The sequence below is a fragment of the Megalobrama amblycephala genome, linkage group LG3, assembly GCF_018812025.1.
Source record: "Megalobrama amblycephala isolate DHTTF-2021 linkage group LG3, ASM1881202v1, whole genome shotgun sequence".
NCBI lineage: Eukaryota > Metazoa > Chordata > Actinopteri > Cypriniformes > Xenocyprididae > Megalobrama > Megalobrama amblycephala.
The window spans coordinates 25890576-25962664 of NC_063046.1; positions in this window are offsets into that span (position 1 = coordinate 25890576).

Consider the following 72089-nt stretch of genomic DNA (forward strand, 5'->3'; position numbering starts at 1 on the left):
CACATTTGTCTTTCTTGGAGTTATCACTGCTTTCAGAAAAAGATAGCAGTGCAACAAAAGGTGATAGTGGAGGCTTTGGGGAAAAAAAAACAAAACAGTTGTCATGTTGAAGATTCTGAACATTCGTTTTCAACCCCAGCTTACATGTTTAGACAGTGTAGTGCAAAGACTGTGAGATTGTGAGTTCGTCCATACCTGCATATTGTCATATGTTCCTCTCTGATTCTCCTATGGAAAATCCAATTTTACACACCAGGGCTTCTTTGTATTATTTTCAGAGAGACCAGTTTTCATAAAGACGTTCCAGGTTTTATTTACCCGTAAATACAGTGTGCTTCTGAGCGGCACGTAGCGTGCAGCATATTGATCCATCAAATAAATTTGCAGCTATTGTGTAGCTCTTCAGATCAGTGGTCACTAGTAATGCTGAAGAGTAAATCTATTTTACAACAGTATGGAAAAGGACTACATTTTCTGCTGTTGTGGAACTGCTACAGTTCCACACCTGCTCTACAGTGATTGAATATTTAATTACAGACTCGGTCACGGTTGCCTGTTAGAATGAGACGCTGTGTAATCATAGAGCTCACGGTAACCACTGCACAGACACACTGTTCAGTTCTCGCCAATCCAAACGGCCGCTCTCCCCGAGGCTATCAAAAATGAAAGGGAAAGGACAGAACTTCGACACTCATAAAAAAGAAGTGCAAGATGAAGCAAAGCGCTTTATAATGACTGATCAAGTCTAAAACAGCTCAATGGTCAGATCATTGTCTCTAAAAAGGCTCTTTATGTGGTCATTAGGTTCACACTTGCCTTATTCTCCTGAGGTCTGTCAGCACGATTCCATATTTCTCCCACCTCCGGTAGAGATGGTAATAGGTTTTGTTCTCACTCTTTTGGTGCTCTTCTTTTAAGCCCGAGGATAAACGTGTGTCCAAAACCAGGTCTCCATCATTCTTCCACAGCTCCTTTAGCTTCATATCCTAAAAGGAACAAGAACGAATGCAATGAGGGACAAGAATGAATACAATGGGTAATGACAGTCTATTAATCGGAGGGTAAGGGTATTATATATGTTTGCGTGAGTGATGAACAGCATCATGTTAACCATTCCAAGATGGCAGACACATCAACGTAATCTGTTTAAGTCTGTTCTGGTATAAAATATTTACTTCAGATTTATTTTATAGTTTATTTCTTTGTTTGTTCCTAATAGTGACATGATTTAAAAGAGCAGTGTATAAAGGTCCTTATTGAAACGCTTTGAGTAAATCGGAAGTAGGGTTTTATCCAGAGGGATTGCTTTCTGTGATATATGCAATACATTTGAGAATTCTTCATTCACAAAAGCTGTTTTGTTTTTTTCCTTACAACAGTCAAGTGAAAATAGGCAAGGCTTTGAAGTTATCACTAAAATAACTTCTTAATAAAATACCATTTATTAATAATGTTGGAAACAATATGAGCAATAAAACTAGGCGAGAGAGGAAAGCAAAATTAACTGAAATATTCATAATCTCGCATTCTTTATATACACACTGCGCATCTGTAATTCATTAGAGGCTGAATTTCAACCCTCTTAATTGACTTTCCGTTCACAGGTGGATATGAAAGAAAGCATTTTGCTCCAGTTCTAATCCAAGAAAGAAAAAAAGAGGAAATATGGGAAACAAATGGAACTCTTTTCTTTTTTCCGTCTATATTTCATTCATTTTCCACCACCAACTTATGCTCAGCTGTCTGACCAGGCCCTGTTGCTATGAGGCATAATCACACTGGAAGAAGATTTAAACCTTTTCAAAGTACACGAGGGCTTCGTGAGAATTATAGCATTAATGTTCCACCTCATTAGACACATGGCTTAAAGTAATAGTGTGGAAAAACTTGTTTATATACACCGCATCTTTGAATTTAATATGTGCATTTAAATAGTAAAATGTGGATTTGCACTGAAGAATTGTCCACTAATGTCATATATTATGCATCCTAAAGATCAGCACTGTATGAACTTTAATGACAACATGGTCAAACTGATTATTTCAGGAATTACACTACAGTTCAAAAGTTTGGGGTTGGCAATATTTTATATTTTTCAGAGAAGTCAAAAAAAAAAAAAAAAAAAAAAAAAAATATATATATGCTGTCATTCTGATCAATTCAATGCATCCATGCTCAATAAAAAATATTAATTTCTTTAAATAATAATAATAATAATAATAATAAATCTTACTGACCCCAAATTGTTGAATGATAGAGTATATCTAAAAATAAAATAAAATAAAAAAATGTATCTAGTGCTCCTGATTTTTGGAACTTTATGAGACAAATATTTTTAGAAAATGTTTAAGTGTAGAAAAGAAGAGAATCATCACAGATGCATTTGATAGGCTGGTTAATTATTACACAAAGTGTGCCAACAAATCCCAGGCAGATGGTCTGGCATAGATAGGCTCACTGTGCTAGTCAATATGTAGGTAGGATGTTCAATACGGCTACATGGCAAGCATATTTTGGCTTTCCTTCTGGAGCCATGAGCTGAGAAAAAGTCCAAGAGAAATGTTTCACATTTATTTCAATTTTCATTTACAACATTGCACTTGCTGTGTGTGCACATTAAAGTTTTCATCTTGGCTCTCGGAGGCCGCTAGCAGTAAATGGTGGCTGTATTATGCAAGTTTCACAGCACACATTACTCAAGGATTCCCTGCCTTCAGTCCTGCTCAGCGGCTGAAGCTTAAAGTGAGAAAAGAGAGAATGCATAAACTTGTACTTATTGAAAGCAACTACAAAGAGAATGCATGTGCATTTTCAGGAAGTGTTTACATCCTGTTAGCCTTCACGAGGACGCCAACGCACTGAAGCTTCTTTGTTTAAATGAGCTCAAATTTACAGTTAGATGTAATTACCTTGACAAATTATACATCATTAAAAAGATCTCAAGCTTCAATTTTTGACCTCTGTTTTACTCTTAAAATCTTATAGTGACTGTAATTTGTTAATATGTGTCAGGAGTTGTTAATATGAAAAACAGTCGTTACTATATGGTGCGTTCAAGTCTTCCTGGGAAGTTCGTATGTACGAGGTGGGAAGTCGTGTGTACGACAGTAGGTGCGTTCAAGTCACTTTCGTCAGAGTAAGATGGCGGTGTGCCTTCTCTAAATTAATTACACAAAATAACAACACTTCTGCTTCTAGAAAATGTAGAGCAAAGAATGTGCATTAGTTGTATGTTGCTTTTTTATGTTTTTAATTAATTTATGAAGCCATTGTAAAATTTATTGTTACATATTACATTTTTATATTGTGATGCTATCGTATTTTTGCTGGGAATCAGCTTACTTCGTTGTAAATAGAAAAGCCTGACAATGTCACTGCTAAATACCTGTAAGTATTGTGGTATTTCGCTATGTTTCTGACTGACACGCCCCCAACTCGTACAGATCGGAGCTTAAAGAAAATTACGAGCTTCCCACTGGTTGTTTGTGGTGGCGTTCATGTCGGTTCTGCTCGTAAATACGATCTTTCCGACATGACTTCAACGCACTATAAAATATGAGCGTCTGCCACATTCATTGAGAAAAAAAACTTCTGTATGTTCGTCATGAAAACACTTGACAAAACAACATTATTTTTAATATCCTTATTTTTTAACATCCTTATTATAAGTTCATTATGTTTGTAGCGTGATCCATTAAAACGTACAATATATATATATATATTTATACAACAGTTCTGTCTGGTTCTCGAATCTGATTGGCCGATAGCCATGCGATATTTCAGTGATAACAGCACTCCTACCTTTTCACTGTTTGTATCACTCCGCTTGAAGTGACCGTAATGGCGGCCGATCAAATCAACCGTAATTTTTACAAATACTACTTGTTGTACCACGAACTGTAGTTTTAATAATTTTTTTGTGCGAGAATGTAGTTGTTTAGACCTGAATTATGTGACTTGTATTTAATAATAGCATCTATTTTACAATTTATTTTGACGTTTTCGGAGATGCAAGCTCCAGGACGTCAGCGGGCGTTCAGTGCTGGTGTACCCGCCGAGAACAGCTTAATCTCGGCCAGTGCTTCGGGGGTTTACCACTGGCTCTTATAGTGGTTCAACATGAGACATAATTCAATTTGAGTACACAGAACGGGCAATCTTTGGTCTTATTAATCTATTATTTGTTCCAGAGCAAGTCGAATTGTGCTATGTTAAATCTGATAATAAGGATTTTAAAGAGCTTGTGACAAAACCTCCTAACTCCATTGGATCCTCAAACTGTCAATCAAACCTCATTAATCCACCTCACCTCGTGAATGAAGTGCGCACGCAGTTTGGACATATCCTCTGTGCAATGCAAAGGTAAATTAAGATCTGATGTTTGGAAAAAAAATGTAAAGCGTTTTCTTTACTCAAAAAACCATATGTTTATAAAGTTGAATGTTTTACGTATTTGAAGAGCGGATATGTCCCATCTAGTTGTAGCCAATATGCTATATAAGGATGTAACGTAACGTTTATTATTATCAAATTTAATATAGTACAATTCAACTTGCTCTGGAACAAATAATAGATTAATAAGACCAAAGATTGCCCGTTTTATGTACTCAAATTGAATTATGTCTCATGTTTAAACACTATAAGAGCCAGCGGCAAATCCCCGAGGCACTGGCCGAGATGAAGCTGTTCTCAGCGGTTACAGAAGCACTGAACGCCCGCTGACGCACTCGAACTTGCATCTCCGAAAACGTCAAAACAAATTGTAAAATAGGCGCTGTTATTAAATATGAGTCACATATTTCAGGTCTAAACAACAACATTCTCGCCTAAAAAACTATTAAAACTACAGTTCGTGGTACAAGAAGTAGTATTTGTAAAAAATACGGTTGATTTGATCGGCCGCCATGACGGTCACTTCAAGCGGAGTGATACAAATGGTGAAAAGGCAGTAGGAGTGCTGTTATCACTGAAATATCGTATGGCTATCAGCCAATCAGATTCGAGAACCAGACAGAACTGTTGTATAAATATATTTAGAACAACAGAACATTTTTCAAATTAAGTCATCAATACATTTTATGGCACCTACAGTAAATGTTGTATTGTCTTATATATTTTACCAGTTGTGGAATCCAACCATTCATCCATCTGAGGTAACGTAGCCTATTGAGTATTTCCATTTTATGCAACTTTACACATTTATTAATAGTAAATTAATACTTAATACATTTAAGATCAGACCTAATGGAATAATAATAGTATTACTCCACTATCTGAATTGAAATTATTTTCTGTTATATATTTATTGTCCAACATTCCCAATTTTTCTGATGCATGTCCTTAATTTAATTTCATATGTTGGTATTAATTCAGTGTTTATAATGCTAATACTTGAACTTCAAAGAATTTGAACCCAAACTTACTGGGTTTCTAGAGAGCAAAGGTTTTGTGAAAAAAGTGGAAGACTTAAATATGTAAAGTATGTAAAAGTGTAAGTAAATAAAGTATGTAAAATAAACTGTTAAAAGGATTTGATGATCACTAGTGATAGTATTTTATTCTGTGTTATCATCATTCAGGTTGGATTTCAGCTTTAATGTAGCCTACTTCTTTTTTTTTTTTTAACAAAGCAGCTGATATTACCATAGAAACTAGTGGACCGACGAGTCGCTTTCACACAAAATGGCAGAAACGCAGGGCTGCTGCTGGGCGCCGGTGTTACAATGGAACGTTCTATTGAGTGTCGCTTCTTGTTAGTGTATATTCTTTGCCAACAGAGGCGTCCGGAGCAGTGTTGCCAGATTGGGCTACTTTTACACTGTTGCCGCGGGTTGTTTTTCATGTCTGTTTCATGTTTTTTGGGGGGTTTTTTTGCAGAATAGGTCACAAAATAATATATTTTTGGTCTCGAAGCCACATCACATCACAAAGTTATTTAAAACACTGGACTTGTAAATTTGGAGGAAAAACATGGTTTTAATCTCATAAATTGTTGTGTTTTGTTGGTGTGCTAAGCTAACATGCTAGCGATCCCACAGAGATGCACCTGTTAGGAGCAAATGCAATGCAAATAGATCATTTTGAATTGTAAAGCTCGTTTTTCAATAATGATACAGTTTGTGTAGGTAAAGAAGGTGAAGTGAGAAGTTTGATGAAAGAGGGATTAAATGTCCGTGAATGGAAGGTTGTTAGCAATTATAATAGAGACAAAAGAATAATTAAAACCACAAGCAGGTCAGAGAGGTGTGAATGGATGAGAGCAGGAGAGAATGAAACTGAAAAAGGCAGTTTGTACCACAAAACAATAGAGACATGACTGAAAAGGTGGCAATAAACCTCACTTAGCATTTTAGGGTCTTCTTAAAATAAAGTAAATGACATGATCTTGAAAAACATTTAATAAAAAAGTGTTAGACTTATTAACTGCAGATTTTAAATATGACATGGTCAGACATGTGACTTTAGCTGCAGTGCATTTCTAGATTGCTACAAGGCCAACTTCACTTTTATTTTCATAAAGATATTTAATAAAAATAAATTTCTAATAATTTTACAAAACTTTGAAGCTATTTTTAACAGCTTCAATAATTGTTTTTAATTATGACAATAATGTATTATGACTTTACTTTATAAACTGCAAAATGTCTGCTTTCAAATGAGAGCATACTTATGCTTTTAGTGCAAAGGGTTCATGAACTGTATCTGTTTTAGTTTGGGTATGTCATTTCTCTGGATTTTTTAAAAGCGGGGGTGCTGGCTAACAGGATATAAGAAAAGTAAAATGTATATCTTTATAAAAATATATAGAAAAATGTTTTTCCTTCTCAGCAAGTCCAAGAGAGGCATTTCACAGTAAACTTTAAAGAGCTCTATATTCAGTTTCACATAATAAATGAAATATTTTCTCATAATACCGCATAGGTTTTCAAAGGTAATTAATTTGGCTATCACTCACAAGTGTTTCCCTCTATACAAGCTTTTCCATTTCCATTATAGTGCAAAGCATTCCTCAACATAACCCCTTGTATTTATCTACCCAGGGCATTACTGACAGACACTTCCAATAAAGCATTCAGTGAAATAGGTCACTAATTTGACCCTGCACTACAATTATCCCTATAGCCATTGATAGTTTACTAGTAGTCATTTTTTTGTTGTTGTTGTTGTTGTTTTGTTTTTTTAAATGTTGCTTGAGGGATCTACTGGGGCAGGGAGCAGGTCTGGGAAGTGCTGCATCCACTAATGGCTATAGCTCCAAGAGGCTGGCCTGCATAAACAACAACCCGGTGCAATCAGCAAGATGGTGCACTTCTCTTCTAGGGGGAGTGTGATTGGGGACAATGTTTTTTTTTTTTTTTCATGTCTTCCACTTCACTCTTCCCTACAGAGGTTTAAATAGGGCAATTTGTATGAACATGCTGTAGTGGTTCTCTTTCTTTTACAGTGTATTGTATTTTACATTCAGATTTTAAAATGCATGGGTTATCCCATTTATTAAACTTTCATGTTACACTCCATTTGTGTTTCTTTTTATCTCTTTTGTTCTAGTTTACTTCCACTACAACTAGTGCTGACAATAATAATAATAACAATAATGTTATTTTCGAAATTACCGCTCTACTTCACATTGTCCAATGAAATTTGAACTTATTGCCATATCACGATTGGTTGGTGTATTATACAAGCGGCCATTGATGAATCACGTGATCTTTTATAATATGTAATATATCGATTTGTAATTAAATCGACATACTAGCTTTGATTATTGCTGAAAAAAGTTTAAAAAATAGTTTGGTTTATTTTTTTCTTGGCTCTAGGTTTCGATCAGACTTTGGAAAATCAGTCAGCCAATCAAAACGCATGCAACCCATAGCGTCGCATTATGGCAAGGCCTCAGACTGACAGATATGTAAAAATAAATTTTCTGGCTTTTGAGCGATTCGTTACTATTGTACACATTGTCATGTTAATTATAATTTAAATGCATTTTGTTTTATTAAAAAAAAAATAATTGCACACCTTAGGCTTAGAACGTTCAACAACCAGTCAGATTCGAACATTCAACAGCCCCGTGGTATTATTATTATTATTTCATATATTTTAAAACAAGCGCAAGTGTGTTACAAGTTCATCATCATCAGGCTGATGGGTCATTTACATACTGCATGATCACAAACCCCTTAAAAAAAATGTAAGGATGTCACTATTTAATGTCGTTTGAGATAAATGCGCTTTGTGTTTTGAAGTGCTCCCATTTCACTACTGTAAGAACAATGCCAGAAGCCTTGCTGGTTATAGTAAAGAAGGATGAGCTCTTTTTCTCTCAGATGAGAGCCATCTGGCTGGGAGCAAGGCCAACGGATGAGTCTTGGGAACAGGCCTCTAAGAATTCCTGACCCTTGGTAGGTTGACTATGAAAAAAGATGGTATAAAATGCCACTGGGGCCTTGGGCTGGAAAGGGATTTGGACCCGGAGAGGGTGTGTGTCTCTGAAGAGGGTTCACACTTGGACTGAGGGTGAAGAATTACGAGCAAACAGACAGATGGGAAGGAAAAAACGCAATTAGTGCCATGCTCTGGACATGGGGAAATGGATTTTTCATCCTGTGACCTAATTATATTTGTTTCGAGTGTGTATCTCTTTTCATTTCCTAATGAAGCACAATCATTGTAGTTTCTCAAAGAGCTACATCAGCAGATTGATGTTTATATTAACCACTGCTCTTTTTAGTCTGGCACATAACAAAAGAGGTTGTTAATTTGGTTCGAAATTGATAAAACAACATTTTACTCATGAGCCCTTGCTTCAAACGTAGGTTCAGTCATACTTATGAAAGCACTCAGGACTCCAGAGTCTCTCTCTAGAAGACTCGCTGTGTGGCTGAACCACGGCCAGGCTGCCCATTACACTGAAGCAGCTTGAAATCCAAAGCAGCAGGAAATGAAACCATCAGATTCCCACCCACATCCATCCACACAGCGGCAAGCTCAGCCAAGCCTCACACAGCAGAAAATCTATTTCGCACTGTATTGGGTTATAGCTCTAATCAACTCTTTCTTTGTAAACAAAGTGTTTAATTTAATACAAGTTTCAATATGCTACTTAATGGAAATGTATATGTGCCGCAGCGCCGGAATGGGATCGGAGATCCTCATAATGCATATGTAAGCCTGTATGCATATGTATGCCGGTGCATCAGCAGTTTGTCTAGTGTCATAGCACAAGATGAATAGGTAAATAGATACACAGCCTCAAGCTCACTGACTTTCTTATCATTTAACACAGACATTTGTCACCTTCTGTCATTTTAGCACTCAGAAGGCAAAAGTCAGAACAAAACATTTACCCGCTGCCATCGGGGGAGCCGAATGCACATGCGACACACCACTGCTTTCGTGAAGGGGGAGAGGCCAGCTGCCCATATATGAGCTACATAAAGTCTGCCATTTTTAAAAAATGACCAGGGGGACGCAACCACTTCAAACAGTGAACACAAATGGAGCAACTGTTTGGGGTCATACGCCCCCACTGCTTTCATTCCCTCACACCCCCACCACTCTGCACTCACCTCTACCTGCCTTCCTTTCCCACTCAGACCTTCGACACACCCCTTCTCTTCCTCTGTTTCTCTCTCTTTTTCATTCCACTCTGCTCTCTGCAGGCCACAACAGTCAGAAGGAAAACAGACACAGCAGTGCATTTTCAATTGGATCTTCAGAATTCCAGCAAAATAAAAGGGCAGATAGCCTTTGTGAAGTCATCTCACCCGGAACGATCCAACATCGGTCCCCTGCTTGGTGTCCTCCATCCCCACACCCCTCCTGGCCCCTGACACTCAATACACTTTCCCTTTCAAGCTTTTGCTGCAGTAAGGTAAGTCTAGCCAATACAAAAACATGACAGATACTATACATAAAATGCAAGGATTCAATACATTTATGTAAGGGATAATGTACACTTATTGCAAATATAAACATGATCAGATCCACAACATGGCTATTTACCAAATAAGTAAATATGCAGAACTTAAAAAAAAAAAAAAAAGAAATAGTCTATTATAAAAATTATAAAACTGCTAGTTCCTGTCCTTGATTCTGATTGGTCAATAGCTGTGTTTTATCTTGATCGCTTCACCTAACGGTTCTGTGTATCACTACACAACACCCTTAGCAACCACTCTTAGCAACGTATGTTCTCAATTGATATTGTTCATTGAAGCTTACTGTATTATGTAGAAGAGTATTGTGAGAAAGAGATCGAGTGAACGAGTTTATTACCTGCATTCAGATGTAGCATTTTCCTTAAGGTCAGTCCTATGTTCATAATAAAAAATCTTTTTAAATGTCTGATATTATCTTGTCCTTTTAACAGTTAAGGGGTTTTCCGCTAGTCAAAGCATTTGTCAGTTGCGTCTTGTTTCTGTTCACAACAATTCAGTTGTGACTTTTCAATGTAAAAGTCTTCGCTACTGACTGACACATGCATAAATACAGTCTTTGTTGTCATCTAATGGCATAATAATGTAGGCTAACTTCTGTTGCCGTTCACGGTCAGGGACAATTTTTTTTCGGTGGAAGGAAGGCTTTTATTGAAAGTTTACTTCATGAAAGTTGCATTGATACATATTTTTGGCTTTAATATTTGTATTGTGTGGTAACTGTTTTATGAAAGCAATATGGCATGAGAGGCTGTGCTGTATCGTGATTAAGTCGTTGTTAGGCACGATGCGAAGCGGAGTAAACTTCCAATGCTTTGCTTACATACAAAACAATCGGCTTAGCAACAACAAAAACGTTGCAGCAATATTACGGTAATTATACTGAAGTCCTCAGAGGTAATATTCACTACGATTAGGTGTGTTGTAATATATAGGTATTCACGATAACCATTTTATTATTAAAAAAAAAAAAAAAAAAAAAATGGTTGACACTCCAACATATCTGTAGTATTTGGCATTCTAGTGCCTTAATGTCAGTTGCCATCCGTCATAAAACAGAGCTAAAAGCTAACAGGGAATATTCTGGCAAGTTTCCCTCAAAGTTATGAACAAATGTTCTTACAGTAACGTTAACAGAACATTCGTTCAAAGTTATATGGTCTATAACAATTTTCCCAAAACGTTAGCAGAAAAACCGTTTTATTTTTCTTTCTTTCTTTTTTTTAGAAACGTTTTAGTTCATAATGTTTTTTGCTGCTGTTGCTGTTGTTACTATTTGTTTCAGAGTGTTCAAAGAATATTCAAATGTAACATTCCCATAATGTTGGCAAAATTATAAATTGGAATGTTCCTTTAACTTTCATAAGGGGGAAAAAACATTTTAAAACATAAAAAATAGACATTTTGAACATTCAGGAAACATTCAGAATCAGAAATAAAGTTTTCATAACTTAATGGGAACGTTGGCTAAATGTTCTTAGAACATATTATTCTTAGCTGGGATGCTGCACAAAATTATGTCTGAGGAAATGACAAAAGAAAGCAAGACACCATAAAAAATCTCCCCAGTCTGCAGAAAATGTTGATCAACCTTATGTTCCTTTTGTATGCTTTTATGTTATGGTTACAAACTCTCTCTCTCTCCGCCTCCTGCACTTGTATTATGAGTTCATTCATTGGCTAAAAATAGAGAAAACACAAAATAAAGTTAAAGTTGAATTCTTTTAGCCATGATGATAATAATATAGTGAAAATCTGATATTGTGACAGCCCAAATTACAATCAATAAGCGAGACTCAAGATGAAGCTAGTTGTTCCAAACACATGAATGATAAAATTGAAGATTAATGAATAATGTGTGAAACATGGACACTATAATGAAAAGTGTTATGAAAAATATTGTTCTGTCGCAATATAGTATATTAAACAACTATCAGCAGATTAGATCAGAAAGCTGTCTAAATCCTTAGCTAATTCTGACAACACAATATGATTACAACAGTTGGTGAACACCACTTGTAATAGCTTTAAGACTGTTAGGTCCTAAAATAATTTGATTTGTGCAGCAAGCGCTGACATAACTTATCATCTACAATTTTTCCCTTTCCTTATCTTTATGGGATGGTTTTAAGAAAAGGTCTGATCATCTGTGCAAGTTGTGTGTACTTACTCTGCATGCAATGCATATGATTATGCAAATTATACTGAAGGTAATAAATCCTTGTTCAAGCTGAAGGTTATAGTAATGCCTGTCTTTTACTTGAGACAAATTCTGTGTGGAACTTGAAAGTTTGCATTTAAAACAGCAGCCCTTTCAGTAGTCGTGACTGGCAAAAGCTATGAAATATTCCATAAAAATGATTACTAAAAAGGAACCTGCTGTGTTTGCTTCATTTGTTTATAGTTACGCTTTTAGTGAACATTCAGCAGATGAACTGATGACTATTTATGACAACCCTGTAAATAAGTGGAAGGCAATCAGTGCTTCAAAATTAGACTTGTGCATCATGCTGTCTGTAATGGTTTTGGTGATCTTTTAAGTTTTCATTTTGATTTTTTCCATTGTACATTCAACTTAAATGTATGTTTCCCAACCATTTTAGTGAGTTTGTCAAGTCTAGTCAAGCCTTTATCAAATTCCAGTCATGTTTACATTAAAGTCATATTCACACATTCATGCCAAGTCTTTTAGTTAAGCCAGTTTTTGGGATCCTTGTTTATTTTTGTTTACATAAAATGCACTTTTCCTGTCATCACACCCTGATGAGTGATTAAAATAATAACAAATTAAGGCCCAGTTTCACAGATAGGACTTAGTCTATGTCAGGATTAGGCCTTAGTTCAATTAGAACATTTAAATAGCTTTTATAAAAAAAAATAAAAAATAATAATAATAATAATAATAAAATATTACATTTACATTTACGCATTTGGCAGATGCTTTTATCCAAAGCAACTTACATTGCATTATACTATACATTTGTATCAGAGTATGTGCAATCCCTGGGATTGAACCCATGACCTTGGCATTGCAAGTGCCATGCTCTAACCACTGAGCTACAGGAAAGCAAACAAATAAAAACATTACTGGTGTGCTCCTTGAGACAAAACAATGGCATTGACATATTTTAAGATATGTCAGTAAAAGTTGCTTTCAGTTAAGACAGCTCAAACATGCATTTTAGTCCAGCTTAAGCTTTGTCTGTGAAACCAGGGGTAATGGTTTTTAGAAAGCAACATAAACTTGCATAAACCCTATTTATGCAATCTCTTTATAGCAACAAATTGATTGCACTGATTATTGTACAATTAAAAAACTAGTATGCTTCTGTTAAACTATTCAAAAAAACACACACATACCAAAAACCATGGAGATAAAAGTCTCACAAACACCCTCCTAACTGTGCGTATCTCCCCTAAAAGACCTAAGTTGGTGAGCCCTGATGATGTGATTGCCTAATTTGTGTTTCTGACAAGAACATCACACCACCTGAAATAGATGGGTTAAAAAAATGACATGAATAATGTATTTGAAAAGACATGCTCACAATTATCACATTTATTTCCTTCACCTGTAATATTGTGGGACAAATGGGTTCCAATAAATGTGATGCAGGTCTTTTCAAGAGGACATTTCATTTTCAGGGCACCGGAGATGTGGAGGGTGAATAAGATAATTATCAGGCTCGATGCTTGTTCTGCATTAGCTCTAGTGGGGAGTGATTATGGGAAACAGCTGAATTGCAGGAATAGCTTTTGAACCATGACAATGGAGGTTATCACTGCATGATGCTAATAAGGGATTGAACACTCGCATAATATGAGCGGTAAGAAGAGGGCTTGATGCAACGAGATGAGCTGGGCTTAAAGTAACAACACTCTGGATCAACCTGACCCATGATTTGCAATGCAAGGGATATTCAAGGAGATATATTTCTAAGCGATTAAAACTCTGTTTAAGGGGGTTAAGTGTTTCTACCCAGCAGCAACCAATGCCCTGGATGATCCATTGGGTGGTAAATGATTAATAGCCTTTAATTAGTGTCCCTCTATGCCCTTCTACGTAAAATAATTGTTGTTTATACACTGCTCAGAGCTATTGTTTATTCTTTGTGGCAAATTAAAACACACCTATATTTTTGTTTGCCCTTATTGTATCCTACTAGCCAATATGGTGCAACTTAATTTAATACAAACCAAGATTGATCACAATATCTCAGCTCAAAGTTAGCCTCTGGCCGTATTGTGAAAGTAAATTACCTGTACCTGAGTACACTGCAATATTTTGTGCAACCACTGAACCATTGTGTTTGGGATCAAACGGCAGAGGACAAAGAAACATACTGCAAGTGAAATGAAATAGTTAAAAGTGCACAGGCCCTCAAGGACGTTGTCTCTTTGGTCTATTTGTTTCCCATGTCACAGCTCCCATGGGTCTCCGGAGGAATTCAGAGCTTTTGGAATGATACATGTTCCAAACAGCCTCAAGGTGGCCGCAGGCAAGTGTCACTACCAATTGGATATTCCTGGTAAGTACTTTACATGCTTCAAAGCAAAGGTCAGTCATCTGGTACGTCTTCATGTCTAGAGCGCAATGCTGATTAACCAAAAACACCCATATCTTCTGAAGAATGGAATATGATTTAAGGCTTCTGGATTATGGGAAATAATATAGGGTACAACAGGGCTAAAGGCGCACGGGGGTAAAAGGCGCATTTGACTTTATTCTCTTTTAAACCACTAGAGGGCAAAAAAAATAATAAAACAAATCGGCTCAGCACTTTTCTTAAAAACAGCTTTTGATGATGCAGGTGGAAATTCGGACACAATCGCAGACAGCAACGCAAAGTTGATTCTTTGCTAATCTGATCTAATATTTATTCATTTTTTTTAAATGTTGTACATTTAGGTAGCAAATGAGAATCAATCAAATTATTGAATATATTTTGAGACAAAGGTCTTGTTCAAGGTAAATAAAGCAACAGTTTTTCAATAATGGAATAATATGTAAAAGTATGGTATTTGGGGTAAAAGGCACCCCTGTTGTTGGGGTGAAAGACAATTAGCTAGCTGACTTTTCCATTTGTTGACATGACATGGTTAGATTCAGATGGTAAATATCATATATCAAACTGGGTGTCCACCTTAGAGATAATCACCATATTATAATGAAACTATCATATTTAAAAATATGATATTAATTATATCATATAATAAAATATCATATTTATTAGTTACTACAGAAAGATTTATTTGGGATCTCATTCGATGCTTTCAGAATCTTTATTTTTGTAAATAATTTTGTTTCTGTATTTTTAAAATGAACATATTTTAAAGACAGAATATTTTCTTCATCAATGTACAATAAAACATTTTTTTTTTTCTGTAATCATACACTATGGGAGTAGCGAAAAGCTTATTTTTCTTAGGGTGTGCATTTAGCCCCATTGTTCCCTAATACACTAGCAGCCTATATAAAAAGCAAGGAGTTTTTGTTGTTATTGTTGTTTTGAATGACATTTAATTCTGTAGTTCTGTGCATCTTTCAACTTCAAAGTCTCAAGCATACTCCAGTATTTTATTATACTTTATACCATCAATTCACTGCAGCAGCCACACACTATAATTATCTGAAAACACTTCTGAATAAGCTTCTACTCAACACACATTGACTTAGATAAATGAAGACATATACACGTAAATGCCACACTTTCATATAGGATGGCTAAGTGTTGTCAGAGAACTTCGATTTGAACTTCTTGATGTCTTCCAAGAATTATTCTTCCCTATTTCACCTTTCTCTTTCTTTTTATCTTTTTGGCAGTGCAAATTCTATCCTTACATGGAGCTGATCATGGTGCTGTTTTTCTCCGTTTGCACACAAAGCCTCAGGGAAGCTCAGAGAAAAAGTTAGCAGTAGGCTGGGGATCCCAAATGGGTTGTGCGAAAATGATTCTTTTGACTGCAGGAAATATAGCTCATATATATATATATATATATATATATATACCAGACCAGGCTCCTTGATGCATCCACAGAGGCCTGTTTGGATCCTCCCAGAAGTCAATGGGAAACAGTCAGCCAGAACAATGGCATTAGAGCAGCTGGATGTGTTCTGAAACAGCTTCACTAATCAATATAGTTTAGGTAGGGAAACCCTTTATACACATATAAAATACTAAGGTTATCTGATGTCAAAACCTACAAAGAACCTCTCAATCGAATACACAAAAACACTGCCTACACTTCAGTGAAAGAAAAAAAAACAAAAAATCACAATAACATGAAACGATTTGATTCATTTTCTCTCTTTATTCTTTAGCACATTGTGAAACATGACCTTGCAATGCCAAACAGTTATCATACATACCAAAGAGTACCAAACAGCGCAACAACTAGAAAAAAGTTTTGCTTTTGCATCAATATATTGCAACAATTCAGTCTGAGTATGAGCCAAGACTGAATTCAATTCACCAGTATTTAAGTATTAATAGTTTACAACCTCTGACATTTTGAGAAATAAATAAATAATGTCATGTAATCCAACCATGGCACTCTAAATTGTTGCCTTTATTAAAATAAAAGCATATTGTATTTTTCTCAGTAAGACATTTCATTAGGGTAAAAAAAAAAAAAGAAAAAAACAGGTAATTGGCTTCTAATGTAAAGCGATATCAATCATCATTTTATTGCTGCTCTCAGCAGTATTGTGAACAGTCCAAGCATTCAGTTAAAGATGGAGCATGCAGAAGGAAAAGAGCAATTTTCTTAGCCTAAATGGAAAGTTCTGTCAAGTAGTTTAGAGTGATCCACCATCAATCACAGATAAATTCTCCTGAGCTGGGTAGCGACGACAAAAAAGAAGGAAGGAAAAGAAAAAAAAAGGGAGCACTCCATTACCTGGGTGTCTTTCAAAGTGACTAATGGCATGTGACAAAAGGCATTCAAGAGTCACACAATGTGTTGCCTTCATAAAAATGAACCTGCTGCCACCCGGTAACACACCTCACATAATCAAGTCTCAATCTCTGAATAATAGGATGGGTCTCATTTATATGGCTCAAATGGTCAGTTTAGTTTCTAAAAATAGTTTCTGGCATCACCACCAAATGAGCAGAGGTGTAAAAGTGTTTCGAGAAATTATATGGAAGATACAGTCATTGAGCGTAGACTTTGTATTACTTTTAGTAAAACTTTTTTTCAGGCGTGTTCACGACACATTGAGGTTTTCATTGGCCAGTGGGGCTCTCTCACTGAAAGACCTAAACTGACTCATAGAGGTAATTTATGATGTTGCAGGAAATCCCTTATATGGACAAAATAATCTAACTAGCTGAATTAAAAGTAGAATATGATTCATTTGTTTTTCAAACCATCTTGGTGTATTTTCATAATAAATAAAATATATGAATAATGCAATGCTAATTGACATAGTGTTTTTTTTTTTTACAGTATAGAAAGTATTTCTGCCTTATTTATTTATTTATTTTACATTGTATAAATTCTATGATGACTTAATGGACAAGTGTTTGTATCAATTTTTAAAAAGGTCAGAAAAAAATGGTAACACTTTATTTTAGGGTCTTTTAATTAGTTGCTTATTAGCATGCATATTACTAGAATATTGGCTATTTATTAGTACTTATTAAGCACATATTAATGCCTTATTCTGCATGACCATATTCTACATTCTTAATCCTGCCCAATACCTAAACTTAACAACTACCTCACTAACTATTAACAAGCAGTAAATTAAGCGTTTATTGAGGGGAAAAGTCATAGTTAATAGTTTATGTGTTCCCTATACTAAAGTGTTACCATGTCAAGATTATCTCAAATTGAAAGTCAAAGTATCTAATCAAAACATAGGCCTACTTGAGTGAAAATGCCTAGATTTAAAGGTGCCCTAGAACGTCTTTTTAAAAGATGTAATATAAGTCTAAGGTGTCCCCTGATTGTGTCTGTGAAGTTTCAGCTCAAAATACCCCATAGATTTTTTTATTCATTTTTTTAACTGCCTATTTTGGGGCATCATTAAATATGAGCCGATTTAGGCTGCGGCCCCTTTAAATCTCGTGCTCCCCCGCCCCCGGAGCTTGCGCTTGCCTTGAACAGCATAAACAAAGTTCACACAGCTAATATAACCCTCAAAATGGATCTTTACAAAGTGTTCGTCATGCAACATGTCTAATCGCGTAAGTATTGTATTTATTTGGATGTTTACATTTGATTCTGAATGAGTTTGATAGTGGTCTGTGGCTAAAGCTAACAATACACACTGTTGGAGAGATTTATAAAGAATGAAGTTGTGTTTATGAATTATACAGACTGCAAGTGTTTAATAATGAAAATAGCGACGGCTCTCTTGTCTCCGTGAATACAGTAAGAAACGATGGTAACTTTAACCACATTTAACAGTACATTAGCAACATGCTAACGAAACATTTATAAAGACAATTTACAAATATCACTAAAAATATAATGTTATCATGGATCATGTCAGTTATTATTGCTCCATCTGCCATTTTTCGCTATTGTTCTTGCTTGCTTACCTAGTCTGATGATTCGGCTGTGCACATCCAGACGTTGATACTGGCTGCCCTTGTCTAATGCCTTTCATAATGTTGGGAACATGGGCTGGCATATGCAAATATTGGGGGTGTACATGTTGAGTTATGTTGCATGTTATGTTGAGATACGCCTGTTTTCCAGAGGTCTTTTAAACAAATGAGATTTATATAAGAAGGAGGAAACATGTGTATGTCTTTTCCATGTACTGAACTCTTGTTATTCAACTATGTCAAGGTAAATTCAATATTTAATTCTAGGGCACCTTTAACTCTACCTATTTTTTCAAAAAAAAAAAAAAAAAGAAATTTTGTTTCCTTTTAAATTTTTGCTGTTTCATTAATTATTTTAATTATGTTAAACACCCCATATAGTCACAATGTGTCTTACATAAACTGTATTTATTTGTTTGTTTGTTTGTTTGTTTTTGGGAAATAAATGTTAAAAAGGTTTTAAGGTTTGTGTCTCTACAAAAGTGACAAACAAATCTTTCCTGATAAATATTTACTAGAATAAAAAGTGTGACAACTAGCCTTGCCCCCCTTTAATGATGAAGCAATGTTACTCGAGTGCTTTACATCTCTTCTAATTAATTTAGCATATATGTAGATTTATTTCTCATTTCCTTCTCACCTCTGTTTGTGCAATATATTTCCCTGTCCCTTTCTCTCTCATGTTCTCTTACTCTGTCATTTCCATGACAGCATGATTTCACTGATGCAAAATAGCAGATCAGTCTTTTTGAGGCCTATCATATCGTCAGTGAATAAATCACTGCTGGGGATTGACAGAGAACATGAGATGATTGTATATGTCTTTCTCAATTACTGAGACTGTCTTTCCAGGGGTGTCTATAAACACACTAAAATGCTTCTACAACACTGAAAATAGTGTAATAAAATAACACAAGGAAACAAACTTGCTATGTTTCACTGTAAGACAGGAAGTATATGATAACAATTTACTGAGGTTGCTTGACTTGGAAATTCCAGATTTTAAATATCAATTCTTCAAAATATAATGAGTTTAATAGATCTCTTACCATCTGCTTAAAGATATTTTCAAAGCACCCTGCAGTGTCCCAGGGGTCTTCGGCAAAAAGATTCGAGGGGATATTCCTCATCATTATTCCCTACTAGATTGCTTTAAAGGTCCCAAACCCGCAGACAGAGATCTCTGGACTTTCTTACATGTTCTCATCCCCACAGTCCTGGTGCTAATGGTCTCTTTTTCACCCGAATGTACTCCCAAGACCGGGAGTCTTGTGAGATCTTCTTTCAAATTTAATTTAAAGGTAAGAGGGGAAAGCCTAAGGTCTGACTCTCCCTCTTCTCATTTCTCATATACCCCTCTGTAATATGCTTTTTCCTTTATATTCGGCATTTTTCAGCAGACAGAAGAAATGCATTTGATTTGATGTAGCTTTAAAAGACATTAAGATAAACTGCATTATACTGTATATTATCACTCCACAACAATACTTGTATTCTTGCTTACTAACTATAAAAGAGGTCGGTCTACGATAAAATGCTAACAAGAGGTCCAAGAAACAACAGAAAATATTACAATATAAAAATGAGATGAGTCTGTAGATCTGGAAAGAAGACTGTTTGATAGGTCAAACAAAACTTTCTTTCTTTCTTTTTCCTGTCTCTCTCCAGATCGCCCGTCTTTATAATGTGTGGATGTACCTTTTCCTTCTCTGACACAGAAAACTACAAAGCCATCATCTGTGATGATGATGGCAGTTTTTTCCTCTCTCACTGTCTCTTTTGTTATTGAGCTTTCTTTTGTTCAAAGCCTGTCAGGTCTACTGTACCACCTGCCCCAATAGTTTAAGTAAGTCTTAAATGACTGTGATAATCAAGGGGGAAAAAATCTTTATAGAATGTAATTGGACTTGGATATCAATGAATGATAATTACCACATTAAGAGTATTGTCATTAGGAGCTACACATCTGCAGAATCCATTAAGAACTCAAAAATGACAAACACTGCACTGCAAAGAAGTTTAGAAGGTAGTCAAACGCAACTAGTATAGTATTACTAAGTATTGAGTCAAGCCTGCTGTAAGACCTGATTTGTCTGTTTTAGACAAGGAGATTTTCTTTCTTTCCAGCAATTTACTATAGGCTACACATAAATTACTGCATTTAACTTTTATTTTATGTTTGATGATCCATATTTTAGAAATGTCTCACATTTGAAATCGAGTAAACCAGATGATAAACTAAGAAATGCTGTAATTAAAAACACATATCAAAAGAAGACGTATGCAGTGATGATGATGGGCATCAACAGGAGAGTTGAAAAAGCTTGACACAGTGACGCTTTTCTTTATGAAAGATAAACCTTAATTATATCATGTAATTTCTAGATTTTCTGCAATCTGTCTCAGTCTTTAGGGAACAAAACATCTCCCAAGAATTTGGAGCTAATGATAGCCTGTCAGAGGTGCAGCTGTCTAGAATAAATTGTCAGGTTCCCTTATAAACAAGAATTCCCTAAACATCCAAGATGGTCCCAAACAAAAACTTATTTGACTTCAAATAAGCAAATTCAGTAGGCTACATGAAAAAAAGAAAATGGGCATCCGCACAAATTACCTGGTTGTCATCTTACAGCAGATGCGTGAGGATGAGATGAATTTATCAAACTTTATAGGCATCAAAAGTGGCTCTTAATCTCAATTTTCCATCAAAAACGTAAGCATTTATGTGTGAGTTTCAGATTTGAAACATATGATCATTGATGACGGCCTGATGCCCCTCTGGCAGTGAGACTGGTCGTGTTGCGCTACTGTTGTCTTTTTAAAAACAAAATTCGCTATTCCATGTCCTCAGAGCCCTTACTTTAATCATTCATTTAATCAAGCAGTCGAGGATTTGAGGTGTTATCTTTTCTACTGGATCAATAGGATAAATAATGCTCTACATCCCAGCTTAGCGGTCAGCCCAACATCTCTCATTATCACCACCATCTTCCCAAAGCAAAAGATAAATATATCTGATCCATCCATCCGAGCAGAGCCTGATCTGTCACCAAAAAATCTATTTGTAGTAAATCTCGAAATATGCACTACAGAATCTGTAATAAGATTCTAATGTTCTTACAAAGAAACCTCTCTTAGACAGACACTGAAATATGAAAAAACAGACACTGAAATATGAATGTAACACTTTCAAAGAATGTCAGACAATGATAATGTTCTTGGCACAGTATCAAATGTGCTAATTTGAGTTTGTGCAATTTCATTAATCTAAAATGCTAAATGAGCTTCTTTTCTTGTCCAGGGTCTCCTGATATGCAACAGAGTGATCACGAGACTGTGTAGTCTATATGAAATTCTTCTTGCTGGTATATGTAGGCTACATTGATCACTTTTTGGAACACACACAGCCAATGACTGTGGCAGGTGAGAAGAAATAGGCTGGCCTCTGACAAATGCCTCTTACAGACATGTAATGTTGTCCAAGGGACCTACGCTGCAAGCCTTTGTGAGTCATTTCTCTTCTCCTCTGTTACTACCCATACGTGCTGTGAAAGCAAGAGCTATTGCAACCTGGGGAAATCTCAAACAACATGGCTCTGAGTTAATTAATAACAAGAAGAGCTTTAAAAATAGCCATATGTGATCTGTGGACATGGATTGTACAGGTAGAACATTTCTCTGCTGTCATCATAACTCTTCAAACAAATGATAATGAGACTGTATCGTCGATTTGAACTTGTGTTTATCAGTATTGATTCAATCATTATTCTGCTCTTATAATGCACTGATGTACCAGTAATAGTATAGAACATCTCAGGTTTTCTAAAAACACAAAGGACTGCAAGTTTTTATTTCATATCATATGCAAGCCACCACAATATTTTGTGAAAAATATATATTATGGCTCCATCTACAATTTTAATCTCGGTAGCACTTTATTTTATAGTCCTGTCCCCCATGTACATAGAGTACAACCTGATCTCACGGCAATTCATACGTATTTTATGAGCTGGCTAATTCGTACAAATTCATGTGACCTCACTCATATGAATTTGCTAAATCGTACATATTTTACGAGTTGCCAAATTTGTATGAATTCATACGAATGACCTACCCATAACCCCGCCCCTAAACCTACCCATCACTGGGGTTTAGACAAATCGTATGAATTCGTACGAGTGAGGTCGTACAAATTCGTATGAATTAGCCACCTCGTAAAATACGTATGAATTGGGTAACTGGGTAATAGAACTAACCCTAAACCTAACCCCTGTAGTTACCTTATATTACCAGTATTTTCTTAGGTAAGTACATGCAAGTACACATACTGTAAAATAAAGTGCAAACTTCATTCTTTCTACATCAGTGTCAACGTGTTTTAGGAAACTGTGGTGTTGCATGGTATGTCTTTCAGAGATAATATCTATAGAACCATCAGTATTATGAACACTCATAAGTCAATACCACAGACACCACAGAAAGGGCTTCTATTTTTTTGATGATGATGATGATGATGGATGATGATGATTTGATGACAATTTATTTTATTATATTTGAAAAACTAGATGTATGGAATAACATTTTTGACTCAATGCCCTAGTACTGAGGGGAACATTGATAGTCTGTGTTTTTATTATGTCCATTTCCTGTTTATTCTGAGGCCTCATCCATCTCAGTGAAAGCTTCATTGTCTGCTTATTAGTCCTTAATTCCAAAATTTGAAATTTCTAATAAGCTGTGATGGATTATAATGTTGCTTTGTCAGATTCAATTTGGGTGGTCATATTTACTCAATATAACGCCAACTAGCTTACTTTGAAAATTATGTGCCTGAAATGATGTTTGGTGGAAAAAATTGAGCCTGCATGCTGTTGTTTGCTAATCAGACGTCAACTATGGTTAGCCATTAGAGTGCCCTAGTGGGGGGGAAAAAAACAAAAACAAAAGAAAACAGACTTAGTTTGATCCACAATTGATGGTTTGCAAATTACTTCAATCTAGTTATGTTTTTCCCTCTCAACTTCTCTGAATAATGCATTTATCCAATCATTTTCTAAGGCATGTTAAGTCTGCTACGGGATCTAGCTTCATCAGAGTCAAGGATTTATAGGAGATGCTTCTCTAATATCAATGATTTTCTACACCATTACATCCCTGACTACATGTCCTTAAGAGGAAATGACAAAAGGATGGATCGGTGGAAAAACAGACAGCGAGATAAACATGGGTTCTGTCACAAACAATATTAACTATATGCAAGTGAAAGACAATGCCGTGAGCCACAAGATCTAATCCAGTTAAAGTACCCGAAAAAGCCTTTGCTAAGAGGAATGTTTCTTTTTATTGCTGGTAACAGGTTTGCTTATCCCAATATGTTTTCCTTTTTAAGGTCATGGAGATGTTGGATAACTTGCAAACTGTGGCATGGAGCAAGCATGAAGCATTTAAATACCTGTGGCAGATTGTGTTTGGGTGGCGTTTAGAGAGCCAGGCCAGACTGGAGGGAAAGGTTTTGTAGGGCCTGATATGAAATAAGTGTCAGAGGTTAAGCCTATAGCAGGCTTACAGAAACTCATTTCTCTTATCTTTTTCTGGTCATGAACCGTGAGCAATGGCATTATCAAGGCCCTGTTGTTACAACAGAGAGCTGCATCACAGACACAGAGAGATTTCACAAGTGCGCATCTTAGGAATGACTCCAATCGCCGGGCTAATCTCGCTATTGTGCGTTCCCGTTATCGGCCCCCCCTCCACTGTGAGAAGAACAAAGAATAATATCTCCCAATCCATAAATCATAATTTCAACCTTTGTGTTAGGTCACCATTTAAACTGTCTCTGAGGTTAAGAGTTTATCCCGGCTTGCTCAAGGCAATACTTTTTTTAATCCATCTCTCAAAACATTACTATTGTTAATTGAATTTCCAGGGGTGGACATACCAAGAACGGGAAAGAGAAAGAGCGAGCAAGGAAGAAAGGGAGAGAGAGAGAGAGAGAGAGAGAAAAAAAAAAAAAAACAGGCTTCTACATTTCAAAATGTTAATCTGTTTTTGCATAATCCTTATAACTTGTATTTGCATGGTTAAATATCCATCATTATCCTTAGACCGTGAAGCTGCCATTGTTCTATTTACTCCAAAGACATTTTTATTTGCACATTCCAACACAACTAAATCATGGTGTCTAAAAGATGAAGATCTACATACAATACACATGGTAATGTAGATCATATGCATGTGTATAGATTTTGAAGAGCTATTTTTGTTACCTTTTTTTTTGTTTTTAAAAGTTTAACTGTACAATTTTGAACCTGTACCTAAACCAAATTTCATATCCACCAAGGCCATTTATTGATAAATCACAACCATGTGTATTAACAGCTTATAGAGTGCTGCTGGGATGACTTCAAAACAATAAATCAAAAATATTTCACCACTGGTTCCCCTTAAGATTTTCCTGTACAGGATTTTATAATGGGGTTTTTCAATTTATGAGCAAAATAAGGTCTGTGGTAAACACAACTTGAAAATACATTTGCTCTACAATGTAAATTACACACACCTACACTATATTGCCAAAAGTTTTGCGATGCCTGCCTTTACATGCACATGAACTTTAATGACATCCCATTCTTAATCCGTAAGGTTTAATATGGAGTTGGCCCACCCTTTGCAGCTATAACAGCCTCAACTCTTCTGGGAAGGCTTTCCACAAGGTTTAGGAGTGTGTTTGCTCCCGCTTTGTTATGATATCACTAACAGTTGACCGTGAAATATTTAGTAGTGAGGAAATTTCATGAATGGACTTATTGCACAGGTGGCAACCTATCACGATACCACGCTTGAATTCACTGAGCTCCTGAGAGCGACCCATTTTTTCACAAATGTTTGTAGAAGCAGTCTGCATGCCTAGGTGCTTGATTTTATATACCTGTGGCCATGGAAGTGATTGGAACACCTGAATTCAATGATTTGGAGGGGTGTCCCAATACTTTTGGCAATATAGTGTAGCTATATCGAAAATGCAAAATGTTCAAGTATTGTCAACTTATGGTTACTACACATACTACACATACCTTATTTTACTCATGAATTGAAAATCCCCATTATAAAAGCCCATAGGAATATCTTGAGGGAACCACTGGCGAATTAGTTTTCTGGGTTTTGCGACACGCTATAGCATTAAGAACATTAACAACTTGGCACATCCAGTCAAGGTGAGTAAAAGAAGTTTGAAATGAGTGGCTGAAGTTTATTTGTACCATGTTTCCAAATAATTTCTGTCTGACTTTACAACTTGTGTGGCATCCTGTGTCACAATGTGCAGGCTTGGCTTTGCAACGAAGTTACAGAAAAAGATGAGGCAACATCATCTCCAAAGCAACAACCTGTAAACAAATGTTACCTATTTCATATTCAAAGTAGTAACAACAGCTTATAACAAATTATGACTGTTTGTGGTGCAAGAAACCTTGTTCAACACCATAAATGGATTGAAGGGCAAAAAATAAAATGGATATGACTACTGTTATTATAACCAACTTGTTTCAGTATTAATGTACACCTTTGAGTTAATGGAACAGGGTTTAGTCTTGGGATGTATCCTTGCATTTTGACTTTGAAGTTAATCAACATATCAATTAACCACTTTCTTGTTTTCCAGTTTGACAGCACAGATGTGAGCGTGAGTAATTGCACACCACCCCACGTCTGGTGGTCCTTGTGTTTACTAGGTGCTTTAAGAAATAACAGCCAGTTTATGTTTAACTGTTTTTTACTGAGTTATGTCTGGAGTCAGGTCTTGTAGTTACTTTTAATATTTAAGCGGTTACCATACTTACGAATTAATACTTCAGGATAAGTTATTTCCTTGGTGGAATAGTCAGGTTGGTGAGAACTCATAATCCAGTGCAGACCACCTAAGGTCAGCTACACACGGATCAGGAAGCACCACAATTATAATATCACACACAGTGACATTTGGATTTTAAAATAATGTTCACCTCCTCTAGCCTTGATTTAAAAAAGAGAATTAAAAAAATCGAAACTACATCATAATAATAGATGCAGAGATGGCTTATTTAAAAATCTACATCCAACATTTTAAAGAGCTATACTTTTACATTATCTGTTAAAAAAATCTGAAACAAAAACAAACAAACAAAATCATACAATGTACATTTTATACTTAGTTTGGGTTTTGATTCACACACCAAAAAAGTAAAGTCATGACTGAGATAAGTATTTTTAATCATAATAAATATAATATAACTTATTATGTAACATTATTGTCATCATCAAATAAATCTAGTAGCATTTGGTCACATTTTATTTTGTGATTTCACTTGATGAACTTAAACCTGTATACTGCAAAATTCCCAATGACTTGGCAAAGATGGGAGATGCACTAAAAATACTGTTTATTCTAAAGAAACATTCACACATCCAATGAAAAGCTTTTTTTTTTATTACTCAACAGGTGAGTAAGGTATTTTATTGAACAGATAAATCGGCATTTGTAGCTAAGTATTAGGGTCATTTTATTGGTGCTGGAATTTATTTTCAAGGAAGAACCATTTCTATTAATAGGTATTAAAAGGTAGTCAGCTTGAGATCCATTCCATCTAAACTGGTTATATCTCCTAAGCCTAGTATTGAATGTTTTATGAGCAGCAGGATAACCGTTTCATCCACAGAGTCATGCAGAGCCAAAGCACAACCGAAACAATGTTCTTCTGCAAAATGCATGCAGTTTTGTTTTTTTTACCGCTATAGAGGGCCAAAAGTAATGTTAAATTAACATTAACTAAGATTAATAGATTTTTCATTGTTACTTCATGTTAACTTAATATTAATTTATGTATATGCTAATATACTTTAACATTAAAAGTAGCATAAATTAACATTAGCTAATGTGTTATGAACAAACGTGAAAAATAACGAACAATTGCACGTTTATAAATTAACTCAAATGAATTGCTTTAAAGAATTGTTTGTTCATTGTTACTTCATGATATCTAATTCATTAACGATTATTAACGACCTTGTTGGGAAAGGTTACTAAAAACAGTATTAACTTTATGCCCAAAAGTTCCTAAAGCAAGATTTTCTCAGATTTAGCTATAACTCTGTACAATTTATATCCAAAGCTAAACCATACCACCCAATCCACCCCCCACAAACACATATATGTGTGCTTCAACACAAAAGTTTACATTCTGGTCAGGTGTGTGTCAAAGTGAGCAGTTTCACAATTCTCATTCTAGCCAATTTTCCTTTGAGAGGATTCTTTTTCCTCTTTCTCAAAGCTCAGTTTGAAAAAAAGGAGCTTTGGTGTAAGCTCACTGGCCACTAGGGAACGATTCCCAACTGACGTTCAAAAAAGAACAACTTCAAGGGCCCACGATGCCAGAGTGCATTGTGTAAAGGAAAAATACAGTGATTAAAAGTGAAATGTTTGTTTGAAGTTGATGTTATTTTCGAAAAACCTTTCTTAAGAGGATTTTGAAAAGAAACTGATGGAAAGCCGAGTGAGAAAAGGAATGGAATTACTTCCCACATTTATAGTACAGTGTTTCCCTAAGCTACCACCCAACAGGTTTGGGCCTTAAAGGTCTCAGGATGTATTCAAACCTCATCAGTGGCTTACAGATAACTTCAAAACCCTAATTAACCTAGATATAATGCTGCGCCAAGAACAATGAGCAAAGTAAATCATACTGTAGATACACAGATGAGATATTCATGAATATTGAATATCGCCTCAACAGAGGCATTTTAAAATATTCATGCTGCAACTAAAAAACGTATCGCTATAGCATTCCTGCTTTGTCACAGAAGTCAACAGAACAGATGTATATGCATTTACTTAAACATTTACGATAATCCAGAAAAACCTGAAAACAGTTTTATTTTTATTTCTGAGTAGTATCCATTTCAGACTATGCTAAATGAAACCTCTCCAGAGGGGGAGCATTGTAACAGATGTACATTAGTATGCACTCTCCAGACCAGGCTGCCCGAGCCTGGTCAGAGCTACATCTGGACCAGGTCACTACCATCTCAGCCCCGAAGCTCATTATGGGGAATTACCAAGAGAGGACCAACAGCAGAAGCATGAAGAGGTCAGTCTAGATGACACTGTCAAGCAATAAGAAGGGTTGATTCATGCAGAAACTGTCAGATTTACTCAGACTAAGGCCGTGTGTACACCAAAGCTTTTTTAGCCAGCTGAAAACGCCAACGCTCTTCTGAAAATGCCTTTCTGCAGGCACTTGTGCTTCTTGTTGTCTTCTGTTGTTGTTGTCCCAGCAGGATGTGGCAGTTGGTCACTGTAGTATTTGTCCCGCCCGCTTTTCAAAAGAGGGCGGCGCTTTAACAGCTCACGCTTTGGTTGCTCAACAACAACAAAACTGGAGAATCTCACGCAGCCAAAATGATGATTGTCAGTAACTGCCTTACATTGTTCAAACCGGAGTCAGACACTGATGGAAAGACTCCGGAAGAAGTTACAACTTTTAGAATGCAACTGGACATTTCTGAATGGTTAGTGGATAAATTTATGTAGTTGCTGTGGAATTGATTCAACTCATTGACTAGCATGTGCCATCATGTTAATCTTTTGCACAAAACCAGCATTGAATTGACCCTTGTTTGTGAAGCAGTCTGGGAAAAATGACGGCATGGCAACAACACTCTACTACAACAACTCTTCCTCTTCTCTAAAGCAGCCCAGCATGGCCTCGCCCCCTTTGTTGCGTGTTCTTTGGGGCAGGGTTTATGTAAATTTTAGGGTTAGTGATGCCAGAAAGAAGCTTGTTTTAGTCCCTGCCAGCCATTTGTTGTAGTCCTTAAATAGTGAATTCTTTAAAAGAAAATATCTCCCTTTGCATTGAACTTTGAGCGTCGTAACTTTGCAGATATTGTTTATGCTCTAACAGCAACATTACACACTTACTAAAGTTTAAAAAGTGAAATCATAATCAACCACCCCTTTAAACTATTCAAAAAGGTCAATATGACCCAAAACCATGATCCATTAATTTTCTGGTAGTAGCTTTTGTTGGATTCTGTACAGTAGCTGCACTGGCATATTGTGTCATAAGAAAAGCCTGGTTGTTTCGCAGAGCCTTTCTTACCTATAATTCATGCATAATGAGAGATTTAAAAGCAGAAAACCTGGATCATCTTTCAAACATGATAGCTATACAGGATCCGAGACACCTTCCTGATCCCTCTCATTGGAAAGCCCTTACAACAGTCCACTCGTTATTCTTCAGCAATTACGAATTCCTTTGACGGCATGACTTTGCATAAATAACAGCTAATTGAATATAAATAGGATGTGATGGTATTTGATTATCTGTTTTTCATTTTCTGGAAAGATTATGCAAATGGACTCATCTGCATATCTCCGTACACGAAAAAATAAGATGAAATGTCGGACTAGATTATTCTTTGCCAGCATTACAGGCAAACTTCTTTAATCTTATGAATTTGGGATTAGTTTCACATTTTGGTGTGTTGCTCTAATTTGGCAAGATGAAGGAGGTCATTGAAACACTGGGAGCTTTTGTTTGCTTCAGCAGGTGAAGACAATAGACCTAATAGAGTTTAAAGTGGCTTTGTTATTTTTCTTAAAGCTTGAATGAATCGTGGAATTTGTCACAACTGCTCATTGTTGCTGGGCAGATACGCCGGGGCACGGCTGTGCGCAGACGAAGAGTTTTATTGCGGCATGGTCTGTTTGAAGTAAATGGAAAGAATGAAAAGCCTATTACAGGAGTAGATGGTGAATTACAGTTCTGTCTGGAACCTAGACCCCGCCTTTAGCTCCCTTACCAATTTACAGTATGATGCAATTTCACCACATGTGTCCAGCCTTTGGTGTCTTGTTGATGAATACACTTAAACAGGGGCAGAAATAAAATTAAAAAAAAACCTTTTCAATGCCTGGAGTTTAACGAGTCATGTGAAACCTTCTGAGTATTTGGGTGATAATAAAAAGTAAAAAAAAAAAAAAAAGGACAGTTAAACTACCTGCAAGGTTTTAAAATCAAACTAAGACCTGCACAAATAAAATGAATATTGAATCACTTGAATGGCCTATTTCAACGGCCTAACAAGTTTGCAGGTATGATTTTATGCACAATAAAGGAAACTTTATGAAATTTTCATAATTCATTATCAGTAGATCATAAGCATAGCACAGAAATATTCACTGATTGCTAACTGCTCCAAAACTACGAGTCTGTAGATAGATTTTACATAGCCATTTTTACATTGCAATGTGTAGAACTCATTTATTTAAACATTTTAATAATCACATTAAGCCATATAATTTCCTGCTTTTCCATCCCAAAATTTAAGACCTCTTGAAATTATAATTAAGCCTTTTATTATACAATTTTAGATATTTATGAATTTGTATGACCTTAAATTTGATCAAAATAAACTAAAGACTATTTAAGGAAGCACATTCAATATAGAAATTTCTGATAAAGCAAAAATAAATAAATTATTTATTTATTTTCTCCAATTTAAATAAATTTGATCTCCAAAGAAGTTGATTCAATCTTAATCCAAATATAAATAATGATTGTTATTTTTAAGGTGAATACTAAAAAAGACCCAAGGCGTTGTTCCAAAGAACAATCATTCTCAGATCAATCTGGAAGGATTATGTACAGAGCAACTTCAGAAGCTGTTTTTGATTAGATTCTGCTCTGAAACGTCTTGTTTTTCGATTTTTATTAAGATCAGTTTTGTCAGGCATAACATTGATCACCTAAAATGAGAGGCTAAGCTGATGGAGAGATTGCCAAGTAATAGTGAATTAGAAAGTGTAGTGGAGGAGAGAAAATATCCATAAGTATTTAATAAAGGTGAACTGCTGCAGTTTGAATGTCTATATAAATACCCAGTGTCAAAGGAGAGGAGGAAAAACAACAGAATAAAAGAAGAGAAAACAATTATTCGAAGTTACAAAGAAAAAGAGAGGGTGGAATTGTTCTTACAGGTAATCCATAGCATTAACTTATAGCGACTGTGTTAATGTCGCATCCTAACAGTGTCACACTGCAGGTTTCACAAACCAGAGTTCAACCGGGTCAAATTAGATTCCAGAAGCTTTAGCGTGCATGGATGATCAAAGACAACTGAGTTATTTAATCCATATTGTTGCTGGAAGACAAATTAGCTGGTAGTGCAGAGGGGACAGGCGCCTTTGAAACGCCTGAGATTGCATGCATAACCAAGGATCTGTGGCATTTGACATCCACTGAATGGGAAATGAAAGCAGGAGGCATTGCAAGCCACCTCTAGATGCTTCACCCCAAGGGTGGTGGGAGGGTATGCGTGTCTCTCGGAAACGTGATTGATTTCCTTCTTAGTGTCAGCCAAGTTGCAGAATATGATTACGGATTGCTGAGGATATTCACTCGAACGCTCATAGACATGGCCCATGTGCAACCTACATGAGCTGGAAATAAGTGCTAGAGGCTTGTTGACTGATGTGTGGCCCTCCCTATGCTCTTGTTCATCATTATAATTGGGCACAGTTCAGGTCCTCACATCCTTAGCCATTCATTTTGAATTTTAAAGAGCTGTCACTCAAAGCACAGATTTTTTATTTTTTTTAGCTTGAGTTATTATTCAAGTCTAGAAAAAAAAAAAAAAAAAGAATAGATTCTTCTCTCTTTTAGGCTGATTGATATGGGAATCTAAAGCATGACAAAGTTACACTTTCAATATATATATATATACTATTAAAATTAAATGTTCACTCACATAAATGAATGTGAGTCTGTGGTGCTGTTTCCCTAACACAATGACCTTTACCATGTTGTTTTAATCTAAAACTCTTGTTTATTTGATTTAAAGTATATAATGCCATCACAGACCATTATAACCAGATTCTTTAGGTTCTAGATGGTCCATATAGTGTTTGGTTAACATGAGTATTAGAGTTTGGTAAGAGTAGTTTAGACCAAATATCTGTAAGTCAGCCACCACACACACACACACACACACACACACACACACACACACACACAAAATAGTCTATGGCATAGAGACAATATGGAGCAAATGCTGCCTTTGAGCTCACATATTTATTGCGAAAGCAAATGGGATTTTCTTCCCTCATGTGGAGACTGAATAAGGTCTATATGCTATTATAATTCACCCCAGACAATCATGTTAAACCAAGTCTTCCCCACTGCCCCAGGTCTATTAAATCCCTCATTCATTATATTAATATGGATATTATTTGGCATTAAGGGCAGTACAGAGAGGCATTTGAGAGACGAGCATAACAGTAACCAATCTAAAGAATTGCAGGGTTTCAAAAGAGTCTCGTTGCGGCTGCCATGAATCAAATTTTCCTCAAAAGCTGAAAGGTATTTACTGTAACACTCCTTGTGGTATGAGAATTTTTCTTCATCATAAATACAGAAAATTCATGTGTTTGGCATTCACAAGGGCAAATAGGGTTATCCAACAACAACTTGATGGTTCTGTGCAAAAATATACCAGTTGTGTCTTTAACAGCAGGTGTTTAACTGTTGTAGAAAAATAAGCTGTTGTGTGCAATTGTTTATTCATATGTTTAAAAGAATAGTTCAGCCAATACAAATGTGTCATCATTTACTCACCCTCATGATGCTACAAACCTTTAGGACTTACTTCTGCAGAACACAAAAGAAAACATTTTGAAGAATGTCTCAGGTGTTTTGTCCATACAATAAAAATCAATGGGCTCTAATGTTGTTTGGACACCACTGATGCTCAAAATACCATCTTTTGAGTTCTGAAAGAAAGTCATACAGGTTTGAAACAACAAAAGGGTGAGTAAATGACACAATTTTCAAGAACTGCAGCTCTCGTAGCAAAACTGACTCAACCAATGACACAAGTTTGGAGCAGGGCTATTTGTTTGACCACGGCTGAATCCGAAAATCTCAAACTCTCTTGAGTAGGTACTTACTTTGCAAGCACTAAAATGTTCTGTATAGTATGAATTTGTGTAGTATGAATGTAAACCAGACATAATAAATTCGCCATGTTGTCATAATCATGTGATCTACCAGCATCAGTTGCATCACTTCAATGCCATTCACAAATCCTCTCCCATGGGATAGTAAAGTGTCCATCATATGCGCACTTTAGAATCTCACCGGGAGTAGTAGGTCATCTGGGTACTTTTGCCTACTCTTTTATGAATGCTGTGAATTCGAACATGCTTCTTTTGTCACATAATGGTTTTCGACTAACATATAGTAGGGAACTATGCGATTTTGGACACACATCTTGGAAGACAGGGGGAGTGTTTGCCAACAAACTGCAGACAAATTACACACTATTGCTTAAAAAAAAAAAAAAAAAAATGTATTGCTTGTTTTTTTTTTTTTTTTTTTTTGTTTTTTTTTTAAATGATTAATTACTGCTATTGACCAAAGTCAGGTAGTTACTCGTAGCAGTCTGGCAAGTCCTTTCATCATCCATGGACATCCAGCTCTTTGATATGCATTCTGAAGCCTAATATCTTTTTGTCTCTGTGTGTCTCTTTCTTTCTCTCAAGCTGATGAAAGCCTGAATGCCCAGCTGAGACTGTTTAAATGACCACTGGAGAGGCTTTTTATTCTGTCCCAGACAGCTTTCTCTATAGCACACAGAGCTTTTGATGCACACACAGTCCATCCTCCTCACTAACAGTTCAGACAGCTGTGCAAAGCCTTACCAAAACACAAGGCCTCTCTATCTCCCCCTCTTTATCTCAACCCCACAGGAAATAATAAAAAACCTACTGGACAGCTAACCTTTCCAGTGCCAGCTGTCACTGGCTGTGACTGAAGATGAGATATTGTGAAGGCTATTGTCCTTGTGAAACCGTCAGGGATGGAAAAGGGTGACAACACGGGCCCCCCAAAAATTAATTGAATATTTAATCAGCATGAGAATCTGAAGGAATTTGTCAAGCTTCTTCGTTGTTGACTTTTCCCCTACGCTCTGACAAATGAGACGCTGTCTAAACAGTACTCTGTGGCCTGTCAAGATGTCTGTGATGCATGCAGAGGAGCTGAGAGGGGAACAACTTTGCACAGAGAATCACTTGATTGATTCTTATTAGGCAAATCCGCTAGAAATGTAGAGGTTCACTGGCATTAAGCCGAAAGGCTTGTGTTTTACGCAACTTGAAATCTCTGCCAAAAAAAAGTGCTTTGTTTTCATTTTCATTTGCATGAATTTCCTTCTTATGAATCCCCAGGTTCTCTAAATGAATTAATAGGGCTTAGTGTATCATGAAAATTTTATAATCCACTCTCACACTCTGGTTTATCACACCTAAGATATAGACATTTCACAATGAGGGTATAGTTTTAAAGCTAAATTCTCCCAAATTTAATTCAAGTTATTCTACACTTAAAACTGCAGCAACTGCTTTTAACAATACAGTGAGTGTAAATGATGTGAGCAGAAAAGTAATTCACAACATTCACTACAGTAATGTCTGGCTTGTGTCCTTCATGCTTAAAAACATTCAAATCAAAATCAACCACACAGCATTTGGTATGGAAATAGAGACATTTAGAAGTCTGCATTTTAATTTTCTAAAGTATACAGCAATAGCAAAGAAGTAACGGCAAAGTCAAGCATGCTGAGTTTCTCTATTTCAAACTATAACTTTGTGCATCAGTAATAGTGTTTCTCATTTCTGGTCAACCTGATATTGTTGCATGTGAGTTTTGATTACTGCACCATGCTCACCCAGATAATTAAACACTACCAAGAAAAAGAGTTGCATTCTCGTATCATTAGAGGAGCACAGCGGCCTCTGGAATTAGATAATTATTGCAGGAAATCACACTAAAAAGGTCAGCTTAGAAACTTTTCTCTGCAGTAGTAGTAGTCCTTAAATTTTCTAATAAGAAGGGAAAAGGTGCAGTCTTATGGCAGAGTCTCTTCCATTGGTTTAAACGCACACATGTTCTTGATTGATAAAAGAGTTTAATTTTAAAACTTGTTTTGATATAAATTATGGCAATAACGTTTTTTTTTTTTTTTTTTACATAATGTAATAGGTTATCGTACGAAAAATGTATTACATTACAAACACACTGTAGCAACGCACAATGTAATCACAGTTCATAATGTAATACCAGCACATAAGTAAGTGAAACAATGTTTACAAAATATATATTTCAACATAAAAAAATTTGAGCACAAAAGGTAATAATAGTTTTATTTAAAGGTGCCCAAGAACGTTCTTTCACAAGATGTAATATAAGTCTTAGGTGTCTCCTGAATGTGTCTGTGAAGTTTCAGCTCAAAGTACCCCATAGATTTTTTTTTTATTAATTTTTTTAACTGCCTATTTTGGGGCATCATTAACAATGCACTGATTTACACTCGGCGCCGCCCCCTTAAATCGCGTGCTCCCTGCCACACCAGCTGTCGACTATATTACAGCGCATTTACAAAGTTCACACAGCTAATATAACCCTCAAGTGGATCTTTACAAGATGTTCGTCATGCATGCTTCGAATTATGTGAGTAAAGTATTTATTTGGATGTTAAAGTTTTATTCTGAGTGAATTTGAGGCTGTCCTCCGTGGCTAACGGCTATTGCTACACTGTTGGAGAGATTTATAAAGAATGAAGTTGTGTTTATGCATTATACAGACTACAAGTGAAAATGAAAAAAATGAAAATAGCGACTGCTCTTGTCTCCGTGAATACAGTAAGAAACGATGGTAACTTTAACCTCATTTAACAGTAAATTAGCAACATGCTAACGAAACTTTTAGAAAGACAATTTACAAATATCAGTAAAAATATCATGCTATCATGGATTATGTCAGTTATTATTGCTCCATCTGCCATTTTTCGCTGTTGTTCTTGCTTACCTAGTCTGATGATTCGGCTGTGTGCAGCTCCAGACGTTAACTGGCTGCCCTTGTCTAATGCCTTTTATAATGTTGGGAACATCATGGGCTGGCATTATGCAAATATTGGGGCGTTCACCCCGACTGTTACGTAACAGTCGGTGTTATGTTGAGATCCGCCTGTTCTTCGGAGGTCGTTTAAACAAATGAGATTTATATAAGAAGGAGGAAACAATGGGGTTTGAGACTCACTGTATGTATTTTCCATGTACTGAACTCTTGTTATTTAACTATGCCAAGGTAAATTCAATTTTTTTTAAATATAAACTATTAAAAGAGAAGTAGACTTATTAGGCTACATTGTGGGGTACAAAAAAAGTAAAAAAAATTACCCAATTTAATGTAGTTAATGAAGTAAAGACATTACAGGCCAAATCTTCCTGAAGTAAACATAAAATTAGGTTCACATACTGTTGTGCTGTTGATTTCCCCTGGCTGAAAATGTTTAGTCAGCAGTTTTCAGCAGCACTTGTCACTTTATAATATTAATATTGAACCACTGTACTCACATGAACTGATTTAAATATCTTTTTAGTACCTTTATGGATCTTGATAGAGGAAATGTCATTGCTAGTTATGCAGGCCTCACTGAGCTATCGGATTTAATCAAAAATATCTTAATTTGTGTTCCGAAGATGAACGAAGGTCTTACGGGTCTGGAACGGCATGAGGGTGACAAATAAATGACATTCTTTTCATTTTTGGGTGAACTAACCCTTTAATGTTCATATAACATTAACATTAGAATTTGTAGCTCTGTATTTTAGCTTTGAAATGCTTGCACAAATTTCACAACCTGGCACACAACTAAGTTATGAGTTTTCTGCTAACATCTTTCAACCCCTGATGTCCATAGTGTGTTCTTCAACTCTAAAAGATCATCAAATGAACTTTGAATATTATCACTTGATACTATTAAGATTATAGTAGATGCAAACCGATTATGCTACCATGAACAAAAACTAGCATATAAATGCAATTTAGGGACTTACTCCTCCTCCTGTAGAGTCTGTTAGCCATGCCTTTATTTTGTGATGAGTGATGCTCAATCAGATTAAGTTAAGGCTCATATCTTCATTGTGAATGATTAAAAAATATTAAGAATGACAAAAGAATAAATTGACAAAAAACTTAAAGGGGGGTCTAATGCTATTTCATGCATTCTGACTTATTTACACTGTTAAATAGTTGGATTCTCTTGCTAAACATGGCCAAAGTTTCAAAAAATGAGTTGGACGTATGACGGAGTACTTCTGTGCCAAATGCACTCCTTCAGATTTCCTACGTTTCGGAAAGTTTTTTCAAGTACGGCCCTGTATTACAAAATAAAGGGTGGAATTCCTTGTATGGACACTTCTCCCGGAAGAGCGCATGCACACACATCAACCAGAGCAAGAAAGCAAGAGCGCGTCCATCAACATACTTCATTGGAGTTACGGAAGTCATCTGCAGTGCTGCACAGGACTTGCTCGAGAAAGAATTTATCACTTTGTTTTTAGACCACGAAATCAACAATGTCACCAAAGAAGTGTGTTTTTGGTTGTGAGGGAAAGATAACCTTGCTTTCCAAAGAACCCAGCGTTAAGTGGAGCTGAGAGATTTGTGCTCACGCATTACATTGATGTGCTCTTGACATTTGTTATTAAAATAACCATAGAAACTGCCTTCAATTAACTATCAAAATAAGGATAAAGTCGTGTTTGAAAGTTGCACTTTTTTTAGAATATCTTGTGTTTTCCATGGCTGCTCGAGCCTCCAGGATCAGCAGTTATGGTTTTGTAAACAAGGCCCAGTTCAACGCTGGATTTGCAGATCATTTGAAACTGAAAAATGGGGCAATCACAGCAGTAAACAGTAAAAGATCCCAGTCATGAGACGGAACCGCAGGTGGTAAGTAAAACTGCATTAAATGTCTGTTTTGTTGGCCGTTGGCGCGTATGTGCATATAATATAAACAACACGAACGTATAATGAAACAATAGTTATCCAGCGATAATGCGATGGTGTATTGTGTGTGTTTAAATACATTTGTTTAGCTGACCATTGATAGCTTTGCAAAAGCTGCGCATGCTCATCACTCTTTAGCTCCACTCACGGCACGCCTCCAGGAGCTCGGCTGTTTTCAGAAAGACTCGGTACAGCGTATCTTTCTTTTATAAATCTGATAAAACTAAAGACTTTTCGGAGATATAAAGGATGCTATACTATTCTATATGTACTCAAGATTAACATGAGATTGGCTGAAACTGTGTGTTATGTACCCTTTAAAGTAAAAGTAAAATGAAAACAATACTATAAATACTATAAAGTAAATACAACAATACTATAAATACTAAAATATATATTTTTTAAAAAGCATCTGAGATCTGTTATGATAAACTAAAGTTTCCAAAAGCAGTACATGCGGACAACTCTACACATAATTTCACATAATCAAGCAGTATTTTGGTTTATTTAACATTTTAGTTTTTTAAAGATCAGCTCATCGCATTTCTAGATAATTCCCAACAAATATACTGCATTGTTCTCATCAAACTTGTAATGCAGTGTGGCAAAGTTATTAACTGCATGTTTTGTTCAGAGCTGAGCTCGTGGAGGGCAGACAGATTCACAAGTCTCTAAATACTGGCCATCTGTCTGTAGTGCGGCCCAGATGAGCGTGATTTCTTCCCCTCCTGTTTTTTCCCAGGCCTGTGTTTCAAGGTATTTGTTTGTAGATCAGATGACGGGGAAGGTAGCATCTGGCAATAATAGCACCTTGGCAATGAGAAATAGAGCAGCCATTCCGCTGGATATTACGGCCGAATCATCTGAGGGGGATATTCTACCTCTCTCCTTGATGACTAATCAGTGTACTGACCTACAGGGATTTCTATTCAGGCCTTAAACAAGCAACGTGGGACGTTTTACTTCATTCACTAAGAACATGGCAGCCTTAGTGAGACATTGCCATGCAGTTAAACAGGACGGTTCGCTCGTTCATAGAATGTAAAAAAAAAAAAAAAATGCATACAAATTTGGATTCAGCAAGATCAAATGCACAGCCGTTTGATCAACACTGTTGGACAGAGGCAAGGTGATAACATAAAGCTGGTTATCGGCTGTCTTCAGTGTCACGGATTTGTCACATTGTTGTTGCAGCACGCTGGAAAGACGATTACTACAGGCAAGATATAGAGGGAAAAGTTAGGGAAGTAGGTGCTGGAAGTGCTGAAGGGTATTAGATGACAACAGGAGGTGGCTCAGGGGATTCTTCCTCTGATCTCGCCTCACAGCAAGAATGTAATTAAACACATTTTAATAAAAGTGCTCTAAGAAGCAAAATGAGAGAGGAGCACGTACAAAACTCTGCTCTAATTTGTTTAAGCTCAAGTGCTTCATATGTTTTTTGAACATATATTTGTCAAAAAGAGGCAACATGCAGTGTGTTTCATTCTTTAAACAGTATGAGTGCTCCAATGTCTGGTTATTATCAGCACTGACAGGGTGTTTTCCCACCCTCAACCCATGCAGAGACGCAGCCAGGGTGAGCGTCTCAGAACCATGGCGCCATGGACAGCTCCCTTTTCTCCAGCGCTGCCTGCTGTAGATCTGCTATTGTGTCCCCCTCTAACACTTTAATTCACGCTATCACTTAAATGCTCATCCGTAATCACCACCACCTTTGAACAGTAAGTTATTATGCAGTTCAGTTGTTGACACAAGACTTCAAAACTGCATGTTTAGCAAAGCATGTAATTGCAACTCCAGTTTGAGATGTTGTTTTAGCTTCCCCTTCTCTTGATTTCCATATAATGTTAAAGGGATGGTTCAATCATAGATGGAAATTCAGTCATCATTTACTCACCCTCATGTAGGGTGGGTATCGTTTGATTTTTATGATTGCTGTTCTGATTCTGCTTATCGATTCTCATTCTTATCTATTCCCAGTTTCAACTCCTATGTAGTAAACAAGTCAAACATTTAGACACATAACGGCACAGACGGCAGCAGGTTTATTAGCCTGCTGTCACTTTTAATACCGAATGCACAGATCCAGTGTACTGTTACACATGCATTTTCTTTATCAACTCTTTATGTTCACTTAAGACATAACCGACTGATTTTCGATTCCCAACCCTACCTTCATGACATTCCAACCCGATCTCACGGCAATTCGTTCGTATTTCACGAGGTGGCTAATTCGTACAAATTGTGACCCGCTCTGGAGAAATGACCCTAGTGAAAAAAAGTATACTAAGTATACTTGCAGCAAGACTAATTATTAGTATATTTCAAGTGTGTTAATGATTAGTTCATTTAAAGTGTGCTATTTTGAAACAACTTATTTTGTACTAAGTATATTTAAGTTGAAATTAAGTAGTATTAAAATACAACTTTAAGTATATTTAGTATACTTATGTGTACTAAATTGGAACAACTTCAAGTATACTTAGTACACTTTAAGTATATGCCTGTGTAGGGACTAATTACATGCTTGATTAGTGATATTAAAGTGTACTTAGTTTGTGTTATAAGTATACTTTATTTGTGTTAAAAGTATATTTTTTGTTATAATATACATTGTATTATAAGTATACTTTATTTCTGTTATAAGTATACTTTTATTTGTGTTATAAGTATACTTTATTTCTGTTATGAGTACATTTTGTGTTATAAGTACAGTTTATTTGTGATTCAAGTACAATACAAAATAATTACGAGTGTCTTCAGAAAACACAAGTAATATACACTGAATATATTATTTTACAGGTAATAGTATATACTGTATGCTCAGTACCTTTGGCTTTTTCCAAATATTAAACATTACACACTTAGCAGTCAATAACAATACACTTTGTTATTACTTATACTTTGTATAATATAGTCGACATGTGAAGCGGATCAAAACCTTTAATCAATGTTGTCCTAACTTTTTTGATCCACTTCAAATGTTGACTACTGTACTTTGAATTACATAATCTCACACAATACAGTTGTGCTACTATTTAAATACAGTTTAACACTTTTTCCCAAAGTTGAATGCATTTGTTTTCAAGGCCACTAAATTAAATAAAATATAAGAACATCACTAATGAAGAGACATATTTCACTGACAAATCCAATGGTTTTTATTTAAACTTAACATAGATTCAGCAAAACTTACCATGTTTTTCATTAAAGAAAAAAAAAAAATATTGGACCATGGTGACCCTCAATACACAAATAGGCCTACAAATTACACATTATATTCCATTTTCTGATGAGCTTCTCATTGTGTCTGATGGCGTTAAGAACAGCATCTGTTGACAGAATATACCAAAGATATAAGACAGCATGATCAACTCTTTATTCACGTTTACAATAGTCTGTCTAAATCCTACATTGAACCAATACTATTTTTGAACAGTAAATGAGGATTAGCAGCAGGAACTGTATCAGTATGGCATGTATTTATTGTTTTCGGTACATAGACAAGCATAAACACTTTATGAATTAATATCGTACAGAATACGGGCCGATTTGACCAATCATACAAACATGTGCCATAAACCACCACACACAAACTCAAAAACTAGATATCAAGCTGAAATCTCGCTCTCCGTTTGTTAAAGAAAATAAAATAAAGTTTGTTAACTGGTAGACTACAACTCACCTCCAAACAGCAGCACTTTTCTCCGGTTCTTTCAGGATCGCGTAGGCCATTAGATTAGCCGGTTGTCGTCGCCATCACGGTCAGTCTGCGATGTCACTTGATTGAACTGGTCAGAATCCCCAAGATTGAGCGATATATTGCGCTTTCAGTGTTTTATTAAATAAATCATACATTGCGACATTATACTTCACCTGAGTGACTGAGCGAGGGGATTCAGACGACGACCGTGATGTCAGCCGTTCTGTTGGCTGAAGGCAGTGAGCAACAAAATCTGATTGGTTCCAGACCAAGTTGAAGAGACATTTGAATTCATTTGAAGTATCAAGTTTAACCACTCAACATATGTTTTCTCATGTAACATTACTTGTGCTGCTGGTGTGTTGTTTAATATACCCTAGTGAAAAAAAAGTATACTTTATTGTATTTTAAATATATTCCCTTTTTCTATAGTACACTGCAAATATACTAACAAAAAATGTACTATCATTAAATATATAAAAAGTATATTAGTATCATATTTTCACAATGCAACTTTTAACACACTTTAAAATAATTGTACTTTAGTATATTTTCTAAAAAATATATTTTAGAAAAATATACTTGAAGTGTAAGTTCAGTTTATTTTTTAAAAGTGTATTTATTTGCACTTTATAAAAATATATTTGAGGTATATTTTAACAGTGTGCTGGAAATGATCATTGTAACAATGCACTGAAAGTATATTTAAAAAATACATTATTTAATATCCTGAAGTTGTAGTGTATCTAATGTTAAATTTGAGTATATTTTTTAAGTTTACTTCTTCATCCTTGGAATTCATTATATTACTTGTGCTATTTATTTCAGTATGAATGCATTACAAGCCCATTTAGTATATGCAGTGTAGCCTATACAATTTCCAAATATGTGTAAATGTTTATTAAGTTTACACTGGCAGAATCATTTTACAATCGTACACACAAATCTATATTAAACAACACACCAGCAGCACAAGTAATGCGAAAAAAATATGTCGAGTGGTTAAACTTATCGGAATTCAAATGTCTCTTCAACTTGGTCTGTGACCAATCAGATTTTGTTGCTCACTGCCTTCAGCCAATCAGAGCTGCTGACGTCACGGTCGTCGTCTGAATCTCCTCGCTCAGTCACTCAGGTGAAGTATAATGTCGCAATGTGTAATTTATTTAATAAACACTGAAAGCGCAATATATCGCTCAATCTTGGGGATTCTGACCAGTTCAATCAAGTGACATCGCAGCCTGACCGTGATGGCGACGACAACCGGGAATTTAATGGCCTACGCGATCCTGAAAGAACCGGAGAAAAGTGCTGCTATTGGGAGGTGAGTTGTAGTCTACCAGTTAACAAACTTTATTTTATTTTCGTTAACAAACGGAGAGCGATATTTCGGCTTGATATCTCCTTTTTGAGTTTTTGTGTGGTGGTTTATGGCACGTTTGTATGCAGCACCAAAACATTCATATGATTGGTCATATCGGCCCGTATTCTGTACGATATTAATTCATAAAGTGTTTTATGCTTGACTATGTACCGAAAACAATATCGACATGCCATTCTGATACAGTTCCCTGCTGCTAATCCTCATTTACTGTTCAAAAATAGTATTGGTTCAATGTAGGATTTAGACAGACTATTGTAAACGTGAATAAAGAGTTGAACATGCTGTCTTATATCTTTGGTATATTCTGTCAACAGATGCTGTTCTTCACGAGTCTCTGCGGTCATCATTGTGCCATCAGACACAATGAGAAGCTCATCAGAAAATGGAATATAATGTGTAATTTGTATTTGTGTATAGAGGGTTAGGGTTCTTTAATGAAAAACATGGTAAGTTTTGCTGAATCTAAGTTTAAATAAAAACTATTGGATTTGTCAATGAAATATGTCTCTTCATTAGTGATGTTGTTACATTTTATTTGTTTTAATGGCCTTGAAAACAAATTCATTCAACTTTGGGAAAATGTGTTAAACTGTATTTAAATAGTAGCACAACTGTATTGTGTGAGATTATGTAATTCAAAGTACAGTAATCAACATTTGAAGTGGATCAAAAAAGTTAGGACAACTTTGATTAAAGGTTTTGATCCGCTTCAAATGTTGACTATATTATACAAAGTATAAGTAATAACAAAGTGTATTGTTATTGACTGCAAAGTGTGTAATGTTTAATATTTGGAATAAGCCAAAGGTACTGAGCATACAGTACTATTACCTGTAAAATAATATATTCATTGTATATTGCTTGTGTTTTCTGAAGACACTCGTAATTATTTTGTAATGTACTTAAATCACAAATAAAGTGTACTTATAACACAAAGTGTACTCATAACAGAAATAAAGTATACTTATAACACAAATAAAAGTATACTTATAACAGAAATAAAGTATACTTATAATACAACGTATATTATAACAAAAAATTATACTTTTAACACAAAGTATACTTATAACACAAATTAAGTACACTTTAATATCGCTAATCAAGCATGTAATTAGTCCCTACACAGACATATACTTAAAGTGTACTAAGTATACTTGAAGTTGTTCTAATTTAGTACACATAAGTATACTAAATATACTTAAAGTTGTATTTTAATACTACTTAATTTCAACTTAAATATACTTAGTACAAAATTAGTTGTTTCAAAATAGCACACTTTAAATGAACTAATCATTAACACACTTGAAATATACTAATAATTAGTCTTGCTGCAAGTATACTTAGTATACTTTTTTTTCACTAGGGTAGATTTGTGTGTACGATTGTAAAATGATTCTGCCAGTGTAAAATTAATAAACATTTAAACATATTTGGAAATTATATAGGCTACACTGCATTAAATGGGCTTTTAATGCATTAGTCATAGGCTACTGAAATAAATAGCACAAGTAATATAATGAATTCCAATTATGAAGAAGTAAACTTAAAATATATACTCAAATTTAACATTAGATACACTACAACTTAAGGATATTAAATAATGTATTCTTTAAATATACTTTCAGTGCATTGTTACAATGATCATTTTCAGCACACTGTTAAAATATACCTCAAATATATTTTTATAAAGTGCAAATAAATACATTTTTAAAAAATAAACTGAACTTACACTTCAAGTATATTTTTCTAAAATATATTTTTTAGAAAATATACTAAAGTACAATTATTTTAAAGTGTGTTAAAAGTTGCATTGTGAAAATATGCTACTAATATACTTTTTATATATTTAATGATAGTACATTTTTGTTAGTATATTTGCAGTGTACTATAGAAAATGGGAATATATTTAAAATACAATAAAGTATACTTTTTTCACTAGGGGAGTCAGAAGTCGCAACGTTCTATTTTAAAATATGTGCCGATAATGTGGAAAAACGATGAAAAAAAAAAAAAAAAAACATTTTAAGCTAATTTCAAAGAACAGACTTTCAAAAATAATTTCCCAAAGTTTCATAGTCCAGATAATTGAGTAAAGGTATTTAAATGGCTATTAAATTTGACATGGTTGCAAGTGGCAGAAGTTGAAGGTTTCTCAACTTTTCAAGCGCCAACGCAGGCGTCATCCAATCAGATGGCCCTATGCAAATTCCCTAGAGCAGTCGCTAGCTAACTGCGTTCTTGCAACACCAGAAAGTAATGTGATTGGCTGTAATCACTATAACGGTCACGTCAACACAAGCTTCAGACATGCCCTCCGTCAAGCGTTGACGCTGACGTCCCGTGTGAATGCAGTGTTATGAGCATTTCCCGGTATCCCCTGAAACGTCACTATCTCTGCTCTCCAAATTTGGTGTTACACGTTGTATAGAACCAATCAAAAAGCTTAGAAATGTAAACACACTGACATAAACGCTGATTTTTATCAATGGGAAGCTCCGTTTCGACTGACAGGCATGCGATTGGTCCAGCCATCCTCCTGTCAGACTTGCGCGTGCTGGTATCTCCGTTATGAATTTGTTACACGGTTATTGTCAAATAGCCTACACAAAGATATGATTGCATAGGCTAGCATTATTTGTTCTCTCTTTGCTTGTCTTTCTGCCTCTCTCACTCTCTCTCTCACTCACACACACACACACACACACACACACCCTCTCTCTCTCTTTCTGATTTTAGTAAATCTTTGTAAAAATGCCTTATAAAATATTAATTCAAATAAAAACTTTAAAATAATTTGAGCTTCAGCCTGGTTTAATATCATTTATATATATATAAAATGTCTTTGGTCAAATTAAGCTGTAAAATAAATAGTTTATCCCTTTAAATGCAATGGATTTTGAAAGATATCAACAAAAAAAATGAGCAAAAAACTTTAAAAGCGATTTTCTCAGGTTTTCAATTGGAAAAAGAGGGCAGACGACCATAATTCAAATGGGTATATCTTTAAAACCATTCAAGGTATGACTTTGACTAGGTGTAATGACTGAGGCAAATCAGACACAATTATTGGTTAGTTAACCAATAGTTTTAAGCTCACTCTGGAGTCTGTCCCCATCCCCCGGGAAGTTTTCAGTTACAAGTTTATTGCGCTGAGGAATGTGGTTGCCGCATGGAGAACAGAGTAGAGACACAGAAAATCTGCATCTTCCCTGCATTTTCCACACAGAACACAGACTCTATGGCATTAATGTATAGACAGACTGTGCTATAAATGATTCCTTCTCAGGAAATGGTATCCATTATTACTGATGTTGTATTGTACTCATTGTATTTACATGTTTGATGATTGTTAAATGTTATGACCTGCACGGTAACTTCAATCATGCCATGTTTAGTGTCTATACGTTCGTAGCGGGAAGATTTAAATGCTTGTGTATGCGGTACATCCATACCTGTGCAACACATCAGTATTAAAAGAATATTTAATAGTTCTGATTCAAGAACTCAGCTTGTTAATCTTTCTGGGTTGTAAAAGCCCTGACAGGAGGGGTGTTGCCACCCAGAATTACAACATCTTCATTGGTCCGGTCAACAACTGAGAGGTGTGACTTTGACCAGAGGTTAAAAACCAGCGAACAGTGACACTCCCTCTCTTCTTCTTCCTTGCTTCTGGACCGAACAAATCTCCTTGCGGCCGGCCTCTCTAGGCCCGGCCGCAAGGCTGGTAGGCCCCTGGCCTACAACACCCAGCCATGTGCTCATCACCCAACAGACTGGCAACAACTTCAGATGATAACTTCAAGAGTTATCCTCAACCTGCAGATCCGACGCTCTTCAGCCTAAAGGCATCTTGCAAGTATCGTACATTTTAATGCTAAACAGCGATTTAGTATTGATTTGTAAAGACTTTACCTTTGCTATTGCTAAAAGAAACTGATGAGTCCTTTCCAGATTGCCTTTGACATTTCATGTAGCTCTAGTAACAGCATCTCTTCCGGTTCAACACTATCATTACTCATTCTGACTTGCGTGTGTGTGTGTGTGTGTGTGTGACCCTTTATGTATGTTATGTTATGTGTTTGTAAGTTTAGTTATGTGTTTGTGAGTTAGTTAATAAAGATTGTGCATAATACACGTTTGGTTCTGACTCCGTCTGCTAATGAATTGCCTCTTAAGTGATAGATCCGGACTACGGGCTCTGAGTAGTACAGTACAATAAGAAATATTATTTTTCCATAACTTGGAAATTGACATTTCTTAGAATTAATAAACAATCAACACTGAGCGTTCACTGGACGAACAGGTTAACTGATTGTAATGTTAATTTTAATGTAGCTACGTCCAGTTAATCTGATTAACGGATTTGCATATTCATAATTAATCATAATTAATAATCATAATGAGTTATGAATAATTATTAATATTTCCCCTTTGAGTTAATTTTCGCTACATAGGATATCATTCATATCATTCGTATGACCTCACTCATGCGATTTCATAAGTTTTTTTGCTAAATCATACGTATTTTACGAGTTGCCGTACAAGTTAACCACCTCGTAAAATACGTACGAATTGGTCGTGAGATAGCATTGGACATTCCAACCTGTATGACTTTATTTCTTCTGTGGAACATTATATGCGTGTTCTTCCACAAAGAACAATGACAGATTTTACATTTTTGAAATCTTAGCATCACACTGGCACCAGAGATAGGGGTATTCATGGGGTGTATTTGTGTGGATCAGAGTAATCCTTGTCCAAGCACAGCCGTGAGTGTGTACAGTGTTTCCAGATGTCTGCCTTTTAACTTTGAGGCCTTTTACTTCAAAAAGTAATTAAGCAGAGAAAATAATTTGAAAAACAGACTCATAAAAAATACAAACGTAGCAGCTCATTAACTTCATTCTTTAGGGGCACCAGCTGTGATCAGCTTGTTCGTTACTTTAAGGCAAATACAGTTAGATGGATGATTCTTTGTTCTTTCTGAAAGCAGGGAAATGTACAGTATTGTTCATTTTGAAGGCTGGTTTATAAAATAAATCAGGAACATGAATTCAGTGATATAAATTAATTGATCCACCTTGCAAAAGGTATCACCAGTCTCATTCTGGAAAGGAAAAAAAAAAAAAAAAAGGTTTCCAAACAGATGACAGCAATTAGACGGAATAAATTAGAAGTCTCACAACAACAAATTAAATTAGGGCAAACGATTGAATTAAGGAAAAGGTTTAAAGTTCCTTTAATCGATAATGAGGAAACACATTTGGAGGAGTAGAACATTTTAGACAGCCACTCATTTAACAAATTAAAAATGCATGTTTGCTATTAATAAATGATTTGGTCATAATTGCAACAGAAACAAGGTTGAACTACAGAATTTACAGGCCATTACTGCAAAAAACTGCCAAAAAGTACCAAATAGGCTAGTAGTGCAGAAGATATATGGTGTGGACTTTCTGTATTAACATCAGGTTTTTCAATCATCTCATCTATGCTGATCTCAGAGTCTAGAAACATTCATTTTTCTAAAGTTTAATTAGATCCTTTGTTGCCATACGTTACACCTTATTGAATCGAGTTGCTGAAGTGAAAACTTACAACCATGACTGTCACTGAATAATGTAATCACTTATGAAGATTATCTGAATATCATAGCCGTCACGTATAAGCAGATCCACCACATCTTCATCCTGCAACTATAATGTGGTGGACATGTGAGATCTCACTCCTGGTACTAAAGAAGCAAGTGATAAATATCCAGAGCCATAAATACTAAATGAAAAGCAATTAGAGACACCTGAGGAAAATTACATCTCATCCACACACCTGGGGATTGAAGCAGCTATCCATCCATTAGAGCCAAGCAGAGCGGGACACATGAAGATGTTGAGACAGAGAGATATAGTGGGAGAGAATGGATGGGCTTGAGATAACTGCTGAAGGAGAGAGACAGGTGGGACGTAATCTGGGCCATGCTGTGTCTCCTTTTGGAAAGTATGAGACACTCGATCATGTCCAACTTGGCCGCTTCTTTTATCCTTAGGGTAACAGGGTGTCAGCCATTTCATTATAGGACAGTAAAGGTCTGTTTGTTAACTGTGCAATTCTCAAGGAAGACTTTCAATATCACTAGTGAATATACAAAGTATGTTACTCAACAAAAACTTATTATTCACATTAAAATCTAATGAAGAGTTTGTAACAGTTTGATTTAATCCTACAGCTGTATTCCATTTAGTCCATCATGTCCCCAGAAGACACTGTATGGCATGTATCTCATTATGGAATAATGGGTCTTTTAATTGTCTTGTCTTTAACAGTCTTGTCTAAAGAATAACCTTTAATTAAGTTCTCACCAATTACTTTTTTTTTTCTTTCCCCTATTTGACAAAAGCAATTACTGTCACCTTGAGAACATAAATAATTATTCTTATTTGGATTTGCCAAATCACCTCTTTTTGGCCATTTATGTTGCTTAGTTTATCTTTAATTGATTTTAAAACTACATTTTAAAGTAATTATTTGAGTAAGTAAATACATAAATCGATTTGGCAGATACCTTTATCCAAAGCAACTTCCATTCAAGGTATATATTTTATTGTTTTATGTAATCCATGCATGAACTAACTACTAGTAACACTTTACAATAAGGTCTAATTTGTTAACATTAGTTAATTAACAAAGAACAACATGCTTTTACAGCATTTATTAACCTTTCTTAAAGGGTTAGTTCACCCAAAAATGAAAATTTTGTCATTTATTACTCACGCTCATGCCGTTCCAGACCCATAAGACCTTCATTAATCTTCGGAACACAAATTAAGATATTTTTGTTGAAATCCGATGGCTCTGTGAGGCCTGTATAGGGAGCAATGACATTTCCTCTCTCGAGATCCATTAATATACTAAAAATATATTTAAATCAGTTCATGTGAGTACAGTGGTTCAATATTAATATTATAAAACAACAAGAATATTTTTGGTGCGCCAAAAAAACAAAATAACGAATTATTTAGTGATGGCTGATTTCAAAACACACCTTCAGGAAGCTTCGGAGCACAAATTAATCAGCGTGTCGAATCAAGATTCGGATCACTTGTCAAATCGCCAAACTCCTGAAATCACGTGACTTTGGTGCTTTGAACCGCTGATTCGACACACTGATTCATTATGCTCAGAATCTTTCTGAGGCATTGTTTTGAAATCGGCCATCACTATATAAGTGTGCATCTGAAGTGTCTCAGCTGAAGGAAATAATCCATTATTTATCGGCTTTAATATATCAGCCCAATTTTTTTATTATCAGGCCGATAACGATAACATCGTATATCGATACCGATATGGTGGCTGATATATCGTGCATCACTAATTTAAGGGTTAACTTATGTTGAAATTAATATTAATAAATGCTGAAGAAATATCTTATGTAGTTAACTATTGAAACATATTGTAAGGTGTTACCAACTAAATAACTACCTAAATAGATCATGCATACATTTCATTATTAATCCATGAGGAAATTAAGTTTATGGTCATTTTAATGTGAAAATGCTATTATACTGTATGTGTCACTTACAGCTATATAAGTGAATCATATGAATTGATAATGATCTTTACTCAACTGATTTTTACACAACTGTTTAAAACTATCCAAGCAAACAAATTGTGTTCATTTACCATGTTTGGATGGCACAGCCATGAGACGGCCAACCCAGTAGTGAGGCCTGCAGTGGGATACAACTGAAACTCAAACCTGCCCATTGTATGTCGCTGAAAAGGCAGCATAATCTCACTCGGCGTAAGCCAGGTCCCACTGAGTCATATTCATGCCCTGACATCCAGCTTACTTACATCTGTCTGTTGCCTTGAAGCTCTGCACAGGAGGTTGATTCCCTCCGAATTTTAAATAAGGAAATAATGTGATTGAAGTCGGCGTATTAAGTGAAATCTTCTGTCTGACTGCTGGATTGCTGAGCTCTGTTATCTCTCCCACAGAGTGAACAGCTCCGACCGCAAGCTCTTTCTACTGCAGGGAAGGCATAATTTGTCTCTCTATACATGCTGCCCTGCACAATAAGAGAAAAAAAGAGAGAAGAAGAGACATAGAAAGCTAAACATTAAAAAGGGGAACTTGAGCTTTAAGCCTGGAATTGACATTCAGGCCGTGCAATCGAACAACAGTTGGCCGTTCTCCTATAAAACTGGCAATGCATATTTGTGTTGTGTTATTCTCTCTCTCTGTCTTTTATTTCATTCGCTCTTGTTTCTCCCCTCCGCCGCCCGCCATGCCTGTGATGAATCTCAATTATGGCAAGGTCACCTTTCATTCAGTTGATCTCTCTGTTGTTTTATTCGAACTGGCAGTACTTCCACACTATTATGGTATACTTATTGACAGCCTGAATCCTCTCCAAATAAGAGCGACAAAAAATGTGGGAATGTTACTGGCTCTCCTCTAATTTTGGGTGACAGAATTGGCAGCGTCTCTTCATAGACAAGATAATGGCCTTATCATTACCACTGCATGGTCGGGTGATTCGGGGCGAGATTTTTATGCAGTTTCCTATTCCGCAAACTCTCTTGCACTGGATTTCCCGTGACATTTATATTGTCAACTTAAACTAGTGCCTCTAGCATTCACCTCACAGTTTTCGTTTAAACATCAAATACATTAAAGTTGTGATTTAGTAATTAGCGCGGGTGCTCTGACATATCGAGTGTGGCTCATGTCAATTTCGCATACCATTTCTCCCTCATTTCCACGCACATTGGAGCTGTAGGCTAGAAGTATGGGCAAGCGCTCGGACACGATGAGCTGTGATGTTCATGAGGATGACATAAGTTTAAGCCTGGCTCACATCATTCTCAGCAATTATGTCATTCCACATCTATATATATAAAAAACAGAAGCAGATATTTTGAAAAATGTCTATGTTTGTTTGTTTGGTCTATTCAATGAAAGTTAGTCGGGTCCAAAACAACTTTGACTGGATCCCACGACTAAAAATAATTCAATATGTCAATATCTTCTTTTGTGTCCTGCAGAGGTTTTTTGGGGGAACTACCCTTTTAATAACCCCTTTTCGATTTAAAACCCTTTGTTTAATGTAACTGTTTAAAGCACTAAATATTTCAATAAGTTCACATTCTAATAATGCTCAAGTTCTTATTTTGTTCATCTAAATGTGCTAATTTCTGATGTTGGTGAGTAACAGAGGGTTGTAATGACTGGACCACCTCTATGTTTGACAATGGAGATGGTGTTCTTCTGCTCATAAGCTTTGCAGAAGAAGAACATAAAAGACTGACTTATATGCTTAAATTCATTTGGATATACCTGTGGAGTTGTGGAAGAATGTTTTATGGAGGGATGTGACCAAACTGGAACGTTTTGGACCCATAGATCAGCGGTACGTCTGGTGAAAAAATAGGCAAAGCTTAAGAGCAGAAGAACCCCATCTCCATTGTCAAACATGGAGGTGGTCCAGTCTTGTTAAGGGGGTTCTTTGCTGTTGCAGGAAGTAGAAATCTTGACTGTATGAAGGACATGAATTCTTTGAAGTATCAAGTCATTTTGGCAAAGATGGTGATGCCAGTGCAGAGACTGAAGCTTGATGATCAATGGACTTTCCTGCAGGACAGCCATCCCAAAGTATACATCCAAATATACATAAGCTTGGTTCAGGGATCAGTCGTAGAATGTTCTTGAGTGGCCTGTACAGTCTTCAGATTGAAATCTCATTGAAAATATATAAAGAATAAAAGATTCTGCACAAAATTTGACGTTTGGGGGTTGAATAATTTTGTACACGCATGTTTAGAACCAGTTTGATTTTTTTTCTTTTCATTTTTCATTACTCAATGTGTATATTACTAATATGTGTATATGTGTATTAATAAACTTTGTATAATAGTTTACTGATGCCTTTGATGAACTGTGTTCAATAAATTTTCTCAGCAGCAAAATGTCTTGCAGGCTAAGGGGGTTGAATAAATTTGATTGCAACTATATTCACTGCTCAAAAAAATTAAAGGAACATTTTGAAAACACATCAGATCTCAATGGGGAAAAATATTATGCTGGATATCTATACTGATATGGACTGGGTAATGTGTTAGGAACAAAAGGATGCCACATCGTTTGATGTAAATGAAAATTATCAACCTACAGAGGACTGAATTCAAAGACACCCTGAAAATCAAAGTGAAAAAATGATGCAGCAGGCTAGTCCATTTTGCTGAAATTTCACTGCAGCAACTCAAATTGGTACTCAGTAGTTTGTATGGCCCACACGTGCTTGTATGCATGCCTGACAACGTCAGGGCATGCTCCTAATAAGATGAAGGATGGTGTCCTGGGGTATTTCGTCCCAGATCTGGACCAGAACCGTCACGGTACAGACGTCACGGTTCGGTTCATGCAGTTAGACGACGAATACAGTCAGTCACAGGCGATCCACACTCCAATCCAGAAGGGGGGTCGCGCAGTAATGCTTTTTAGCCTAACCACTTTTAACCAACATTAACCACTAATAATCGCAATAAGCTCTGTGTTTTGTTACTTCGATAAGAAACAAAGTGCCATCTTTCAAATTCTGTCCATTTTATCACGAAATTCAAACAATAAATGCCGTTTTGACGCTTTTTGGTGTGGCAACGACAGATCACTGTATAGGCGCCTCCTCAGTTCAAACGGCAGCGTGGAGCGAGAGTGAACACAATCATCCCTTCCTCTTCACTACTACAGAATGAACATGAATGAACATGAAAGTATGTTGAAAGATATAGTACAACTTACTGAAACATATCTCCTGTAATTGCTCAATCAGTGTTTCAACAGTGGAAAGATGTCAGTAAAACAGTTTGTAAACAATACGTTTATATTATCCTCAGAAAAGCATTCAATGTCAACAGCTTGTTAGCTCGCTAGAGAACTGTTTCACTAAATATATGCTCTATATTAGCATATATATTAATTATATTTTACTTAACCTAGTTAATGTGAGGCCTAAATAAACAAGTTATTAAAACAAGTTATGACAGCCACTGTGTAAATGATTATATTTCAACAACGAATTGGAGAAATGGAAGTTAATACAAAAACTGCCTTGTGTGTAATTTACATGTTTACAATACATACATTTTTATTATTATTTGAGTGGTGATGATTATATCTAAAAATAAATAGCAACTGAATTTAATAATTTGGGCTCTGTTGTTAATTGTAACCTTTATTATAGTAATGTGCAAGTAAGGGCTCCCTAACAGTTTACAGCATTAGCAGAGATAGATTGTTCTATCCTTAGAAAATACTGAACCGTGACTTCAAAACCGAGGTACGTACCGAACCGTCATTTTTGTGTACGTTACACCGCTAATATACATATACTCACACACATCGTTGGTACATATATGTTCATTGTTGGTTCACGATACAATTAGTAATGTTAACATTGCATGTTAATATTGTAAAGTGTTATCAAAATTTTTTTTCCATTGTAAGGAAAACAGCCTACAGTGTACTGTCTCTACTTTTGCTGTCAGTAAAAGTAACAAAAAGGACAAAAATAACAAAAAAGGCCCGTAAGATGCATCTTGGCTTGTGTGACCTTTCACTTCACCTTTCATATTCAGCTATGAGTAATATAATCTAAGCTAAAGGAAAAATATATAACAAGCATTTTCGTTTAAAATTCCAACATTAGAAAGTTTTCAGTGATATATCACATTTATAGCCACATAGCCCTTGCAGGGGAAAATACTGGATCCAGCTGTAGTAATTATGTAAAGGGAGTTAGAAATGAGCAATGCGTGATGTGACTACCATTGTGATCTCAGCAGAATGTTGTCATTGCCTCATTCACATTTCATGGGGATGCTGATGTGTTTAATCGTCTCTATGGTGCAACATCTGCCACCAGAGACCAGAAGAATATAGAGAAAGCGACCGAATAGACTGCCTGCTTCTCAATCGACAGTGACGTGTTGTTAAGCGTGAGCATCTTTGGAAAACAGGGCATAATGATGTCTTTCTAATGTAGCTGGTTTACCATGACCTGAATCATTAGCCTTGTGGAACATTTGTAGCATTTTATTTTCCTGTTGGCTGCCACACATTGGAACTAGAGAGGCTGGCTTGCTGACTGACTGGCAATGCTGGGCCTGTTAGGTCTGTCTTTGGGGTATTGATCGACACTGGGATTGTTTGACCCTGTTTACAGTCTAAGGTACACGAGCCACATCTTGGGAGACCCGCAGACAGCTGAAAATGTCAGACGACGATACTAGCCCCAGCTCCTGGAGTGAGGGCATATTATTGAGTTAATCCTGCAGAGAGGAAAATTGTGACCAGCAAACAGCACCTGGGTCTCTGAAAGCCATTGAAATATAAGAATACACACATTGGATACAGGATGTATAGCTTTAAATATATCCAATCGAATTGAGCCTAAGGGACAGAGGCTGATCTTCTAAAACAGATAGGCTAGACTTTTTTCCAACTAGAATAAATAGGCTCAGAAGGCAGAATAACAGAAGTGACTCATTTCAAAGATATGTGAGCTATGCTTTGGATCCTTGGCCACTCAGATGCATAGCACAAACACATCACAGGCTCAGAATTTGAATCTGATTTTATTTGTGGATAGACTCAATGAGTTGTATCTCCACACATATAGCTCTAAGACACTCTACACTGTGGTAACTACCTACAAGCAGCTCTCTATGCTATAGTAGTTAAATCAAGGCAGTACAATCACAATAAATGCAATCAAATAGGCTGCATTTATTGAAAATGTAAGTGGATTTGAACAGTGGCTATGATTGCACTGCATAACATATTTCTTGTAAGTACTTACAGCATCATTTAACATTTTAACAGCTTTAATATTATATTATAGTATTATAGTTTTAATAGAGTTTTTATTGTTCAGGTTAATTGCACTGCCTTGGAAATTTAAAAATGGGTATTTCAGGCATATCAGTACACAATACTGCTAATGATATCTCTATTAAATGGATTTTTTCTCAATTTCTTGGGATGAAACATTACAGAAGGCCTATAATTGAAAGCCATAATTTTAAACATTTATTAGGTTAAAAAATACATTATATTATAACAACTTGTAATATCGTATATGGTAGTAAAGTGATGTTTCTGTCTCTATCAATATTAGTTCTCTCTCTCTCTGTTTGAATGAATCACGCAATCTATGCATAGATATGTTTAGATTTATTCTCTCAACCAGTGCTTCAACCACAGAAAGACACTAATAAAACAGCTAGAGAATAATCTCACATAGCATTACATTTACCTCAGGTATCTAAAGGATCACGTGATACTGAAGACTGGCGTAATGGGTGCTGATAATTCAGCTTTGCCATCAAGAATAAATTCCATTTAAAAACATTAAAATAGAAAACAGTTAATATATTGAATGCAATTTTTCGCCATGAGGGTTAGCAATTAATGACAGAATTTTAATTTTGGGGTAAAAAGTTAACAAAAAGTAGACAAAGTGGAAGTGGAAGAGAGGTGGTCCACAGAAGGATGTTAAATGCCTCAGGGGGTATACCACTCTAAAAAGTTTGGGAGCCACTGCTCTATAGCAAATATAGGTATATGCAGGGGTGCGCTTGTGTGGTAAAAATAAAAGATGCGCATCAGTAAACATGGAGGGAAGCGCTTTTGAGTACCAACATTTTTGGAGACCGGCTCACAGGGACACGTTTACTTACTGGAGTAGTTTTTTTCTCCATCTCTAAGATAGCAATCATGATGATAAGTGTGTTCTTTAATTATTAGGGGTGCAACGGATCGCAGTTGATCTGTGATCCGTACCAATGTACCAATGGCCCAACGGTTCGGCACGTATGTGATTCGCGGATTAACTGCTAAGTTTAACCAACATAGAGTGAAAGTTTATCATTTGGACGTGTTTTGTCTCTCCAATAAACATAATCAAACTATTTTAAAAGCGGAAGAGAGGCGAAAATCGGGACTGGCAAGCTGTTGTCTGTGCCACACCTGAAGTGGGCACACGCAGAGAGAGAGAGAGAGAGAGAGTGCTCGAACAACAAATTGATTCCTCTTTCGCATTTACTTTCGGTTGAACGGACACATACACACACAATTATGACAAAATACCTGTCTCGGCAAGTATTCTCCCAGTAATGTCATTAGCGAACAGTTGAGAAAGAAACCGGATGTGTGTCAGTAATTTCTGTCCGTGCGTGCATTCCGTCTTAAAGTGAAAGTAGCCTAATATTCTTGCTGTTGTCTTTAATGTTAATAAAAAAAATAAAAACATCCTTATCATCTATCATGTTCGAGAGAAAAGAATAAGGTACTCACACTTGGTCCTCACTATCTTCTTCCTTGAGAACCAGACCAAAACAGTTATGTGCGCCCCTGGGTATATAGTACCATCACAGGGCTTAAATATGGAATAGAGGTAACGTTAGAGAAATAATAAGATATGAAAATATAAAATATTCAAAAACAACATATGTTTTCATATCATGATATTCCTCTACCTCTAATCCATATAAGCCCTGTATAAAAATAAAAAAATACAGCAGGCAATAATTTGCATTAGGCTGGCACGTTTTTTTTATTTTTTTTTTTTTTTGTTGTTGTTGTTTTTTTGGTAATCATCAAACCCAAACGACTCCTCATTCAACAGGCTAGCATCAAGACTGCACTTTAAAGTTTTGACTGACCCCGGAAAGGTTAAGGATTTTAATTGCAGTGAAATAGCAGCTTTAAACACATGCTACAAAGCACGAGGGCAGCAACCTGACCCAAACTCTTTATCTGTTTTCTCCCCTCCTGTCTGACTTTATCTCCCTCACAGTCTTTCATCAGATCCCTGAGCTCTGCATTTGCATCCCTCTGTGCAACGGGAGGTGATGAAGAGGAACTCACAGCTTAGATACATTTCCTCCTGTGACCCAGGAGCTGCATCAATGTTTAATACCTCTCTGGCTCAGTGCCACTTTACTCAGCATTGTTCAATGTTTTATTTAGAGGAGCGGCAGGTTAAAGTTTCACTGGGCTGTCGCCCCTTTAATCCCCCTGACGGAAATATCAGGGTGGCGATCCGCCGGCTGCCCATGGAGGATCAGAGGCACTGCCGCTCGGGTGGAAATGATGTCTCACTTCCAAAGCTTCTCACTTCCTGCACCGAGGTCATTTGCATGTGCCTGCCGCATACCCATTTCCTCCAAATCGCTGGGCTACGGGCTTACAGTCAGATGTGTCTGTTTGTAAATGCACATTCAAAATGAACAAGAGCTGGCAAATCAGGTTATTTTCCTTTGTGTTAGATGGTGCACAGGCACGTATCTGCAGGCGTCAATATTTTTATCAAACTTGAGCCAAATGACAGTTCACTTCATTTCATTTTATCCTTGGCCACTAAAGTTCTGAATTAATGAATGCGATTTTTGTCACTGGTGGCTTCAGAGAGAGAGAGAGAGAGAGAGAGACAGCCAAAGACAGTCAGAGAGGAAGGGATGATGCTTTAGTATAAGCAGTCAGTAGGTGCTGAGGGCAGTGTGTGGATCTGCCATGATGCACTCAGACAAGTGAATAAATCAACCTACAATTAGGACCTCTGATTTCATTTATGCAACCTAGGAGCGCTCCTGAGGCTGATCCTGGCAGATGTCATTTCTAGGCAATTGATTTTGTGACTGTCCTGGGCTGCCAGCACCAGGCAGCCTCCATGCCAGATTAAAGATGGAATTTAAGCACGAGCCAAATGACCGTCCAGGCAATTTAAACATGAGAGGGGAGATCTCGCTCACACGCGGACTGACACGTACGCCTTTTCATTCACCTTGCGTACATCGATAAAAGCACAGAAAACACACACACACAAACATACCATATTGCAGCAGTTCTCAACCCTTTTCACTAGCATTTATTATTATTAATAATTAATTTATTATTATTTTTAATATTACATGTTTTGGTAACACTTTACATTAAGGTCACATTAGTTAACACTTGTTAATGCATTACATTTGTTACAAAATGTACTAATAATTGTTAACGTTAGTTAATAAAAATATACATTTTTAGTTCATGTCAGTTCAGGTCCATTATTAAAATCTGAAGTATCTGTTAAGTAAGGAATAATTGACGACGGGCCGTTGAATTATTAGAAATAAATGCACACCCAAGGCGCTTTACTGTGGTTACTACACCTCAGTGCACTGTTCAGATGTTGCATTTCAAGACATTTGTCAGGTTTTTGTCCTTAAAACATTCTTGTGTGTGGGACTAATTTCTTACACATCTCATCCCAAGCCTCCATTGCTAATCCCAAAACGTCATTTAGTAACAGAGGCTTGAGCCTTGATAGCAGAATAATATAGTTGAAGCAGTTATTAACGCAGTTGAGAGAGAGAGAGAGAGAGAGAGAGAGCATGTGAATTAGCCTACCTGAGTCTGTGTGTCTCTCAACAACAGTGTTCGGCAAAACTGTACAATAACAAAACTGTAAATTTATCTACCTCAAGAACCGCACCATTATTTCCTCGCTGGTAAAAAAAAAAAAAAAAAAAAAAAATGCCACATAGCTTTTAGGTTGCTAAACTATTTTATTGATTAATTCATCAGAGCAGCCCTGACAACCCATTTCTGTGCAAGTGTGTGTCCGTACTATATGTGTGCATCTGAGTGAGAAAGTGGGAGAAAGAGAGTATGACCTTTCTGGATATAATAAATTGTATTTTGTGGCAAAAACCATGACAATAATTTGTCGTTTTTATCCTATTGTTTACTATATTTATTTGCGTGGTCAGTGTCATTGTGGGTTTTGTTTCTTTTGGCTGTATAAGGACCTTTTGAAATAACTGAAATCTTTTGGCGAAGTGATATGGAACTGCAATTCGGTCAAGACCTGTATAATAGTATAATATTATTTAATATTTATTATTTTAATAGTATATAGTAGTATAATATTATTTAATGTATTAGTAAAATTTTACTTTTAATTTAATGTTGAAGAAATGTTTTGGATGCATTTTTCATTGTTAGTTCATGTTAACTAATGTAGTTAACTAATGTTAACAAATGGAACCTTACTGTAAAGTTTTACATTTATTTTTTATTTAATATTTATACATTTTTAGTCTTTAAAGGTGACCTAGAATTAAAAATTGAATTGACCTTGGCATAGTTGAATAACAAGAGTTCAGTACATGGAAATGACACACAGTGAGTCTCAAACACCATTGTTTCCTCATTCTCATGTAAATCTCATTTGTTTAAAAGACCTCCGAAGAACAGGCGAATGTCAACATAATACCGACTGTTACGTAACAGTCGGGATCATTAATATGTACGACCCCAATATTTGCCAGCCCATGTTCCCAACATTATGAAAGGCATTAGGGATAACTGACATGATCCATGATATCATGATATTTTTAGTAGTGATCGACCGATGTATCTGTTTACTGATATTTTTCCTGATATTTAAGCATTTTTCCATAATCGGGTATCGGTTTTGTAATATCGGATTCGTCGATTTACGGCGCCATCTTGTGGCCGTTTTGAGATTTCCGCCATTGCAGCCCGGGCGTCTGAGGAGATCAGTCAACAACTCAGTGCACAGGTAACGTTCTACTTGGTTTGCTTTAATTAATCAACTTTATTTAACATAACAGACATGCACAAATGAGATCTGAGACATAAATTCCTGATATAGTTAATTTATGAACTAAACAATTGAGACGAACTCATTGAGTCACGTAGTGTAATTCGTCATGTCCTGCCCCAATAAAGACGTAACTTTACATGAATTAAATAAAACAGACATGAATGAGTGCATGTTGAAAATAAAAGCGCTGAATTTAATTCTCTATCTGTTGTATTTGCTCACCATTAGTCTAGAAGAAAAAGTTCGTTCATATTAGCATATTAGCAACTGACGGATGATCAGGAGGCTTAAGCACGGCCACTCACTGAATGAAACTTTTGACAAGATTATCTTGTTTAAACACCCTAGATTATATTATCATTTACTACATAACAATTATTTCGCTAATACACATATAAATATAGCCTACCGCTTTGTGGAAATTAATTATTTATTATCTCCATGCGCGATCGCGGTTGATTAAGTTATAGTCAAACAGCACTTTGTCAGTTGGCATTTCATGATTTAACGTTAGATTAAATTTAGATCATAAAATGACAACTGACAAGTGCTGTTTAACTTTATATAGTCTCGGGAAAAAAAGTTCGTTCATATTGCTCAGCACCTGAATGGGTTGATGATCAGGAAGCCTCAAGCACGGCCACTGCATGAACTTTTTGACAAGATTATCTCGTTTAAACACCCTAGATTATATAATCATTTGATTTACTACATAACCATTATTATTATTTTTTGTATGCAAGGAGGGAGTGATTGTTATAAATAAAATGGTTTGTTCAGCTCATTTGTGTTGTAATAATTGTCAAAAACAGAAGTATAACAGTAAATAAATATCGGTTCTGCATATCGGTTATCAGGTACATAAACATGCAAATAATCGGTATCGGTATCGGTTATAAAAAATCTATATCGGTCGATCACTAATTTTTAGTGATATTTGTAAACTGTCTTTCTAAATGTTTCGTTAGCATGTTGCTAATGTACTGTTAAATGTGGTTAAAGTTACCATAGTTTATTACTATTTTCACGGAGACAAGAGCCGTCGTTATTTTCATTTTTTAAACACTTGCAGTCTGTATAATTCATAAACACAACTTCATTCTTTATAAATTTCTCCAACAGTGTGTAATGTTAGCTTTAGCCACGGAGCACTATCAAACTCATTCAGAATCAAAACATCCAAATAAACACTGTACTTACTCGATTAGACATGTTGCGTGACGAACACTTTGTAAAGATCCATTTTGAGGGTTATATTAGCTGTGTAAACTTTGTTTATGCTGTTCAAGGCAAACACGAGCTCCGTGGGCAGAGAGCACGAGAATTTAAAGGGGCCGCAGCGTAAATTGGCTCATATTTAATGATGCTCCAAAATAGGCAGTTAAAAAAATTAATAAAAAAAAAGAATCTATGGAGTATTTTGAGCTGAAACTTCACAGACACATTAAGGGGGCACCTTAGACTTATTTTACATCTTTTAAAAAGAAGTTCTACGGCACCTTTAAGGCAATTAAAAAAATTGTCAATGTAAATATTTTTTTATCATAAATAGCTGTCCAAAATGCTTCAAACGATACACAGTTCTTCAAGATTAATTGACAACAATCTGGGGCTGTAGCGATCTTTGCGTCTGAGAACCACTGCCCTATTGGACACATTGACATTAGCATAAAACTACCTTTTTTTATCACACCTTTGACCCTAATTTGGACATACATGTATGCATGAGAAGCGAATAACTTGCATAACATACAGCAGCCCAAGCACTGGCTTCTGCTTCAAAAACATTGAGAAAGGAAACGGTAAGGAAAGGTTTGGAGCCTTCTGTTCTGTCAGCCAAAAAAAAAAAAAAAAAAACACCTCACATGCTGTTTTGCTATAAAAATGTTAAAGCGCTTTTGCTTTTCAAGTCATTATTAATGAATACACTAGAAAATCTAAGTACAGTGGAGACATGCTCACCCTGGGGTTTTAGCTGCTAGAGCAATGCCACTCTCACTAAACTACACGCAATTACATAGCCAATTTCTCACAGTCTGGAGGAAAACAAGACTCCTGGCTATATCGCAGAAGATCTACTTTGATGTACAACATTTCTCAGGTCATGATAAATCACATACACATACAATAAAACAAAGCATAACTCAGCACACAAAATATATTTCACATAATAATGCTACATACCTTTATATTTTCATGTCTAACTTTCTATATTGTGGCTTTGATTTCTTTTGTTAGCACAATAGAGAGAGAGAGACAGAGACAGAGAGAGAGAGAGAGAGAGAGAGAGAGAGAGCATTAACAACAAAATGTGTGATTTCTGAGGATTATTATTACATGTTTGAGATGTCCAACATGAGATCCAGATTCTTTGCAACAGGTAAACGTTATTATCTAGAGGGCGACTGTTTGGACTCTCTTACCTTTATTCACTAGTCCTAATTAGAGACAGATCTAAAACTTTAATATTTGAAAGCCATGCATGGCAGGTCTTCCTCGCCCTCTCACATGCAGAATTATTAAAGCATTCTCCAGAGCCAGCTCAATTTGTTATTCTCCTTCTGTCTATGTGCTCTCGAGCTCCTCTACAGTGTTTGTTTGTTAATCATTGCTTTATTTCATAATCACAGGGATTCTTATCATTAATTCCCATTTGCAAAAATGAACAGAATCAAAGTCATAACAACAAAGGCTGTTTTCAACGTGGGTCATGTTTTGTTTACAAATGCTAGTTTGATTAATTACATTTTGATTTGATCTCACTTTTATTTTTGGATCAAGTGTTGTTTTGTTCTAATAACTCTTTATATTCATAACTTTATTTATATTGGCCTTGACAAATTGTTAGAACAAACGATATGAAGTTTTCTCACTTTTCAAGGGCTTCAACTGCAGCTCTTTATATATCAATCAAGAAATCTAAGAGACTAAATAAATGAGTTGGTGAAAAATTCAAATAATAGGCCTACATATATGTACCTGAAAGTATACAGAAAGCACAAATAAAATGTTTATCTGTCCCCAGGGAATGGCAAGATTTCTTTTTGATATGTGAGCTCTTATCTTCTGACTGGTTTCTTAAAATTGGTATAATAGGTTTTACATTTGTTATTCAGGCAAATCGTTGGTATGAAACTTCTGCTTGAACAAACCTAAATGTTCATGGGCAGGCCCAGCATGAACAGTCATTCAGAGTGGTAAAATTGCTTTCAATTTGTCTCAAGGGGTGAGGTTAAGGATTTATTTCAGTACAGTATGTGTAGTAACATCATGTAGCTTATTCATGTGTTTTATGCTCAGTGCATGGGCATGTCTGGCATCCTCAAATTCATGGTGTTCCTGGGGCCTAACTGCTCTCTCTCATAGCCCTTTATAGGAGGTTTGAAGAAAGAAGAGGTGTGAATATCCTCTGTGACACAAGCATTAAAAATGAAGTGTCTGGCTACAGAGACTTCTGTGGACTCAGAAGTGGATTTATTCATGGGGTATTATGGATAATATTCCACATTCTCTGTACATTCAAAACTGGCAGAGGTTTTCCTGGAAAATAAAGCTCATGTGGAAACCCAGATGTGTTGCATACTAATGCATAGCTGCATAGATCATTTCTTCATATTTAGCACACTTTAATAATATAATATAATATAACGTAACATTGTTATGCCAGTAGGTGGCGATAAGAGATTGTTTATTCAATCGTTGACCGCAACTTATTTATTCAAAACACTGATTCATTTACGAACTTAACAAATTGCTACTTTCCTGAGTCACTGAATCATTCCCATGAAGGATTCGTTTTAAAGGTGCCATCGAACGTTTTTTTACAAGATGTAATATAAGTCTAAGGTGTCCCCTGAATGTGTCTGTGAAGTTTCAGCTCAAAATACCCCATAGATTTTTTTAAATAATTTTTTTAACTGCCTATTTTGGGGCATCATTAACTATGCATTAACTATGCAAACATTTATAAAGACAATTTACAAATATCAACTAAAAATATCATGTTTTCATGGATCATGTCAGTTATTATCGCTCCATCTGCCATTTTTCACTATTGTTCTTGCTTGCTTACCTAGTCTGATGATTCAGCTGTGCACAGATCCAGACGTTAATACTGGCTGCCCTTGTCTAATGCCTTGATCATGGGCTGGCATATGCAAATATTGGGGTCGTACATATTAATGATCCCGACTGTTACGTAACAGTCGGTGTTATGTTGAGATTCTCCTGTTCTTCTGAGGTCTTTTAAACAAATGAGATTTACATAAGAAGGAGGAAACAATGGTGTTTGAGACTCTCTGTATGTCATTTCCATGTACTGAACTCTTGTTATTCAACTATGCCAAGGTAAATTCAATTTTCCATTCGATGGCACCTTTAAAACACTTTCAGGGATGCTACTGTGTGTTCCCCAACATCTGGTCTGGTTTTGTTCTAAATGATTTTTGTTTGTGGAGCAAAAACAGACAAAGCAACTGGTAATATTGTGCCTTAAACAACTTTAAAAATTTGGGGTCTGTAAGATTTTTTTATGATTTTGAAAGAAGTTGCTCATGCTCAGCAAAGCTACATTCATTTGATCAAAGTAAAAAGAGTGTGAAATAGTATTTGAAATATAAAATGACTGTTACTAATTTGATATGTATTTTAAAATGCAATTCCTGTGATGGCAAAGCTACATTTTCTGCAGCCATTATTACTCCAGTCTTCAGTGTCACATGATCTTGCAGAAATTCCTATTCTAATATGCAGATTTTTTGCTCAACATTTCTTACTTGTTCTTATGCTGCATAATATTTTTGTGGATGTATTTGTTACAGGATTCTTTGATGAATATAAAGTTCAAAAGAACAGCATTTATCTGAAATCTTTTGTAGCATTATAAATGTCATTACTTTCACTTTTGATCAATTGAATGTGTCCTTGCTAAATAAATGTTTATCTCTTTCTTTAAAAAAAACAAAAACCTTTTTAACGGTAATAAGTATAAAAAGTTACAAAAACAAAAACAAGGAGGTTAACGTGTGCATAAACATCAAAAAATGCCAAGTATTTAAAGAAAAATTAGCTGTTTCATAGAACACAATGTTAATGCTTCGTTCTCCAGCATAAATACCAAATGCATATTTCACAAGGGGCCAAATACAGAAACTTTGATGTTTTCTCCTGTCATCTAAGCTAAATACAACCCTCTGTTACTGGGACATTGATGAGGTTTTATCTCCATGTGAGAAGTTAAAATTAGCTCTTGGTCAGCAGAAGTAGTGGAAATGTAGCTCTGTTCCTGTGTGCGTGTGCAGCATGTTTGGTTGAATATGTGGATTTGGTTGAGTTCATTTATCTGTGTTTGGGAATTAAAGCATAAGTGAGACAGAAATACATAAAACATTGGTTCTCGGGATGGTTCAAAATTTGCTCTGCTCAACTTAAAGGGAGTTGTGAGCAGATTCAATGTGCCCTGAAAGGGTTTTTAGTAAATATGCTGTTTGCTCACCATCAGTATTGTGTTAAATAACGCAGTTGCATATTAAGTAATCTTTTGATCTTTCTTTCATTAAGACACCCCATGTGTGTTTTCCAATTTTTTTTCCCCCTCACATTTTCAATTTACTATTTGCTATACACACGAGAAAAATGAAAGAGGACACGGGGAGGCTTTTTAATCTTAAGATTACGAATAATACCAGGCTATTAAAACCTTTTTAATTGGTCGTGTTTCTGATGAGAAGGACAACTTTGTTGACAAAACTTCTCATGCTCTCAGGCTGTGTTAAGGGAGCTTGTTCAGAGATTTATATGAGCTGTATTTCAGCAGATGTCATGTCAGGTACTGTTGGCTCTGCCACAGGGAGTCGTAACTCATTGAGAGACTACCGGTACCCTGTTATCAGTCCTCTACATGACCTCACACCAAACACGACGATACTCGAGTGTATGAAAGCACACGTTCTGTCAACATGAGCAATGGAAGCAACAAAAGCAAATTACACAGCAATGGTCGGACATACCAATTTTATGTCTGTGTGACTGAATTCGGTGACATGCTCTGAAATTACATGTTTCAGTGGCCACATTGCAAAGGCAGCAGCAGGGGATGCAATCACCTTAATTCACATTATCAAGAGACTTTGACATGCCGGCAAGGCAGGCCAGGAAAAGTTTAGTCAGGTAGTTTTGAAGTGGATGGAGATTTTCAAAATGACACTTATAGACACTGACTGAACTACCTTGACGGTTGTGTTTAAGACATCAAATGTAATTCTAAAGCATTTCGGTGCAAGCGTGCAGAAAATTCTGGGGGGAAAATGCACTATGGAAACAACAAGTAGGTCAAATGAATATTATCCATAATAACCAATCCACCCATATTTTTGACAGACATCTTGTTTTCTCAGACTAAAGTGTAGCAATCGAAAATTATGCTAAACAAAATTCAAACTGACTAGTCATGAATATTCACACTGTAGCACTTTTATTATGCATGCCCAACGTTGTAACCTATGAATAGCAAAGCAGCACATTGCAAAATAACACACCACATGCAACCCGGCAATAATAGGACAATATTTAGGTCATAAACAATTAACTTTGTTCTCCTTGGTTCAGATAGCATATTAGGATACACCTTTCATTCCTCACCAAAGGGCTAAAAAAATTTCACCTGCACATCCCATTTCCCATTTATTCTGAATAACGTTCCTCTAATTATGTTTGCTCATTTATAGGGCTTAATTATAGAGGGAGCCCGTAATTACAGGGGCAGGGAAAAGGTGGGTGAGTTTGCTGAGAGGGATCCGTGCTAGTCTAATGCCCATAGTATCATGTCCCAGTCTCAAAGCCAGGACATAGTGTGACTGAGAGCGGTCAAAGCCTGCTGAGAGGGAGGTGGCGGTGCTGGAAAGGTATAGCATGGGAGAGATTTCTCTCCCTCAGTCCAGCAGAGAGAAGAGTGCCGTTTGCTCAAGCGTGATAACCAGAGAAATGAGATTCTTTGACTGGAATTGCTTTTAAATCGTCACATAGCCGCCGTACGCTCTTCGGTGCATTCCGATTCTCCTTGTGACTGGAGACTGCCAGCTACGGCCGGATAATACTCCTCTGCCGGCTCCTCTGAGATCAGCCACCACAAAGACAGTCATTCAACATTGAATGTTTTTGCTGGCGACTTCAACACGGTCTAGTCCAATGCGATTCATTGGCACGCGAGTTTCCCCATTGTTGCGTGCGCGTGTGTGCAATGATGAGCATGTGCCGCAGTGCAGGCCTTTATGCACAGAATAAGGGTAATGTGTACACAAAGAGCGATACCACAGGGACACTCTGCTGGCACGGACGCACTGCAGTTCACCACGGAGAGAGGGATATTTGCTAGCAGTAGAGCTTGCCAGGAAACATAATAATGTGTACGCACAAAACTCCCGGGGAAGACCATTGAGAAGCTTCAAAATGCGGAAGAGAACGCGTTTAGCTTTTTGATGGACCCTTTTGTTGAATATCAATTCATAGAGGCTGGTGTAATGCCATTATGGTCCAACTGAAGGTCAATAAAAGATACAGAGAATTTTTTACCCTAAAATGCATAAAAGGGGTCAAATTGAAGCCCTGGGTATACTTCGTTTTGTCGAACGCACAGCCTTGCGAAGTCACTTGGCTCGTACGCGTACACAGGCATTAGACGCATGTGCAGTTTTGAGCGATCTCTCGCCACGAGTTACAACCCATGTAAATATGTTTGTATTCTTTCATGCTAGAGTTGTACAAATGAGGGTACTTTCTAACCTCTTCGCACAATCTTCTGTCTATGTAGGCCTCCATTGTCGCTGTAGCTTGCATGCGTTCTGTCTGTTCTGTTTATGCAGGTTTTTTTCAACTACTTTGTGAATCGTCACCCCAGGGCATGGTTGCCACCTTATGGAGAAACTAATTACAGCAAAAAATAAAAAATAAATAAATGTGCATGTGTGACCTACGCGTACAAAGTAGTGGTCTTTGGATATTTTAATTAAAAAAAAAATACATATTGTACCTTTAATAATAATATTGAATTCCTTGACAATTGATGGATAACTCAAAATTTCACATTTTGTGTTAAAAAATACAATTTTGTATTTGTATAAAGGTCAGTGTATTTACTAAAAAAACTATTCAAAAGCCATGAACAGAAAGATGGAAACATTTTGTGTGAGATGTGCCTGTCCTTTCAGCAAGGATTATAACTAAATAATCTGCAAACGTTGCCAGCAAAAAAATATTATGTAAATGATCTCAATCTGTATGTACATAGGACATGAACAATCAAGTCAAGTCAAATTGTATTTATATAGCACAAATTTAACACAACTGTAGTTGATCCAAAGTGCTTTACAGTAAATCAGAAATTAAAATAGAAAAGAATGGGGGGAAAAAAATGGAGATAAGTGTCAAATATCAAAGTCAATCAAACAAATTGTATATACATACATAACATGGAACACCAACATATACATGCACAGCATCAATCGAATGCTAAAGAGTAAAAATTTTAACAATAAACATTACTGAAATGTTTAAACATTTGCATAATCCAATTCAATTTCATTATGGCTTTGTCACATTTCACCATTGCTTGGAGAAATTTCACGGGTGAAATCTAGGGTTGATCTCACAAATTTGCCTACAGAAAAATTCTTGGTTTGAAAGTGACTTCAGTGTGAATAGTGCTTTGTGTATCGCTACACTATTGACAATAGACATTTTTTGTTGCAAAATTTCACTGAAATTTGTGTGACTTCATGTTTACACTAAAAATAAAGATTAAAACAGAACGCCTTTCTTTGAAGGAACCAATAAATATAAGTAATGTATTGCTTTCATGTATGATTTGAGTCACTCATTCTAGGGTTAAAACTGTCCTTTGATTTTTATCATTGGCACAGAAGAAACGTGTAAGTTCGAGTGCTTAGCTACTACTACTGTACATTCAAATACCCATTCAGAGATCATTCTAGGACTCTTTTCTACCCTTTTATACACCGCCATCACTCCTTACGTACCCGCTCACCCATGTTAAAAGGCGTCTGTAGAGATGTCCCCAAACTGCATCTTTGTTGACATGTTAACTTTAAGTCTGGGCGTCTTTGATCACAGGGATGGTATCTCAGAGGGGAGTGTGATTAAAAATGACATTTTCAATGCCCAAGGACCCAGGCAGCTGGGGGATTTTCCACACAGTGTGGAGTCGTAAGCTCATATACGAAATACACCAGTGATTCCAGCAAAGAGCCCTAACAGGGGAATAGGATATAGCACGGCAGAAAGCGCTCAACCTCCCTCCAGCCCTTTTTTGCTAATAGTTGAGAGCTTCACACTGGATGACTTTCAAAGCGACTTGTTCCACCCTTTCACATTAATGCTAGTTGGAATGCAAATGTTCAGGTTCTATTCAGAGCCTCTAGTTTTATGGGTGCCACGTCGGAGATGACAGGCCTGGGATATATTGACAGCCGTGGTTAGCTCAATCCAGCCTAGAGTTTGGGATTAGACTTCATTGTGCCAGAAATAGGAAGGCCACTGTAGTAACTATAATCCATGGTGAATGACTTATCTCAGTGCGCTTGCTTTTTTTTTTACCCTTCATGGATTACAGAATAGGTCCACTTCAAACTATTCTCTCTTTAGAGGACATACTGAAAGATTTCAGACATTACGAACATGATGTTTGTATTACTTTGACCAAAGGACTGCCAGCTTTGTTAAGACTGCCCCTTCAGAAGTGTGTCATGGTGGATAGAATCACATATAAAAGACCCTGATACATAACATTCTGATAAAGAAAAGAAAAAAGAAGAAGAAGAAGAAGAAGAGTAGGTGAGAGAAAGGTCATACTTTTCCTTCTTCCTGTGTTAAAGGTCAGGTCATGAAGTGGCTCCTGCTGACCTCCTGACTTCTGACTCTTGGCTCTCGACAGAAAGGAGAGGGAATGGAGAAGATAGGTCAGTGTGTGAATAAACATGCTCTTATTGATCATTTTTTGCTTTTCATATCCCAACAACAGTTTTCATATTGAAAGACTTATGCTGCTTTTAGTGTTGAGGAAGCTTTAAATTGCTTGCCAAGTTACAAGCTACTCATGATTTAAAGGGATAGTTCGAAGAATAAATTATTAAAGAAAGTAATCTTGATTAAACTTTTAGCATTAAACTTGAACATAACTTTACACAAAATAAAACAAATAAGCTAGAATACCATGAGAAATTATGATGAACTGCAGAGTTTACCTAAAAATTGCTGAACAAAGAAACCAGAATCTGTGAACTGAATGAGCAGTTTCATTTTAAACTGGTTAATTTACATTCAAATGAATCGGGACTTTCCAATGCTACAAACATTTTTACATTTGAAGCAGGCCAGTAACACACAGGTCTATTGCATATGAATTAAACATTTTGTTTTATGGGTACAGTACAAGTGTAAAAACAGTCACATTTCTTTGAAAATAATCAAAGTCATTTCAAGTAACATGTAAATGGGATTGAGGAGATTTATAAATGGCTTAATCAGAGTAATTCCTTACTCTGATTATTGGAAATAATAGTATTGGTGTATAAGTAAACAAAACATATAACCACTTTGACAATAAATACAATAATGTAACATCTACATATCACGTCAATTTGTTGGAAAATGTTGCTTGTTACTATAAAAGCTACACTGTTTTAAAAAAACAGTTGAGCTACTGTTAAGCTTAGGGTTGCCAACCATCCCCTATATAACAGATTTGTCCTTAAAGGAACAGAACTGTGTTCTATCCATTTAGGAATCAGTTTTTCCTGTATTTTACCGTCTTAAACCCAAACAGCTGACAATGCCATTTTCATTTGAAGCAGTTTCATGTACAAGAGTCAATGCTAAAATTACAGATGGGAATGAAAAACAAATTGTGAAAGATAGATGTGAAACA